The sequence below is a fragment of the Vigna umbellata genome, chromosome 5 (genome assembly GCF_029865625.1).
Source record: "Vigna umbellata cultivar VRB3 chromosome 5, Vumbellata_1.0, whole genome shotgun sequence".
Lineage (NCBI taxonomy): Eukaryota > Viridiplantae > Streptophyta > Magnoliopsida > Fabales > Fabaceae > Vigna > Vigna umbellata.
Genome location: NC_142169.1, coordinates 35,143,130 through 35,214,220, shown reverse-complemented (window position 1 = coordinate 35,214,220; position 71,091 = coordinate 35,143,130). Strand labels below are relative to the sequence as shown.

Genomic DNA, 71,091 nt, shown 5'->3' with positions numbered 1-71,091 from the left:
TGGGATTATACGTTGCACTGTATTTATTTATTTATTTATTTATTATGATTGAAGTATTGAAGCTTGATTATGATGTGGCCCATACCACAGGGTGGTGCTGCTGAATAGACAGTGGAGATAAAAGGACAAGGAACCGTCATATGCGGCGCCACACTGAAGACAACCCAACTTTTTTTTTTATTATTATTAAAATCAATCCGTTCTCACAAACACGGCCAAAGCTATAATTTTTTTTTGGAATTATGAGACAATGCAAGATTTTAAAAAATTACAAAAATTGACAAGAGTTAGGTATAATTTTAAGGTGAAGAAGTGCCGTCAATTTGATATGATTTTTGTACATTATAATATTTTTTTTTTAATTTTAATTAAAATCGTGTTAATTTAATATAAATTATGACGGTTTAGTACATTTCTAATATGTTATATTTATTTTTAAATTTTAAATAAAGTTATGTTAACTTAATTCAACTTAATATATTGTAATATAAATTAAAATCAAATCAGTTTTTTATAACTCAAAATTGTGTCAAGACACGATTTTTTCATAATGAGTTCTTAATTAAATTGATAGGAATTATTTATTTTTATAATTCTTTTAAAACTAAACTAAATTACATCATTTTTAGTGTTTTTGTCGAAAAACATCCACTCCAAATTTTAATCATACAAATACACTCATGGTTTATTTCTCTGAATTAAATTATGCACACCCTAAGCTTTATAATTATATGCATCTTATCCTTCATTTTAATTTAATTATTATTATCTGTGAGGAAACATGAAAAGTTCCATTTGAACTGGAAATACGTAGTTCGTAGTGATATATTATGGTGGACCACTATGTCGCCACAACGAAAGTATTATTACCATTACAAAAAAATATCATTGTCATTGTATTTGATTGAGTGTTTCATTGCATCTCCAACAAACATTAAATATTAAATAAATCACATAAATTGAAGTCTACTGGTGAACTTAATCTTAACCACTATTTCTGTTAAGACCTATAATGAGAGTGACTATGTTAGGAAAATTAAAGAACTTACAGGGAAGTTTAGAAAATGAAAACATTTTGGTTCTTAAATATGCGAAGAAAAATGATAAGACTATATATTTCTGTATTTTAATTATTAAGTCTACGTTTTTTTAGAACAAATAGAAGTAGTTTTTAAGAATGTGCATTATTAAAAAATATATTTTAAATTAAATTTAATTTCACAAAAATCGATTTATAAGGTAAAATTTGTATCTTACTAATGTGAAATAAATATTAGATCGATTTTAAAACACTTATTAAATCAATATACACCAGTGTAATATGTCGAATATATATTAGATAGGTTTTTTGAACAATTAATCTAATATAAAAAAAAAGTATTTTCGAAATAACTATTATTATGAATGTTCGTTTATAGATCTTCGTTAGTCTGGTCTTCGATCTTGGATTCCAAATACAATTTAGTCAAAAGAACGAATGTGCAAAAAATAATAATGGTGTCGTTGGGAATAAGACTCTATAGATCAGATAGGAGAGAAAAACGAAAACAAAAAAAACTCAGATCGAAAGCAAAAGAGATTGAAGGGTTTTTGGTTGTAGTTGTGCATAAAGAGTGAAACTAGATCTAATACTTTTATCAATGCAACTTGATAACCGGTGAATGGAGGAACTTGAACAATGGAAGAAGAAGAAATGAAAACAATGATAGGACGTCCTCCCGATGGTGGTTGAAAACTTAGTTAATATATATTATATATCACGACTTTGATATAATGTTAACAAGTGAATTTTAAGTTTAATTCAATTTACACAACCGGTCTATAAAATAAGATTTCAATTTATTTTGTATATTTTTAATTGATTTTATTTTATCAATAAGATATTATATTTTATAATCATAGTATAAAATGTTTGTTTTTTATTACACTGTAATATATTACATTTTTTGAAGTGAATGTTTCTTCCTGCACTTCACCAGTCTCGTCCTGCATCTTCCAATTTTTGTATTATTCTAATTGTGCCCCTATCAAAACACATAGAATATTTTGACTTCTTTTATTTGGATGAGGGTTGCACGGTTGTCCGCACTTGGAAGTCCGGCTGCAATTTGAAATGGTCTAAGCACAATTGGAGGTGCATTAAATCATGCACGCAGTTCGAAATACGGTTCTCACACTTGGAAGTGTGGTGAAGCATTTTCACTCTACATTTATTACATTTAATTGTTTTTTAATTTTATTTGCTTTGAACTTGGAAGTGGGGTGAAAACATTTATTATATTTAATTGTTTTTGAATTTTATTTGAATTTTATATTTTTTATTAGTTTATTTAAATATTAAACATTTTGTGGTTAATATTTTGTAATTTGTATTTTATTTTTGTATTTCATATTTATTTAAATTTTATTTTTAATATAATTATTTTTTTTGAATTTTGAAAATTTAGTTTATTTTTTAAGGTTTTTGAATCTATAATTATTTATTAATATGAACTATTATTTAATTATTTGTTTATATTTTTTTGTTTTATTCATTTATTAATTTAAATTTAATTTTTTGTATTTTGTGTTTTTTTAACTTTTTATATTGAATTGTTAACATTTTTTTAATTTTTAATTTTTATTATATTTGATATTTATTTAATATTGTTTATAATATAATTACTTTGAAATTTATATTTGTTTGTTAATATGTAATGTTTTTGAAATTATCTATTTATTTAAAAGATATTTATTATGCGTAAATTTTAATTTTTAAACTAATAAAAAAATAAAAAACAAATCAAATTCAAAAAATAGTAAATCAAAACAAAAACAAAGAGAATAAAAAATTCATTCTGTCGCATTTCTAGTTACCGTCTAATGAGCCCCACTTCCAAGTGTGGCTAACACAATTCCAACTGCAGTGCCGTATGAACCGTCCACCCAATTTCCAAGTGCGACAACCTCTGCAAACTGCTCTTTCGCCGGTGTGCTCTCAACCACTACGTCTCAACTCGACCTTCGTCGCATCCAACCCATAAATGCATCCAATCGAGACCTTTGTCCCATCCAACCCATAAATGCATCCAACTCAGCATCGGCGTTCTTTCAACCACTACGATTAAGGTCTCGACCTTCATCCCATCCAACCTAAAAATACATCTGTTTCGGTAGATACTTTTAGGGACCGAGAGACTAACCTGCTGACGCGTCTGGGCCGTCGCTCGCTTCCAAACTCCTCCTGTTGGCCGATCAGTGTTGGCGCAAACCGATCGGTCTCCTTCTTGACGAGGGGGATGTACCTGCAAAAGGTACTCCGACGCCCAAGTTAGGCGTGTGATTTGAAGAGCCTCGGCTCTTGGTTGGATATTTAGTGAATGGTTATCACTATTGAGTATTTGAGAGTCATGTAGAGTAAGTTGAACGTACCTGGCTCTTGGCCCTAGCTTTGTATTTATTATTTTCCTCATGGATCTTGAGCTAATATAAGCCCAATAAAATATAAACAGAATAAGATATAAACAGATTACCTAAATATCCGGTTGGTTGTTTGTAACCGCTCGGTTAATATTTCATACTATACAACATCCAACCCAGAAATGCATCCCATCAAATATAAACAGCACATACAAATACCACATACAAACAACAGTCAAAAGATTCTCTGTGATTATGTGATTTTGACAGGGACACACTTAGAATAATAAAAAAATTGGAAGGTACATGATGAGACTGGTAAAGTACAGACACTCTTTTGAAGTATAGTTTTACCTTCAAAATAACGTGGAAAAAAATCTTAGTTGCAGTTATGTGAATTCGATATTAAGATAAAATAATATTTACCCAATTAATGTTGCTTATTATTTAACTATAAAGTGAAGTGGTTATGAGTTAGAAGAGCGTTGAAATTGATGATAAGATGAATATATTTTTGTTTTTGTGATGGATGGATGAGAGACGAAGAAGAAAATAATGGCCATAGTTTAAATTAATGAAGTCTAATCTTAAGTTGAACAGATCAACGTTGAAACCAGTGTGCGTGTGCCAGAAGTTGCGTACGATGCAAGTCACAGAATCATGCTGAGTGCTTCTCATTTTCTAACTAAACGTGCTACAGAAATGTCTTACATTGGTTACACGATAAAAAACCTAATTGACAACATATGAATTAGGAAACAGTAGCTATTATAGAGAAGACAAATCAAATTATTCTAAAAATAGCTTTAAACTGTCTTTTTTTTTCTTATTTCATTCTTCATTGTCAAAGTTCCATATTATAGATTGTTATTGTCTATTAAAAATATGTTTTATAAATGTGCACTAACTATAGACTTTACGAAGTCTACCAAATTTGGTAGATTTTATAATAAAGGTCAACGATGGAGCAAAACACTAAGATGTATGGAGAATGGTTGAAGGTAGATTATAGGATTTATTTAATTAAAAAGCATTGTCGACGCCAATGATAAGCTTTGCATTTGCTGAAAGCTGATGTTGGACGCAATCACATTGGCCACCATTTAGAGGAGTGTTTCAATGTCAAACCATTTCTTTTCTTTTATATCTATCAACATTACATATTATATATACAGAGAGACAGAGAATGCTATTTATTGAATTCCACACACTTAAATGTGTATTATTAAAAGTATGTTTGGTTCTTTCATCCACAAAAAAATATTTCAAAATAACCAAATTAAATTCAAATATATCTGAACATAAATATTCATGTAATATATAAAAAAATTACTATTCTATTATTAAATGCATCCCAAATTAAATAGTATTATTAAAAATAATGCGTTTAATATCATTCTAACTAGATATCAGTTTATAAACAAGATGTTAAATAAGTCACAGAGAAATAAATAATAGGTATATCTCTTTTACAACAATATGGGAGAAAAAGTAATGATTATATATATTAATCGATAAAGTCAAGATCAATAATGAATTCTTAAAATAATTGAATGATTAAAAAAATGGTGCGGAAACTCAAATGAAATTCACAAAACTACTACTAATATTACTATCTCTCTTTTCTGCATGCTTGGTTTTGGATCAACGAAAAAAAAAGGCTTCGCCTATTGCAGTCATGTGACGAAACAATTATACGTAGAAATGTGCATAAAAAATTAATTTATCATGTTTTGTTAATTATATAGTATATTATCATAATTTAAAGCGGAAAAAATGTTTTTTGATTATTGTGAAGTACCTAAATAAGATTTAAAAACTATAACTCTCGGGTAACCCCACTCGATCTGGCTTAACCCACTACTGGTTGGTCAATTAGTGAATCAGCTCAATCCAACTTACTTATTATCAAGGTGAAAAAATTCAAACCCGGTTCGACCCACCACAGGTTGGTAGGTTAAACGGATTGACTTACTAACTCACTTAATTATGTTTTTTTTTAAAATAAAAAAATTATAATTTTTTTAATTTAAATCTAAATAAATTTCACTCTAAGATGATGTTAAACTCCAAAGACAATTCAAAATAAAAATTGTTAACTTTTTGGCAAGTATACCAAATCGTTACAAGTAATACAGTGATAAGTAAAGTATCGTTCTCCTCAGGGAATTTGTGTTACGTTATTCAATTAAAATTTATTTATCAAAATCAATTTGAACAACAAAATATAAGTGAATTAATAATCTCAAACTAGATGACAATTTAAAATTGAAATTAAAATTTAAAGAAAGCTTCATTGGAATTGACTTCATGACCACATTACAGTAACTATTCTGAGCAATATAACTTGCGTTCAAACATCAACATCACAGTATCTTGGTTTAATTCCTTAAAACAAGTTCTAAAGAATTATGTTCAATTATTAATTCCTTAAGTAATTAAACATAAACTTTTTAATTCCTTAAAACAAGTTCTAAAGAATTATGTTCAATTATTAATTCCTTAAGTAATTAAACATAAACTTTGCATTAAGAACGATGTTATTGATGACCAGGAGAATTGAAACTATTCCTAGCCTCTTTCCTTCTGGTTGCTTTTCTTGCGTTATTACTCAAATTTACTTCCCAGTACAATTTAAATATAAAAACAAGTTTATTTTACTTCCGTAAAATAAAATAAAAAGTAAACAAGAAAAGCATATGAACACAACTTATATTGAACAGGAAAGATTACATCAAATGTCAGCCATTACAGTCAATTCCAACGAATAAAAGTTTAGCCTATCCTAGACATCACAAACATACTCATTTCTGCAATTCCTTGCATGATGTGCAGTCTTGATGTCTTCAGAGAGGTCTCTTGATGGTCTCCTTGTTCTCCAGAGCAGTTCTCCAAGTTTTTCCTTTCAGTCCGATCCCCCGCTATCATTCAAAGCACGTCTTTTAAGAGACAGTTGATTTCTCATAAAACTGCTCCACTCGCTCAGCGCACAGAAGCAGATTCGCTGTGCGAATTAAAATTAATTCAGCACTCAACTGCACAATTTCGCTAAGCGCACAACCTCTGGTGCGTTGTGCGAATTGCAACTTTTCATTCTTCTCAGATGTCATTCGCTCAGCGAACCAATGGTGGTGCGCTGTGCGAATGTATTCTCCTGACTCTGCGAATTTTGCTTCTGCTATGCGAGAATTGGCTGACAGATTCACTTTTGTACAACTTTTCCTGAACAATAATTTACAACACAATCTACTTCCTCTTACGACTTTTCACTGAGTAATAACATGAATAATTACAAAATTGAGATCATTTATAAGTGTCAAAACATCTGTTTTTCACACTTATCAAAAATATATATCATACAATCTAAGCCTAATCCAAAAACAAGCACAAAAGACAAACAAATAAGTTTTTAATATTGATAATTTTTGTATCACTTCTCCATTACAATATATAAAAAAATGCTAACTAATAATATTAAAATACAAAATAATAAATAATTAAATTAAATTAGGTGGGTTGATGAGTCAACTTAGCTCACCACGGGTTCAACCCGAATGAGCCGGATTCTAAGTGAGCCGGGTTAAAAACTAACTCGTATTCATTTTTTTCAGACTCAACCCGGCTCAAACCCGTAGTAAGCCGGATTGACTCGCGGGTTACAACCCATTTTGACAGCACTAAAAACATAGTTTACATTCGTAAATCACATTTATTGAATATAATATTTTATATGCACTTTTCAAAATATCCCATTTAAAAAGGTTTCAATTAATATTATCAATTAAAAATAGTATGATCTTATAACTATAAGTTCATAAGTTTCATACAAGAAAATATAAGTTGTCTAAACAATCTATATCTTAATTTTATTGATTTATGTTCATATTATATATTTTATTTTTAATATATAGCTAACCAAATTAAATGATAGTGTATGAAGAGAGAGAAACCGGGTCTTGGTAATCATGGCAGAACAACCATACCAGAGCTAATCAAAGATGAGACACCTACACGTAAAATTTTTTAATTCTTATAATTTATATATATATATTCTTTTATTTATTAATTTATTTTTTAAGCATAAATACGTTCACATGTCTATACATTCATTTGATATAGCTAACATGTTTATTTTAATATTAGTTTTACAATATGGAAAGGAAGAAAAATATGTTATTTTTGTAGATAAGGATGGTCGATTTAGAACAATCGGTCAAATGTAGTTGGTTCAGATAGATCGATCTGTAGTGATTGGTTATATTTTTGAATTGCAAAATATGTGAAAAATTTTCTAAATGAAATATTTGATTAGACTGAGATTTATGTTTGAAATATGATGTCTTAATGTTGTGTTCGTTTGGTTTGGTTGAAAATACTATTCACAATGACTTTTCCATGGCTTGCAACTGATTCCTGACACGGTGGAACTAATTCCAGTTGCACTTCACTAACTTCTTGTTTGTTGGTGTTGCCGGAGATTAGTGGTAGAAGGGTGAGCTGGGGCTGAAGATCTTTGGTGGAACGGCTAAGTTGGAGTTGTAGATCCATGGAGAAGGACCAAGCTGAAGGTAGACATTTATGCTGGAATTTGAGATCAGCGGTGAAAAGACCGAGTTGAAACTACATATCTATGGTGAAAGAGTCAAGCTGGAACTGGAGATTCATGGTGAAAAGAGTCAAGCTGGAATTGGAGATTCATGGTGAAAGATCGAGTTGATAGTCATGCATGTTATGAAACTTTGTTCGTGTAGTGGTGCTGACCGATCTTGCACACTCACATCTCATTACAATTTTCTTTTTGTAACATTCCTGTATTATCCTTATTATTATTCTCTTACCTTACTATTTGATTGGGATTACACATGCCATATGACGTGTCTTTTGAATGTAAATCCACCTGTAAAAGTAACATTTCTTATTTTTTATTCTTTCTATTTTTTTCCATTCAATTTTTCTTTTTTATCTTTTCATATCTCTTGCTTTCTTGTGTTACTCATCTCATTCCAAAATATAGTGGAGTCTACAGTTGTCCTACGTTTGTTCCTTTGAATTATTTTTGTCATTGTGCTGCATCATGCTTGATTTGACAATGGGCTTAATTCGTTTAAGAGTTGCGTGAGGTGTTCAAAATACGAGTACAAGCGGCGTGTACGATTTAAATAATATTCATCAACATCAAGTCAGAGTTTTTATCACGTTGTTTTTAATTAATGAACTTTAGCTTCTGTTATGAAGAAATTAGCTTGTGAATCATGATAATTTTTATTCTCGGAACATACGTAATAATAGTTCAGTACTTCAGTTTTACCTTGATTGTTTTTTATATATGGATAAAGAAATATAGGATCATCGTAAAAATCGAAAATTGATGGACTGAGTCGGGCATAATCTCTTTTAGGCTTTATTAACTTCAATGGATTTGAGGAAAAAGAGATTTGAGAGGATTTGAAAGTAATTTTTTTTTATTTGAGTGGATTTGGAGGTAAGTGAGAGTGAATTTGGAAGTAAAGTTCGTAAAAATTAGTATAGGATTTGATTGATGTAATAAATTAAAAAAATTTACTTCCAAATTAACTCTCACTTACCTCCAAATCTATTCAAATAAACAACAAAAAGTTTTATCTTCAAATCCTCTCAAATCTATTCAATTAGTCTCCTCCAAATTTATTCAAGTGAATAAAGCCTTAAAAAATATTGCACCAAGTCCATGCACTGCAGTCACAGTGTCAGTAACTTCTCATTCCAAACAGAGTCGAGCTAACTTTTTCAAAAAGAGGTTCTTTGATGATTTTCTCTCAAGTTGTTATCTATGGACTTTTAGGAAAACCATCTCTAATAAAAGAAATTGAAGTAGGGAGGGTAGGATCTTCATAAACCCATAAGAGTTATAGATATGTTTCCTTTTGGGGAAAGAAATTTAGATAAAAACCCGAAGATATGGTGAAGCTAATACTAGCTGCATGTGAAAGAAGAAAAAATAAATGGCCAAAGAAGAACTGATATAAATACCAAGACCAACACAACAAATAAGTTCCTCATTCTGTCTTTCATATTTCTATTAATCTTAAGCAAGATGGAAGAGTGGTTTCTATTTTAGGATTGAATTTTGCCAGTCCTGATGGACTTACAACTGTGATACGCAGTTTGAGCTGCTTCAACTTTCTGTCTGATATCCTCGTACACCTTCAATGATGCCTCAGAAAATTTAGTGAGTTGATGAACAAGCTTGGTTAAACTTTCATGTATGTAACACAAACGTGAAGAGTCATCTTCACCCTCATCATTACTTTTGCTCTTGGTTTCTCCACTAGTGCTTGCAACAACTGAATTATATTTTTCATGGAGCTCTTTATCTTGCTGGTCTATCGTGCGATGAAGATTAGATACAAAGTACTTTACTGCATGACTTAGTTCCTGAAAGGGAAAAACCTTAATCCCAGCACACCAATCTCGAGAGAGAACAAATATTGGTGGGGCCAAAGCACGACGAGGGGAGAATGGCTTTCTGTTCTTGGAACGTTCCCTTGGTTCTAGTATACAGTTTTGTAGCCATCCATTGAGAGATTCGATGTATGAAGTGTGGCTATTGATCCAGTTAGACAAGCTTAAACCAAAGCACTCAAGCTCTTTTAGTAGCTCACCCGTTATCTCTCTTCGTGTATCTCCTTCCAAGCTCCTCATTGAGCTCCTTGAATGATAAGCCAATGACATAGTAATGTATTGTGCATGATGGCATTCAAGCATAGCCTTCCACATCCTCATCAACCTGCACTGCCAACATTTCCATCAGTACACATTAACACTCAATTATCAAGGCTGGTAAAGATTCAGGTTCATCAGCACATACTTAGAAGTCAAAAAATTGTGACTTACCCTTGAGTAAGTTCCAAAAGTTGTGGGAACAATTCTTCATCTCTTATCATCTCAATTCGTTTAGATATTAAATCAGCAGAATAGATAGCTACTGTTATCCGAGAATACAGATCCTTCACTATGGATCGTGTTTTGTCAATCACTCTACTGCTTTCATCTTTTGCAAATTGATGCCTTAGCTGATCACATTTTCGATCAAACTTCTTCCTTATGAATTCACCTGCCTACAAACAACGCCATTGTCACTTTAGTCAAAAGTATAAGATAAGGAACATAAACAAAAAAAATTGGATGTGCAATACATTTAACCATATAATGAGCGACTTGACAAAATGTTAATGTTACATTTAGACCTATCTGCTTATTCTAGGAACAGAACAAGATAAGATTATCCAGAACATTCTAGAATCATTAACTGTGCTTGCAAATACACTCCTTTCTTTCCACCACTTCATTGTTAATAACGGTTATATCTAATGCTTCTCGAAAACCTTTTCAATAAAAGGGAAACATAGAAGATTGTAGTGTAAAATAACACTTAGGATATCATGTGATGTCAAACGGATTTTGCTGATTGTGTAATACCTTTACTTCATCATAAAGTTTTCTCTCCCAAGCATACAATCTTTCAAGGGTGCAGGAATGGCTTCCAGCAATCATGCAGGGTTCTTCAAAAAAGTCACTTCCACTATCATCCATATATGTCTTTGATGTTTTAACTAAAGGGTTTCTGATTGAGCCTGATTGAGAAGATTCTGTCCGCTTCCAACTAATAATCTTTTGTGCAGGTTCTACACAGAGAGACGCATATCAGTCCATCCAACAAATTCTCTTTTTCAAAATGTTATTTCGTACTCAGATTGAAATTTATAGACTGATTTTATAAATTAAGCAGCCGAATGCAGAATAACAAACTCTCAACCCCGATTTAAAGAATCGTGCTGGAACATAATTGAATTTGAACATACCTTGGGAAATAGCAGGTATGGCATTTTCACTGAAGCAAGCCAAGATAAAAGCCGCAAGAAAAATCGTGGTAGATGACTTCCCTAACATAAAAAGGACAGTATTTAGAGTCTAGCAAGCAATATCGTAGACATTAAAAACATGATTCATACTAGTAAGTAAGTTTAGTAGCTATAATGAAGCTTAATGCAAGAAGTAACAAGCACCTTTTTGCTCAGAAAATCCAACCTTTAATTTGTTTGCCTCCAATAGCCTCGAGACCTCCCTACCAGATTCAGAAGCTCGAACAAACCGATGCCCTATAACCTTCACGCTAGAAAGAAAATCTTTAGCCCTGTGACTGATGAACTCAGAAGGATCTTCCCTCTCAGTGTTCACAGCTACATTCTTATTGTTCTTTGAGCTCAACCGTCCAACAATACCCACATCAGTTGATGACTCTGATCGCCTCATTTCTCCACAACCCTTTTGTTTACAACATTCCACAGACAAACTGCAATAGTCATTTCCTCTCGACGCATCCAAGAACGAATCAGTTTCTTCTTCATCCTTGTAGTGACTAGCATGCCCCGTAAACTCAGAACTCTTAGCACTATCGGCAGCATCAAAGAAATCCCAAGAGGCATCACTCTCAAAGGCTTCATCGACCAAAAGGTTTTCAGCGTGGGGATTGATCATGAAAGTTACAGCTTCACAGCCACCTGTCTTCATGTAACTCACGTGATGGTGACTCTCATTGTTCGATGGCGACTCCGATGGAGAAGGAGAAGGGTAAGTAGATTGAGATGGTGTGTGGTCTGAAACCGAAAGGGAGGACTCTAACAGCATCTCTGCCTCAGCGTATCGTCGAAGAGCAACGCCAATGTTTCGAAGAGATCGAATGTAAGATAAGTGTGCAGCAGCAAGAGCGTGTCTGGAATCAATAGCCACCTTGATCAACCTCTTTCGTTCCTTGCAAAGACGCAAGGCTTCATTTTTATCAGTTTTGGAGTTCACACAACCCATTTTCATTTCAAAGACTCATTTTCCATCGTATAATCAATCAATGGGGGTCTAGCACGATTCAAGCACTTGAGAAATCCCTTCACCATACACTGTTTTACTTGTGAGTTCTGACCAACAACTTCCCTTGTTTGTAGATCACAGAATGGTAAAATGTCACTGCAGCGGGAAGAACTCTCCTTCAAATTCAGTTGGTGGGGAGAAAAAGTGGACTAGACAAGAACCTTGGACCCAGGTAGCGAAAACAAAGGCAAATGTTGATGATGTACGTATTATTATAAAATAAAATTTTGGGTTGATTTTTTAGCGGGATGAGACAAAAGCAGAGGAGTAACGTTTTAACTTTGTTTAGAAGCGAAGGAGAAAGAAGTAGTGAGTGTGTTAAGAGATCAAATGCTCCAAAAGTCAAAATTATTTACACACCCAAAAAGAAAAAGCTGAAGGCTACAAAGATTTTGGAGAGGCTGAGTGGAGAAAAGTGCAGGTATGATAATGGCGGCGAAGTAACTAACACAAACAAAGAATTAATAGTATTGTGTGAAAGGAATCTATCTAGTTAATAGTGCAATATCTATTGAATAATGATAATGGCATAATGTCTCGTGTTGTGTGTCATTGTTTACATTACATCTTAGATAATTCATTCCAGTTCATCTTGATTAAGATAGAAAAAGCATGGGAAGAATCCGGAGAAGGCGAATGCTGTGGCTTTCAATTTACAGAGAGAACGCACAGAGCCATAAAAGTCCAATTAGAGAGAGCGGTGATGTCAGAAGAAAAAACGTCTTATTCTTTAAATCTACATCACAATTGACTTCAATGGGTTATTTGATTTTCTCCCTCTGTTTTCAGTTTTAACTTGTATTGTTAGATAATGCAGAGATGCATTCTCAATTACAAGAAGTTATTCATCATATTTTAATTCTGTATGTTATCTTTTAGGTCTTTTTTTTAGCGGATCTGAGGGAGTAGATTTCAGGAGAGTTGAAGATAAATTTTTTGTCGTTTATTTAAATGAATTTAAAAATAAATGAGAATAAATTTAAAAATAAAATTTATGATAATTAGTATAAAATTATATTGACATGATAAATTAAAAGTTTATTTTCAAATTTATTTTTATTTATCTTCAAAATTCTTTCAAATAAACAATTTATCTTCGAATCTCATTGAATCCACTGAAAAGCCGGCGTTAAGACAAACAAATAAAAAATAGTAGAATTTAAGATTGTCGGCTCGGCACGAGTGTTTGCCACCTTTCGCAATTTGGAGTTGGCAAAGCAAATTCCAACGAATAAAATAAAATATTTGTTTCGATCAATAACAATAAATATGTCACTTGTCTTTTTCTGGTCAGATTTGGCAAAAATACTACATAAATTAAGTATGCGCCAAACTTTAAGTTTATTTTTAATATAATTTTTTATAATACTTAATAAATAAAAATAATATATTTTTAAAAATAAAATTATTTTTCAATGATTATCAATAATCAGGTTTAAACTTTTGTGTTTCTTATTTCGATACAGCTTAAAAGGATACAAATAGAGAGTGCAATAATAAAAGAAAAAGTATTGATTAATAATATATTAAAGGGTTAATGAAGGATATCAATGTTGTAGATTTATAAGCAAATGAAGTTAAAAAAGTATTTAATAATTTAGACTTTTGTGTAGACCTGAGATTATTTCAATGAGGCCATAGCATCCAATCCAACCCAAAAGTGTTCAATTAGGTCTGACAATTGTTCCCTGCATCCTATCATTTTTTTTCCTACACCCTATCACTTCTGGAATTCATTTTCCGGGACATAATAAATAATTTTGGATATTTTTTTATCTTTGGAAATCAATCATCCCCTTTTTTATGGAATACATTTTTAGGAAGTTTTTATGAGGTAGGAGGAGATATTTGATGGGGTGAATGAAGCAATTGCCATCAGGTTTTTGAATCACAAAATAATAACGTGGTTGTAACAGAGTATGTCGCGATTGCGACGGCACGGTGAATCGAAAAACAAACGGGGTTGAGAAAAGGTTTTAGGAGTCGCCACCATAAAATAAGACATGGTGTACGAAAAGAGATTTTTAAGTTCAGAAATCGGTTACGCGTAAGAAAGATATTAGCATCCTATCGCACCTACCCAAAGGGCAGTATCTTTAATTAAATGTATAGAGTTGACGTGGTTTTTTAAAATGTTTAAATTTCCCTAAAAAGATAAAAAAATAAATAAAAAAAAGGCTATTAAGAAACAAAAAAATATTTTTTTGTTTTATGAACCGACAAGAATTGGCCTTCGTCCTACCATTTATAATAGACAATCAAGGATCATGTAGTTCTTTATTATTGATTGATTTAGATTTTTGAAGAGTAAATCCGAAAAAAATTTGATTTAACAAGATTAACATTTTTTTTTGTTTTGAAGATTTTGTATTTTTATTTATTTAAGAATGGTGGAAAAAAGAAAAAAACCAGCGGGACCGACAAATACTTATAAAAAATTGATTTAAAAAAAACATTATTCGTGTGTAGAAAAAAAATACCTTTAGAAAAAAAAACTTCAGAGTACAATCAAGAATGGTGTAGAGGTGACATACCTTTTTAGCTTTCAGTACTCTCTTCTTTCTTCTTTGATGATTGTCGTTCATAGAATCCTTATGGGTGAGAACCTATTTTTTTCTATAATCTCTTTCTATTATTTCTACATGCTTCTCTCTATTTTTTTTTTCGTTTTTTTCTTTTCTATGGCAGAGTGTGCGTATTTATATACACAAATTGTAATATTATGATAATTTTGTCCCTTAATTGTGAATTAATTCACAATGAACAAAACAGGGAAAGAAATGGTCATTGTTGCCAGAAAACAAATTAAATAATATTTAAAACATTATTAGAAAATCATATTTTCCTCTTTAAAAGCAACTGATGCAACAAATTATATTGATATACTGTTTTAATTATTGTTTATAATTATTAGCATAATATTAATTCAAATTATCACCATATTAAACTAACATTTCAAAAATATTGTATTTAGTATTAAAGTTATTATTTTATCCTTTTTTACCCACCATTAATTATTATTCTCTTATTTTTTTTATTTTTATTGATTTACTTACACGGACGAAATTGAGTGTTGACAGAGTGAAATGGGTTAAATAAGTTTTCCTTTATTAATTACGATAACCAAATAATAGATAAAAATATTTTGAAATTTATGTAAATTTTTTAAATGGAGGATAAAGTCTCCTCGTAGGTTTGGAATAAACATGGTAGGGAACCTCTATAAGGAGAGCGATGATAACAGTATTGAAAATATCATTGAGGTGAAATACTTTAATGTTAATAACCATGTTTATACATAATGTCAATAATCTATATTATGCAAAACTCAATCACCCCAAAAAATACATGTAAAAGAACATGGCCCACCCTTTGGAGAGAGGCTTATCTCCCCCTTGGTGGCCCACTGAAGAGGAAGTTTGGTGGGGTGAGCAGGGCCTTCTTGCCCAAGAACATGGCCCACCTCCTTATAGGAAGCCCATGACCTGAAAAGGTCTGGAAAGTAAATGTGTGGCCATAAGTCTTTTTTCTTTTCATTTTGTAACAGTATCTTACGAAATTATATACTAAATTAAGTATTTTTCTAGTTTATTAATTTGGCATCAGATTAAATGGGTCTTTTACTTTCTTTCATTATTGAACAGTACTTAAATTTCTTCAATCAACATAATAAGTAAAATTAGATATTTACAAGTCATTATCAAAATAAAATCTCATTAACTAAACTAGTTCTTAATATTTTAAAATAAAAAATTAAACATTTTTAGCCATTAATTTATTTTTATTCCCAGTAAAACAAACATTACATATTTTTATATTTAACATATATTCATAAACTTTTCCAATTGATAATAATATACTCACTTATTATAAACAGAAAAAAAAAGTGGAAAAATTTGTAATCGCATTAACACATGATAATTATTAGTGATCTCATCATAAGTATTATTCTTATTAATAAGACTGAGATATGCATTATTTGGCATGTGTGTTTTTTCTTTTTACTGAAAGAACTTTTCAGTGTAAGTTTTCAGCAATCTGAATACATGTGTGAGGAGGTTTAGGGAAAATTCATCTTACCAAAACTAAAAACCCTTGTTGATGCCTTCTAGATATCCAATTTCTTGCACTAAGACACGTTAATTGTAATCCTTAAAAACTCAATAAATTTTTACAGATGTGACAAGAAAATGTGTTAGAAAGTATGCAAGACTAAGCCGCAAGAGCTCGATCGACGTCAACAAATACTAATTAACAACATAAATATATTTTCTTAATTAATTAACGCACGAAACAAAGAACAAGTTGTTTTTTGTAAATGATATATTTTGATCAAAAATTGGAGTCTGCCAAATAGTATTTAAGCAGTTTGTGGCATTGAGGCAAGGACTGGTCACTGAGGTAACCCATGGAATTAGCATAGCGAAGATGGTTGACTATGCCATTTTTGTTATGGGTTAGTACTATGCTCGATCTGTCACACCCAGAATCTGGGGTACTACACCATTGAATAGGGCTTTTAACAAGCATGCATTGGAAAATATGGTTGCCATGGTCATTTTCAACCTCAATGTGGTATGTTTCCGTCGAATCCGTCACACCCTCCGTGTAGAAAACTTCCTTCAAGGTCTTCCTTTCTTTGCACTGAATTCCAACCCTTGCACCTGATTAACAACATGCAATGTTGGAAGTCCCACGTCACCTAGAGATAAGACCAATTCATAGTTTATAAATAGATGCAAACCTTACCCTACAAGCTGATTTTGTGGGGTTGAGTTAGGTTTAAAGTCCACTTCTAACATGTTAATGTTCTATCTAAAACAATTGTACCTTCAAAGTAAAAGGTGACATTGGTTTTGAATCCAACACGGCAAGTATCACAGTAAACAGAACTTTTGACATGTAATGTTGTTGTAGCAATGGGGATAATGAGGGGGAAGATAAAGAGTGTACATGAGTTTCTTATACTGCCAAGACTTGAACTTTTTCTAAATAGGTTTTTCAGGACAGGCGTCATGTGCGTCATAAGAAGTGAATCGTGTCTTCTAGTATGTCACTCTCAAGTCTCTACTTGGCATTGTTTGGTGCCATTAACTCCACATGCTCCTTCTCTGTGCCTTTCGTTATATGATTAAGTTTTGCTTAAGTACTATAGTGCAAGTTGAAGTTTTTACCTTGTATAAAACATTAACCAACACATGCATTCCCCAAAACAATGAAGGGAAGTTGAGATTTTTTCAACTCTATCGTGGCATTTTGATCTTCCACTATTTTACTATAACGTTTGGTATTGAATCATGTTATTATATAAATATAAGGATTAAATATGCTTTTTTTTTACTAAAATTAAAATTAGTTTGTTTTTTAAATTTTGGTTTAATTTAGTTTTTTAATTTTAGAAATGTGTGAATTTAATACTTTAAACTAAATTTGTTTGTTTGTTAGACGTTTATGATTATAAAATTAAGAATTAAATTTGTGTCAAATTTTGAAAAGAAATTAATTTTAATTTTTATTTAAAATTAAATGATAAAAAACATAAAAAAAACCTTAAGAAGAATTAAGCGTAGTTGTGTCTGTCAAGTTAGCCGTGTGGCATCTAATTTATTACAGTAATTACTTTTCTTCCCACTTTTCCTCTCTATGCACATTCTCTCAACTTTCTCTCATGGTACTGTTTTTTTCATAGCTACTATCACAAAACTGAATTCAGTTACACTGATTAAAAAATATTTGTAGAAAAAAGTAATCAATATTACATTAAAAAGTTTAAATAATACTTGTTATTTATACACTTATATAGGTTTAATGTACTCCTTCCATCTCATATAAGTTCCATCGTAAGTTTTTTACACACATAAAAAAAAATAGATGTAGATAGCAAGAAATTTATAAAGCTAAACTTGTCATCAATAATCCATTTGTAGTTTATATTATTCATCATTCTAATTCTTAGAAGTATAAATGAAAAAGATAAATGATATTTATATTAACAAATTTGAATGAAATTTATTTCTTGCACCCTACTTATATTATATGAAACAGAGGGTATAGTTTATTTTTGTTTTACGCAAATTATAAAGAAGATAACGATTATTCTTTATTTTTCTAGTCCCTACAATTATTCTCTTAAAAATAATTAAATCCAATTGTGAAACTTATTGCGTGGTTCATAGTTTAGTCAATTACTATCTGCAGTCCTATATTTTCTTCCTACACTCTTTTTATTATTTGGATTGACAAATCTGAAATCTAAACTTCTATTCCAAAAATGGTTGTTTATTCCTGCACCCCATCAAATTTTCTCTCTGCACCCCATCAAATTTCTCTCTGCACCCCATAGGGCATTTAGTCCTTCGTTTTTTATTTTCAAAAAACACAAAGAAATAAGTAATTAAGCTTCTTCGTGTTTAAACTCAAGTCAATCTTATCCGTCTGATTAAGTTTTCGATAATTTGTACTAAAATCTTCCCTGATTCTATCTTTATTTCATAGTATAAGTACTCTACTAAAATATTAACTAATTTGAGTATCTAATAATTACGTGTATCTATCTCTTTGATTAAACCACAAAGACATTTCAGCCGAAATGAGTGACTATGAATAAGCCAACAATCACTGCATCAACCAACAACAAATTTTGATGAGTCAGCAATTCAATCCAAATTCATCCTCTCATCAACCTTCAACGTATTAAAGAACTGTAATTAAGCTAAGAAAAATATATTGTAAACAACATCACTACTTTATAACATCATAGTATATAATTATAAGTTCTTAAAAATTGAAGCATGTACCGTTGCTTTATGCGCAATACACAAAGTTTTACTTATAGTCTGAACACTGTGCATATATATACAACTGATCACACTTTCTGGATTCCCAAGCTCAGCCACAAAATGTCAAATAATTGAAGCAGTGGATTCAGAACTTTATGAGTCACGTGTATGAAACCACTAGCATCCATTGTTTATAATTAAGAACCATCTGTATAATATTATTGTCTCTCTGACATAGAAAACATCATCAGTATAATTAAGCAACAAAAGCCTTGCATTATGCTTTGTCAACAAACAAAACTTTCTGATTATAAGTAAGTTTTGTTTCACTGTTTCCTTTGACGAGTAGCCAGTACTCATTTCCACTTCTGTGAATTTATACGAAAATCAACTTATTACAGTGATTATAGGGTGCTTCGGATCCGTTCATAATCATCTTAATCCTCATGTTTCCACTTCTGAGAAAACCAGACTCAGCATCTTCTGGGTAGTTCATACAGCTACTTTATTCGTATTTTTCTTTTAAAAAAAGTACCGATGCAGTCACATGCATAAGAGATCATTCATTGTTCAGTTTTTAGAAGCATTGTATTGGTTAACTTGGTGAGATGTCATTTCTAGTGCTTTAAACAGTCTGTTTCCTTGTTTATTGTCCATGTTTAAAAATATTTGGATCACTGTTGGTACTAAATGTTAAATGTTGGGTTTCTCGTCTTGTCATAATATATATGTTTGTTTGTTTGTTTTATTTGGCAGTGGTTCAGTTACCTACGCAAATCATCCTTTGTTCCCTCAGCTTTTGTGTAAGCTTTCTTCATCATTATCATCTCTCATGAAATTTTAAGAGCTGAAAGCATCCAAATCAATGTTGCCAATTTTGGCCAATGATCCCATTCAGTGCCCACAATCTATGATGTGATTGCTAGTTGTTATCTAAATTAAGTAATTAATTTAAGCTTCTTGTAGTATACACGGCTTCACTTGCAACTCATTGTAAACACTATACCTTTGCCATCTAAATTCGATTTAGTTTTGGAACTTGGAAGCAATTTTCGTCATGAAAATTTATCTGTGATGCAGTATATATGACCTTAGTAGATATTTAAGTTGTGTGATCTAAACACATCTAGATAAAAATCTATGAACGAAGTATATTAATTACAGTCATTAATAATCATATTTATTATTTGTTATCGTACTTGACTGACTTGAATGTCAGAATTTCTTTTACCTGTTGAATTTCTATAGACTTAGAATGACAAAAACCTGAATAAAGACGATACGTTTTAGAATCAAAGTACTTTTTGAGTTTTTATAAAATATATTTGTGAAAAGAAATGAGAAAAGTTGTGGTAGGAGAATGATGCTTGCTTTCCATGTCATAAATAAAAAGAATATAGAAATAAAAAAGAAAAGAAAAAAAAGAGAGTAGTGGGTTCTATTTGTGCCCAGAAAACACATTCGTTGTTTATTCCAATTATTTCCACACTCTCTTTTTTTTGGTGAAGGAGACAGACTTTTGTCTTTGCGGTTGAGAAGGCACCAACTTTGTTTGTATAAAAAATGGAAAAAAGAAGAACAAAGCATCAATGGCATGGATCGCAAACCAAATTCGTGGTGCATATCGCACAAACCTTCCCTTTTACTTTTAATAAATATAAACTTTTGCTGTCATTCTAATAAATTCTACATATGCGTGTATTTGCCAAACTCGGTTCTTAATTCACTATTAGTTAAAATTCAAACTTATGTAATTATGAAGTCATTATCTTATAAATTTGGAAACAGTATTAAAAAATTATTTAAAATTTAATTATTAATTGTGTACAACTTTTTTCACATATTAATTTAAAATAAAATAAAATATAATAGGAAAACGTATATTGCCATAATCAATTTATTAGTGATTTTTTTTAATTGATGTGGAATTTTATATTCAAGTTTATTTGTTGATTAAATATTTGTAAAAAATGTATATAAATTAAATTAAGTAAAATTATGTTGAAATATTATATTTTGAAGATGAGATTACACACATTAATAAATTGTTTAATAGAGAACGATACGATAAGTTCAATAAACAACAAATATTTCAAAATATGTTTAAACATATTATTCTAATATCTTAATGAAATTTAAATTTGATTTAATCTTACAAAATAAAATTTATAATCACTTATATATTATAAACTTGTTTTATTTATAATCGATGTGAGTTCTCCAATAACAATTAGTATTTTTTGGAATTAAAAAAATTATTTTGAAACACATTTCATTCTTTTAATAGTAAGACCTATGGTATGAATTGTTATAAGAAAAATCACTTATGTACAGGTAATTGTTGGAAACTTTTCTTACTTCAACAAGTTTATTAAATTAGTTGTAGTACAAAAACAAGTTAAGAGTTCAAAATTTCCAAAAGTTATAATATTTGAACATGTTGAGATTGAAGTTTACATGTCTTCTTTAATTGTACTTCTACTAATTTATGTATATTAATGCAATTATATATATAAGTGTCACTCAAAGTGTTTGACTCATTGTAAATCAATTCAATCTAATAACTTCAAATTTCTTCGATCATTAATGAATGAATTAAATATAACTGATCTTAAGTTATTAATTACGATCGAGATTCTTGTTTAAAGTAATATTTTTACAGGTAATTTATCCACGTGCTATTCCAAACAAATATTAAGTATTATTTATTTCACTTTTTATATATAGAGAGAGAGAAACACCTGTGTGATTATAGTTTGCATTATTGTACCAGTAAAATTCAAGTTTTGTAGAAGTGTTAATTTTGATTTATCGATATTTTAATTAAGAGAACTTTCCGGAAACATACCTTATCTTTTATAATTTTGTTAAGAGAGTCAAATAATGAAAAATAAAAAGGAGTATATGGCAATTTGCAAAAGGTCCAACTAAAGGGGGGACTTTATTATCGAGTAACGTGCATGATTTGCATTTTACATTAAGCAAATGCCAATTTTAATTTGACTTCTATATAAATAAAATTTAGAATTCTTTATGCTAAAAAATAAATTTATAATATATAATTAAATAAATATTATTTCATGAAGTTAAGCTAGAGTTTTTTATTTTTTTAATGATATGAATCCATAGGTTTTGATCAGAAGGTTGATAATTGGGGTAGAGAAACGCATAAGCATGATGCGGTGACATCATGGGAAAGTCTCGTGACTTTGATGAATCAGATGGATCTGACACTTTTGGGTCCCACACCATGCACACCTAAGCTTGACTCATTATCCTTATTACTACACATCCATGCATCAATATGTGTATTCTTTATTTTTCTTTTGGATTGGGATGGGTATGAGAACACGTCAGATTAAAAACTCTAATGAGACACGTGTCAAAATTTTGTGATACTAAATTATTTTCATAATTAATAATATATCTGTGTCAGCCTAGAGGGTCACAATACTCATAATTTATTGCAGAGAGCATATAGCAGTCAAATTGCAGACTTAAAAAATATATATATATATAAATATATATTTTAATATACATATTTTTTATATTTATTTAATTTTTTATTTTTATAACTATTTTACTTTTTATAATATATGTCAAAATTATTCTAATATATTTATCAGTATTAGTTAAAAACTATTCACTCTTGACAAACAAAGAAGACCAAAAAGAAAGAAAGATAAGAATCACTTGTGAGAAATAAAATAAGCTCTCCTTTTCTTTCTCCTTTTGTCTCTATGTCACTTTTACTAATTTGTCTACCTACCAAACTAAGGATTATATAAATCGGAGTTACAAGTTAAATAAGTTTAACATATTAATTTATTATTTTTAACGGTGTCATGTACTTAAATTTAATTTTAATTAAAATCTAACAGTTTACAAACACTTGTCAAATAGAACATTATATCTCCCCTCATACTAGTGTGCATGAGTTAAATATTTTACACGTGTCATTATTAAAAATTGTTAACTTTTTTTAGTTGTCCTAAGTTCAGTAAATTGGTTATAAGCTCAAGAACAATAAATGTGTGATATTGTCTTATTAACATAATTTGAACATTCCTTTTCACTACTACAAGAATTATCATTGTTAAGCTTCACAGTTTTGCACAATCTTTTGAAAATTATTCTTTGTTTTTTATCATATAATTATTACAGTCGAAGTTTACGATTGCATGTTATAATGTGATTTATTATAAATCAATAACGTCATTAATAGGACTTTTTCTTCTTTCTTCTCAGGTTTCGCATAATTAGTCTTTTCTAAATCAGGATACTCATATTGAAAGTTATTGTCACTTAAAACATTTAATGAGTTATTTGTTTAGGATGTGTTCACTTGGGGAAGAGGAATTGAGGGAGGATGAGTGGATGGATTTGAGGAAATTTGAGGGTGAATTAATCGTTGTTTGTTTGAGTAGATTTGGAGGTAAATAAGAGTGGATTTGGAAATAAAGTTGATGAAAATTAATATAGGATTTGATTGATATAACAGATAAAAAAATTGTTTAATTGATAAAAATTAAAGATTATCAAAATACCTCTAGTTATTAAAGTAATATAAAATTATAATAATAATAATATATTATTATTATTATTTTATTTTTATTTTTATTTATTATTAATATTATTATTTTATTTATATTTATTATTATTATTATTATTATTTATTTTTATTTATTATTATTATTATTATTATTATAAAAAAAGATTAAAATTAATTATGAAGAGATGAAACCTCCTTCTACAGTTTTGTTTCAAACCATGCAAACATGACAAATAGGAAATTGAAATCTAATAATGGAGATAATGAACTGTGGCAAGGGTATACAGGAGAATAGCTCATCAATCCCTGCAAATCATGCCTCTTATGGGATGATTGAAAAAAGTTTAAATCTCGCATTCATTTGCTCTCTCTTCTTCGATAATCAATTCAAACGAACATGAAAACATCGACAATTCGTCTACGCTATTCCCTTTAAACAATAAATTATGCGCAAGTGAACACAACATTAGGGATCATCTTCCTCTCCCTCTACTATGAATACTACGTCATTTAACTCCTCTTTCCCTGATTGGTCTATCATGCATTTTTTTTACTATAAACAAGGAGGCCGTCGTGTAGTTCATCAATATTTAAGGTATCCAAATAATTTGATTCCTCTATTGAACACAAAACATAGTTGAATTTAGAGATCAAAGATCTAAGTATCTTACTAATCACCATACTTTGCTCCATTGTTTCACCATTTGACTTCAACTTATTTACCATATTAAGGATCCTCCCAAAGTAGTTATCGACCTTCTTACCTTCTTTAATGGTCAAAAGTTCAAACACTTTTATCAATGCTTGGAGTTGTGCTCTTTTCACCTTTGTGGAGCCTCGATAATTTTTCTATATAGAACACCATATTGTCTTTGAAGTTCCCTTATTAAGAATTGTTTCTATAATCTCTCCATCAATGACCTGGAACAAGAAGTTCCTCACCTTCAAATCTTTAAGTTTGGTCTCTTTCGCACTCTTCTTTAGCACTTCAATTGGTGTTGTTCCAAGGGTTGATATTTATTCTTCTATGAGATTCCATATTTTTTTACTTCGTAGGAAGTTCTTCATCGTCATTAATCAGTGTCATAATGGTCATCGACCTTTGAAATAGTCAACTGTACAAACTTATCAAACTGATTACATATTGATTACTTAGTGTTACTTCTTTCACTCATGTCTCACACACTTGGTGTTTATCTCCTCACATATCTCTCAGTGTTTCTCTCTACACACTCACTATATCACCTCCTTGTCGAGCTTTGACACTAATTGTTGCAACTAAAAAGAATTGACTCAAGAAAAGATTGAGAGTGAATGTATTATTCATCATTAAACATAGGCTTATATAAGCCTTGAAAATATTTGTATGTTAAAATGTAAGATCCATGAAAAAAAAAATATTTATAATAGTAAATTTTAACATTTTATTAGTAATAATAATTTTAATGGATAGAAAAATGTAAATTTTTGGATATAAAGTTATAGTAATTTTGGAGGGAGAGCTTCAAATTTTTGATAACTTATTTAGGATTTTTTTAGAAATGTGAATAGTGAATAGTGAATAGTAAATAGTAAATAGTGAATAGTGAATAGTGAATAGTTAAAAAAAAAATATTAAAATAAATTATGGAAGAGAACACTCCACGTAGAATTAATCATTCAGAGATAAGAATGGTGAATAAAAAATAATTTTTGAATAGTAAAAATGAATAGTAAAAGTGAATAGTAAAAATGAATAGTAAAAATGAATAGTAAAAATGAATAGTAAAATTTTTGGCTATAAATAGCCAAGGGGGGGAGGCTGAAGATTTACACCAAAATTCTAGAGAAATTGTGAGAGAAGAGAGTTAGAGGAAATTCTAGTTAAAGAGGGGAAATTCTGGAAGTTTCCGGAGAACGGTTTGAGAAGAGGAAACTAAGTCTGGAATAGAGGTAAGGGAAGCTAACTTTGAGTATTTCTTTTTGTATTATCTTGAGTCTTGAATATGCTATATTTTTCTTTTGTCTGATTTTAAATCTTAAATATGGAGTATTTTGTTTCTGTATGATTTTGAATTTTAAATGAGAATATGTTTTTTTTGTGTGTTAATATCCAAGTGTGATAATTGTAAAATGTGATATTGATTATGTTATGTCAATTGTATGTTATTAGTGGTTTATATTTTTATTTTGGAAGGATTAGAAATTGTCTAACCGGCTCTGCCAGATTCAATTTCTTGTTTCCCCAAACATTTTATTGTTTTCCTTATTTATCTTTATTGTATTTTGGAAGGATTAGAAATTGTCTAACCGGCTCTGCCAGATTCAATTTCTTGATTCCCCAAACTTTTTTTATTTCCTTCTGTATTTATTTTATTACATTTTTGGAAGGATTAGAAGTTGTCTAACCGGCTCTGCCAGATTCAACTTCTTGTTTTCCCCAAACTATTTATTTCTTTACTTATTTATTTTATTGCATTTTTGGAAGGATTAGAAGTTGTCTAACCGGCTCTGCCAGATTCAACTTCTTATTTCCCCAGACATGTATTGTTCTTGTTATTTAATTATATTGTATTGATGGATGGATTAGAAGTTGTCTAACCGGCTCTGCCAGATTCAACTTCTTGTTTCCCCATGAATTTTTATATTAAGATTATTTTTATGATTGTCAAATATTGTATTCTTCTATGACCATTTATAGTAATGTTTTATTATTGTTAATTGTTTATAATTATCTTGTATGAATTCTATTATGGATGTTTATTGTGATGATTTTATTGAATGAGTTTGTTGGCTGAAATTAATCTTGTTGGAAGGTTTGGAATAAGGGTTCTATAATAGCTTGTATATGGGTATTAAATATATATACAGTGTTTGAGGTTGTTGTGAGAGGAAGTAAAATTAGGCATTTTAAGATTTAGAGCATAAGAAAACAAGGTAGATAAATTAAATAAATAAATTGTTAATTATTGAAGGCCTCCCTTTGTTGGTAGGATAGAGGAACCTTAAAAACCTGAGTTGGCACATCCCTGATCATAGAGCAGCCCTGGCCTGGTCCAGTCAGTTGTGACTAGTCATATGTGCTGGCGTCGAAGGTGAGTTTGATGCGTTCAGACATCTGAGTCCTCTCCGGTGACCAATTGGGGTAAAGAAAAATCTCTACTAGGATGAAAATAAAATAAAACAAGTTGATTGTAGATGCATAATATTATCATGGTAAAAATTTCATATATATTTTATTTATCATTACATTGAGCCCAGACTTTAATATGTAGTTCCTAAGATATGTTGATGTATTTTGGTTGATCCATGATCTTTGTTTGGTGAAAATATGTTGAGTTATACTCGTTATGGGCAAAATGAGTTTATAATATGAAGCATGATATCTGTCAATGTGTTTAATTTATCGATACCAAAACGGGTTATTATGAATTCATGATTAAAGAATGAACATGATTGAGTTAGGTGGATAAGAGGGTATGAATTGTTGGTTTTTATGAAATGTTGGAGTGGATATGAGAAATCATTACTTATGAAATGATGTTTACTACCGGGAGTAGTATGTTCGAGTTATACCATGAGAGTTTGGTATGAGCAAAGTAACACCTGAGATTTATGGAAGCAGGCAGAGAGGGGTCTGACCATAAGGCTTCAGAAAGTAAGACATAGTATGTAAGTGAGGCTTAAGGAAGCAGGCAGAGAGCGGTCTGACCATAAGGCTTCATGAGTAAGCATGGTACACTTGTAAGATTTATGGAAATGAGAAAGATGATTTTGATAATGATGAATTAATGACACCGGAATAATGATATTTTATCAATTGCAGAAATACCTGATTTTAATATTTTTGTTACAAGTTTAATGATTTTATGATATGGTTGGCTTACCCTTATTTGTTTGTACTATGATCATATAACTCATGTTATATGTGATTAGATAATGTTGCAGATGCGGTTGAAAAAGCTTAGAGATGAGAGAGATGCGGGGAAAAACTTTCAGGGATTTTTGTAAAAAGAATAAATTTGTATTGGGAAGATTATGTTGTGTAAAATTTATAAGTTGAAATTTCAATGGTGAAGACTATATTGTTTAAAGTTTGTAAGTTTGGTATTGTACTTTGGAGTAATTGAAATAAAGTTTGATTGTTTATATGAGATATCAAATTAATTTAGTCTCTACTATCAGTAATACCCTTTAAAATATTCGGGTGTTACATACTACATGATAACAAAAATAAGAATAAAGAAACTACTACTAAAAATAGAATTTTCCTTGCAAATAAGACTTATTAAATGAGTTAAATAACAAACTTTGATTAACATTGTGAATAATATATACCCATGATACTAAAGAGTGATTTTATGTCATATGTGTAATACTATAATTAAATGAACTAACAAGAGAACAAATTAAACAAGTAATTGAAAGTATAGTTGTTATTTAACTTTATCGTATTGTTTGGAAATATATCTGATACATTGATATGGTGTAAGTTTTCTATGAAATAATAAAGAGAGAAGAATTTGAGGTCTGAAAAAAAAACTAGACTCGATTCAAAGAAATCTAAAGTAGATTTAAATATTCGGTAGGTTTGAAAATAGAGTAATATTAGATAAATAAAATTAAGTAAAATGGATATTTATAATTGAATTCAGATAACATATTAGAATTTTATAAATATAATTAATCCAAATTTATGCACGCCAAACAACGCAAAAATAAAGATAAGCTAGAATCCAAATTTATAATTAATGATATATATATATATATATATATATATATATATATATATATATATATATATATATATATATATATATATATATATATATATATATATAAAGATTTAAACATTATACACATATTACACTAACCAACCAAAGACTTTATACATGACAATGATATGAATGGACTGTCCAGACTTATAATGAATGCCGAACTATGACAAGTTGTGCACTTGTGGTGACTTTTACTATTTTGCAAGGCTATCCCAATGAGTTTCACCCTATCACACTCACAAGGTTAGTCTGTTCCACGCCTTGGATCATATTGAAAGCACTAAAGACTAAGACTTTCTGCTACTCTCACCATATGTATCAATATTCTTTACTATGTGAATGTGAAGTGATCTCAATGGTTTCAAAGATATAAAAGAGAGTTCCAAAGAAAAACTTCTCGGTGGTAGTTTCAAGTATCATTAGTATTAGTATGAATGTAGGAAGCTCAATTTTAGAGTTAACATTACACTGTAATCATCTTTCATTCTTTATAAATTTGTAAACATGTTTTAAATTTTTGTTTTAATAAGATACCATTTTGTTAAAATTTAGTAGCAAGTTAATTATAATGGTCATTATTAAAATTATATATGTTACTTTTTATGTTGAAAATTTACTATATTTATATAATTTATTTAAAATAAAAACATTTTTTTATTAAAAAGTAAATTTAATATAAATCTGACATCCAATCAAATTAATCCGAAATCCAAATAATCTGAATTTCACTATAGATTGAATTTTTTTAGGGTTAAATATGTTTTTAGTCCCTAAACTATTGACCGTTTCTGGTTTTCGTCCCTCTTCCAAAGTAAGGTACAATTTAGTCCTCAATCTTTAAAAAACGTTCGTTTTAGTCGAAAAAACGAACGTTTTGAGGACTAAAATGAGGACTAAAAACAAAATTTTGAGGACTAAAACGAACGTTTTTCTAAAGAATGAGGACCAAATTGTACCTTACTTTGGAAGAGGGACGAAAACCAGAAACGGCCAATAGTTTAGGGACTAAAAACATATTTAACCCATTTTTTTAAAAATTTTAAATTCAAATTATACTGGTTAAGTTGAATTAAATATGATCTAACTCAACCAAGGCTAAGTGTGAAGGAAAAAAAAATTACACATAAATTCAATTAGGACAATATTTTTATATTTTTTAATTTAAAACTTTAAAATTTAATATTTATGAAATTTTTTCTATATTATTTAATTTTACTATTTATATTTAACATATTGAATTTTTAATTATATTTTTTAAGAATGAAAAATTTATTATTATTTTTATCATATCCCATCTATCTATTTTAACACAATTTTTGTTTAATTTTTATTATAACTAAACATACTTTGTTTTATTTATTTCTGAACAATGAATTATTTTTACAATATATTTTTGGATATCAATTTTTTTTATAAATATAGATAAATTTTAGATGTCAAATACATAAAATCTCCTAAATTAAAAATATATATATTTATTACATATATTAAAAATAATTTGATGATGCAAGACTCTCCTCAAACTCATCCAAAATCTATGGGTTTGGGTGTTTTTAAAGACGAAGAGAGAAAAAAAAATGACAAAACAAAGAAAATATTCAAAAAGTAAAAAAATAAAAATAAAAATCATGATATAAAACTTTCCAGAAAAAGATGTAAAGTAAAATTTTTATATCTTTAATTAAAAACAAAATTATATAATTATTTATATTTTTAATTAAAAAAATTATATAAGAGCATCTTTAATAAGAAAAAAGCACGCTAGCTTTTATAAATAGAAATATTATTATTATGGATTCCACAAACACGATCCTTAAAATTAAAAAAGGCCACAGAATAATTTACAATTAAATTTATTTATATAGATTTTTTAATCAATAAATATGACATTTTAATATAAGTGTTTTAAAGTTGAAAACTTATTTACATGAAGAATTGTGACATCCCAAATATATAACAGATATATATACAAATACATCATCAATTTATAATATTAGAAAGCAGTTAAGAGATCTACTTAAAGTATTATAGGATTACAGTCTTCCAGAATTTACTAAGAAATTAAAACTTCAAGCACTAGAGTATTCCAAATTTGAAACTTAAAACATAACAAGGTTCTTCAAAATGACATAAGAGAACTAATAATTCCTAGTGAGTCTAAGTTGCAGCGTCATCTTCATTTCTCTCCAATGTTGCCTCCAAAGAAACCTCATCTTCCTCTGTTCACATCCAAGTGGATGATCATTGCAAAAGAAAACACATACAACAAGCACACAAACAAGCAAAGGTGAGCTAATTATATAAAAGCATTCATCATATCAAGCACATAACATACAAGAGTTAACTTAAATCAAAGCAGTTTAAGGCATACATCCTAGCATGTTATCTTCTAGACTTGACTCGTCCGGACTTTAGAATGATAGTCGAGCTATGATGGGTCCTGCACTCATGGTGACTTATGAAACTTGGGTTCCCCACCCTGCCACACTCACGAGGTTAGCCTGTTCCGGGCCTTGAGGCATACTGGAAGCCCCCAAGACTAAGACCTCCTGCTACTCCTCACCACATGGATTAATCCCTCTACTTGAGTATGATTAGTCATTGGAGTTTCAGAATGACCCCAAGAGTGAGCTCCTACTTTCATTCTAAAACACTAAGGATCTCACCAAGAGATCCTACATAGATGGAACTTGATTTACAACTTGGATCATACTTTCATCACTTTATAATCATATACTTTCTGCCACAATCAACATATACACAATCTCAACAATATACATTACTCACCACTCACAAATTATAAAAATAACATCTCCACATTTGAATCTAAGTTAATCAATACCAAGAATCAAACAACTCCAACTAACCCATAATAGCTCATAAAAAAATACATCAATTTATACATACCTACAAGTAATATAATTATTGATTAACACTCACGTTTCAATATATATATATATATATATATATATATATATATATATATATATATATATATGATACGGTACAATATCTTGTAAATATACATATTTATATTATATTAGAAGCATATCAAACTCTCTTTTCAGACACCTTTCTTCTATCCTACCAACAAAGAAAGGCTCTCAACAATTAACAATTAATTAATTTAAATTATCTACCTGTTCTCTTATGCTCTAAATCTGAAATGCCTAATTTTAATATTTTCACTTCCTCTCAAAGCATCCTCAAACAGTACATGTACATCTATTTAATACCCATATACATGGTATTACAGAACCTTTACTCCATACCTTCCAACAAGATCAATTTCAGCCAACAAACTCATTCAAAACAGATTAAATTCATCACATCACAACATGCACAATTTCACAGTTTCAGTTATAACACTCAATACAATAAAAGTCATAAAACAGTTTAACAAGAGCACACCAGTTCAACATTCATATGCATATATTTTTATAAAATAAATTCATACAAAAATAATTAGTTCCCTTTACTTGGAAAGCTTAACAGTATCATTCCTAGGAACGCTCTCGCAGTACCTCCTCACAGAGGCGAGTTTGATAGTACCTATAAGCCACCAAAAATTGATGCAGAGAACATTTCTTAGAGTTGGAAGGGACAAATAAACTAAAGGAAAAACTACCAGTAACAGGCAACCAGCAAGTTGCATGGCTTAGGTTCAAGAACGGTTGAAGAAAAGGGAAAAACACTTACCGGTCGGAATGGAAAACTGAAGCCCTTGATGCAGCGAGCGCGGAAACACCTTCAAATCAAAATTTGATCGGTTCAGTGAAGAGAAAATCTAGAGAGAAGGCAGAGAGAATTTTAGGCAAGGGTTTTAGAGAGAGAAAGAAAGCTGGCAAAATAAAGAAATTCTGGTATTTAGAAAACCCCTTCCTAAGATCATGGGTCCTTAGCTTATGGGCTGACTGTCTCAACATAAGACCCAATAACCTTATTATTTTCAGGCTGTTACCATAGTTATCTTTAATTATTAAGAAATCTAATTTTATATAGACTCATATTTAAATATTATTACTTTTTTTTAATAAACAATTTATATAAGTGTTTTTTATTAGATGTTCTAATTGGCTCTTCAATTTTGCTAAATTTATATTGATAGGAATTTAGTGGTAGTTCGATATGTATTTCAGGTCATTGTATAACACAATGATATTATATAGTAATCACATCTTAGATAATTTATCTCACATACTTCCTCATATGTGAAATTTTATTTTTTTAATTGTTAGGACCACAATGTTATAAATGTCAGACCTAAGTAACCAATTTGTTCTCTATTGAAACTCTATGCACAGAGAAATTTTTATTGAAATAATCTTAATTATTATTTTAGTTTGGTCTTCTAAATTTTACCAAAATTTTGACTTGTCAGGTAATTATATGAAAAAGGTTAACTTTAGTTGATGTTACATAAGATTGAAAAAGTTACCAAATCAACCAAAAGAAATGCTTGATCTTGAGAAACCCATAGAAGAATCAAGAGAAAACATTTATAAATAAAAATAAAAATATTATATATATAATATATACCTTAAAAGTGAAATAATTATGTGTTTCAAACAGAGGTTCTAGGTTGTGTTTGAAATTGTCCCAGTCAGCTTGAATAACTTATTATAACATCGCCACCTGTCAGTATTGAATAATTGTGCAATATAGAAACGCGCCTTGAGTTGGAGCGTGAAAATAGTGGTTAAGTTTCCGGAGGTGTCCGAAAATTTCGAGAATCCAGTTTAGGAACACAACGCGAGGGAGTGGTCCCAACCAATGTTCTCTTCTTTTTTTTTTTTTTTCTTTTTTCTGAACACAAATCAGTTCACTTCCTTCATGTTTCTCTAATTTTTTAATAATTTTAATTAATAATATAAAAAAATTATTTTACTGAAACAACTCATAGTTTCATTTTTTATCTCATAGATTGATCAATGTACAATAATAATTATCCTAAAATTGTCTTTTAATTCATTATCAATATTAATAATCAATTAAATGGCTGCAAATAGACAGGGGTATAAATAGACTTTCATACCTTGCTGAAGGGGTATGAGTTTTTTATTTTTTTTTCGAGTTTTTACTTTATTATTTTTAAAACTGAGTAAAAAGGTGTAAAATGACGAAGTTGTCTTTTTTTATTGTTGTGACATTTTGGTTTTGTATTGGTTTGATTGTCTTTTTCTTTCTCCGAAACTAGGAAGTGTTCATATTGGCCTTCACATTAGGTGGGTCTTCCTTTTTTTTTTTGTATTTTGAAAATGGTTCAAAAGAAACATAAATGAGAAAATAGTTCAAAAGAAACACAACGTATTGTACTTTTATTGTTGTTGAATTTTAAGAATTAAAAATAATTAGCCCACCTTATATTTTTCTTGTGAGTCTACAGACTAGCTTACATGAATAGTACATATTATTATTCTTAATTATATTTATTATTAAAATACATATAAAGAAGTATAAAAAATATAATATAACGATATAAAGTTTTTTTTTTGTCATAGTAAGATCGAGAACAGGCTATTTGTTGATGATATAATTCAAATTACGATTGAAATTGTATATTAAAAAGTGGAGTAGCAAAATTAAGAGGTGGAAGAAAAAATAATAGAATGAAAAAATGAAAAAGGATAATAGTGGAAAAGTAACAGTGAAGGAGAAAGGGAGTGTTTGGTCTGAGAGCTACTAAAGACTGTGTCAAGTCTAAGCGAAGTTCATGCTTTCTCTATAAATAGGAATAGCTTCCTTTATATTCATGCCACCCTCTAACCTTTCATACAAATCCTTCTACCTTCTCGGTGTACTGCAATAGGGCTATCTTTTTGTTTAATTATTCTTCATCTTTTCTTCTTCGTTTTCCATTCTTAATCTCTGATAAAAATGTTCATTGAAAATTTTAAGGTTGAGAGTCCTAATGTGAGGTACACCGAGACCGAGATTCAGTCCGTTTATAATTACGAAACCACCGACCTTGTTCACGAGAACAGGAATGGCACATATCAGTGGATTGTCAAACCCAAATCTGTTAAATATGAATTTAAAACCGACACCCATGTCCCTAAATTGGGGTTAGCTTTCAAATCAATCTCCTTTTCTTATTATTGCTAGATCCAGACCCTCTCTCAGTTTTTATTTATTTATTTTTTATTTTTCATTTTCTGATTCATTTGCATGTTGATCAATTACCAGGGTAATGCTTGTGGGGTGGGGTGGAAACAACGGTTCAACCCTCACCGGTGGTGTTATTGCCAACCGAGAGTTAGTTTCTTTTCTTAGCCTTTGGCTTTTGGTATAGATTTGAGAGAAGCCTTTTGCATGCTAACATTAATGGGTCATTTTGCGTTCTATGATTCTCAGGGGTATTTCATGGGCAACGAAGGACAAGATTCAACAAGCCAATTACTTTGGTTCCCTCACCCAAGCTTCCGCTATTCGAGTTGGGTCCTTCCAGGGAGAGGAGATCTATGCTCCATTCAAGAGCCTTCTTCCAATGGTATTCTGTCATGATCATTGAAATTTTTTCGTTTTACTTGATTTATCAGATTGAGTCTTACGAGTTTTTGGTTTAAGTTTTTTATATGTACCCACTTCTTGTAGTTAAGGTGTTTTTGAATTATGCGAGGTAATAGACTTGGCTTATGCGTGCTCTTGGAATGTTTTGGCAGGTTAACCCTGACGACATTGTGTTTGGGGGATGGGATATCAGTAACATGAACCTGGCTGATGCGATGGGTAGGGCCAAGGTGTTTGACATCGATTTGCAGAAGCAGTTGAGGCCTTATATGGAATCCATGGTTCCACTCCCTGGAATCTATGACCCAGATTTCATTGCTGCCAATCAAGAAGAACGTGCCAACAATGTGATCAAGGGCACCAAGAAAGAACAAGTTTTACAAATCATCAAAGACATTAAGTATGTCCCGCTTCAATCTACATGCATGCTTTGTGGATTGTGTACTTGTAACTTATCTAAATTTTGACATTGAACTCAGGGAGTTTAAAGCAGCCACCAAAGTGGACAGGGTGGTCGTCCTGTGGACTGCCAACACAGAGAGGTACAGTAATTTGGTCGTGGGTCTTAATGACACCACGGAGAACCTTTTGGCTGCCCTGGACAGAAATGAGGCTGAGATTTCTCCTTCCACCTTGTATGCCATCGCTTGTGTTATGGAAAATGTTCCGTTCATCAACGGAAGCCCTCAGAACACTTTTGTCCCAGGTTGGATGCTTACCTTTTTAGTTTCCCACAATTTAATTGTTTTAATTGAGACAATATTAACTTCGCTTGCTATCAGGGCTGATTGATTTTGCCATCGAGAAAAACAGTTTGATTGGAGGAGATGACTTTAAGAGTGGTCAGACCAAAATGAAATCCGTGCTGGTAGATTTCCTGGTGGGGGCTGGTATCAAGGTATATTGTTCTTATACTAATGTCATATCATGGGTGTTTCTGTACTATGACAGTGTATCCTTTCTATGCTTGGTTTAGAATTTTTGTATTGTGCCAATTTTATATGACAAAAAAGTAGGAATAAATTGATTTTTTCAAGTGTTCTATGTTGACGATTGACAGCCAACATCAATAGTTAGTTACAACCATCTGGGAAATAATGATGGTATGAATCTCTCTGCTCCACAAACCTTCCGTTCCAAGGAAATCTCCAAGAGCAATGTTGTTGATGATATGGTCAACAGCAATGCCATCCTCTTTGAGCCCGGTGAACATCCTGACCATGTTGTTGTTATTAAGGTATATATTGTTTCACCTATTTTTCTTTGTTTCTTTCTCTTAGTCAGGTCTTTGATTCTATCTGCTTTGTTGTTGCCATTGCAGTATGTGCCTTACGTTGGGGACAGCAAGAGAGCCATGGATGAGTACACTTCAGAGATATTCATGGGTGGAAAGAACACCATTGTTTTGCACAATACATGCGAGGATTCTCTCTTAGCTGCTCCTATTATCTTGGACTTGGTCCTTCTTGCTGAGCTTAGCACTCGTATCCAGTTCAAAGCTGAAAATGAGGTCTGCATGCATTGCTAAATTTAATTGCTTAATTGTGTTGGTCATTATATTATTTCTAGCTTTCTGACTTCTGAGTTCACTGTGTTGTGGTTGTTGCTGCAGGGAAAATTCCACTCATTCCACCCAGTTGCTACCATTCTCAGTTACCTGACCAAGGCTCCTTTGGTGAGTTTAATCTAATCTTATTAAATGTTGAGTCCACATGTTTATTTTTTAAATAGAAATTAAGTTTAGAGGAACATGTAGGAAGCTTATTATGGAGATACAATCGCTTCGATTTGAAGTTGTTAAATGAATTCCCTTTTATCCCCCATTCTTTCTTTCTCTAAATATGGCAAATTGACTCACGAGATAACTATCACAGGTTCCACCGGGTACACCAGTGGTGAATGCATTGTCCAAGCAGCGTGCAATGCTGGAAAACATTCTGAGAGCTTGTGTTGGACTTGCCCCAGAGAATAACATGATTCTTGAGTACAAGTGAAGCAGGGATAAGAAGCAAGACTTTCTCGGGCTAGCCGACTTGAATGTTTTCTGTTGATATGTTTGGTTATGTTTTCAAGTGTAATTCGATTGCTTCTGCTCATGAATGCTTTAGAGCAGGGCATGTTTGTTCTTTCTAGGTGCATGGATGTATAAATTGTGTCCTTCCGAATTTTTTGTTTATTCTTCTACTACCCTTTATTTTGATCATTTTTCAGTGGCAATCCCCAATATAATAACCTTAAAGCCTTTTCTTATAAGGAAAAAGAAATTCCGAGTTTACTAATTACTGTGAAATGTTTTTTCACAAGGCATCTAATATATGAATCCACATGCAATGATTTTTTGTGAAATCTGTTTTTGGGAAGACAGTAGTGGGGGATTACTCTCTGATACTCTGAACAAGTATAAAATGGTCCTAAAATGCTATTAAAATGATGCATGAATCTATTCCTATGTTGGACTAAAAACAGTGGTGTATGCACGCATGATTTTACTGCCTAAAATGAGTTCTAATGAATGGAAATTCTATATGAATGCTGTAAACCAGAATTGAGTAAAACTGGAGTTAGAAAATAAAACCAGAACTGAGAATGTAAATCAGCAAAATTAATCATCAAAACTGTCTATTAATACTGCAACAATAGTGAAGTGTTAGTTTAAATCATCCGAAGAACTCAACAGCAAAAACAACTGTAAAAAGAAAATTTACTACTCGAAACAGCAAAAGAAAAAGAAAAATGTCAGAAAATCAAGTTAGCAATAATCTGTGAACTGATACAAAAACTGGTTAGTCCCCTTATAATCAGCAAAAACAAGTTGGTGGTACTGACCAAGTCGGCAAAAAGGTTAGTAAATGGTTAAAGGGTTAGTAAACTGAACAAGTTCAGCAAAAACAATGTTGGTAAAGTTAGTAACTAACTGAAACAACTCAACAAACATATGTAAAAAAAATTAGTAATGTTAGCACTGACAGAACACCCAAAAAGTCAGCAAAAGAAAATTAGTATAGTTAGTTAGTAAAATTGAATTGCTTCAGCAAACCAAAGCTAGTGACTCAAGCAAAGAAAGGAAGAAACTAGAGCTACAAATCTGCTATTAACGTTAGCATGAGTAAACTGGAGCGGAAACTGCATTGATTAAATCCTGTCAGCACATACCAGCAAAAACAACGTTGGAAGCAATTAAAAAAGAATGTTAGTAATGTTAGTAAGCTGAGATAACTCAGTAAAAACTGTCAAACACAACACAGGGTTAGCACAAAAATTAGTAAACTGAATTACTAGCACAAACTTGAGAACCAAATTTGAGAACTTGAAAACAGAACATGTAATTGAACTCAACTTCGCAAAAAGAAATAAAATTTGAACCTACGACTAGCTATGGCTAAACATAGAAGATTAGTTAGAAACATTAGTTAGTAAACTGTATCAGCAAAATAGAAAACAAAGCCCGAACAAGGTTAGAAGAGTCAGTGCAAAAGTTAGTAAAAGCAGCAAAAACTGTTAGAGCCAATTAGTAAAACACGAAACAAAACTAGACTAGACTAATCAAACTACTAATCTAAAACAGTTGATAGAAATCAAAATCAACTATGAAACAGCAATTGAAGTTTAAACTAATAATCACTAGTCTATACAGCAAAAAAAAAAAAACTCAAAAACAGAAATCAAAGCAACAAACCAGAGAAAAACAGCAGGAAACAAAAATTAAAATCAACTATCCTATATCTAATTAAAAAAAAACTAAAATAAGCAGAATAATAAATGCTATACCAGCAGCGAACAGAAAATTTTGAATCCCCACACTTGTGAGTTTATTTTGTACATGGTGTGGGCAAGATTCCTGAATGTAAAACTTAAAAGATTATATAACCAGCAAAGAAATAAAATTGTTCACACTAGATGAATATTATGGAGAAAAATTGAAATTTCAACTTTTCCTATATCTATGTTTTGGACTTAGCTCACTAGATGCTTTTATTACAAATGCAGTAACCTATTCAACACAAGGGCATCTGCCACTGGACCCGCCTAGATGATGATCACAGGATTTTGATAGTCTCACTCGTATGACCACTGTGCCATCAACTCATCGGAATTCTTACGCTCTAAAATGTGAGTCTAAATCTTTCGTCGGAATTCTCACGCTCTAGAGTCTAAATTTTACATTGGTAAAAATGGAAAAGCGAAGCACAACACGTAAAGCGACGAAGATTTATTAATCTATTGCTTTAAGGTTTTGGATAAAAAATTAGTTGAGATAAGATATAATTGGTGTTGTGTCTCTCCAATAAGTCTAACAGTTTTTGGGTGTTTTTGGGTTCACCATTGGTTGAGAAGGGATTGCACTTGACTTTTGTTGGATCAGTTCATTTACAGCAGTAGCAAGTTGTCCAATTTGAGTCTTTAAATTTTGGACTGTAGCCTCCATGGTTGGATCAACTTTGGCTTGCTGTTGAGGTGCAAGGTCTGGTGGCCTGTACTGCTGATACTGTCCAGAATTGGATCCTAGATTCAGCTTGAACAGTGGAACAGGAATGGACTGTTGGAAATATTGCACTGGTGGCAACGAAGGAGGTGGTGGTATATAATGAAGGTTAGGAATCCATCCTGAACTATATGTTGCTGAAGAAGGATTCTGCTGTTGCTCTGTGACCTTGATTCTGGTTCTGCCAGGCTTGTTGGGGCTGTCGAAATGCATTCTGTTGGCCCTGATAAATTCCAGCTACCAACTCTGTTCCAATATTAGAGACTTCTTGCAGCTGAGGGCACTGATCAGTGAAATGTTCATTTGAAGCACACAGGCCACAATGCTTTGCAACTCCATTCACCTGCTGATTCAGACCAAAGCTACAACTAGTGATGCGTGAGTTAACAAATTTAACTGTCAAACTGGAAAATGGATAAATCTGAACGAGAAATGGAATCAAATGCTGGGAACAAATTTCAAGTGATTAACATGTACTGTTGAACGTAAAAACAGATTTGAAATTAAGTGTTGGAATTGAACTCACTTGCAGAACTGGAATTTAAAAGTAACATAAACTGTAGAATCCATCTAAAACAGAATTCCAAGTTGAATTAATGTTCACAAGGCTTACTCTTGCAAGCCAATGATCAATGGACTAAAATATCTAACTATCAAACACAAAAAAATTATCACACAATCATTCAAAACTGGTTATTTCCCCGGCAACAGCGCTATTTGATAAACCTTTAGTCGCGTAAGATTTATGCAAAAACTCAGTTTTTCCCCTAATGAAGTATAGAGATCAACCAAGGTATCAATCCGCATAAACAACCAAAGTGATGAGTGATTGTTTGTATGTGAAATCTGTTTTATAAATACAGGGGTGGGGAATTACTCTCTAATACTCTAAGTGTTACAGTAATTTGTAAAGAGTAGTTAATTCTGTTATAAGACAGAATTAGTCAACTCTGGTAGTAATGGGATATCAATGCATTCAATCAGAATTTTCTTACTCTCTCAAATCTATACGCCTGTGTTCGGAGTCCTTTCTACTTGCCTGGATTCAACCGTCTTCCAAGAAGAACCATATCACTAAGCAACTCTAAAATGGTCCTAGAATGCTATTAAAATGATGCATGAATTTATTCTTAAGTCAGGACTAAAAAACAGATCCAGAATGCATGGTGTATGCACATGAACTCTATGATTTTACTTCCTAAAATGAGTTCCAATGAATGGAAATTATATATGAATGCATAAAATGTGTAAAAAAACATAGCTAAACTTATTATGAAGTTTAACAATGCAGAACATCCAACACGAAAACTGTTTGATAAAATGCCTAAAACAAAACCTATTATGCTCTAAGTGTTTGATGAAATGTCACAATGAACTAAAATAGTGAATTAATTATGCATGTATGGATGATGGAACACTTCTAGATACCTAAAACTAACTAAAAAGTGAATGTGAAACTCACTGAAGACTAAGAATATTCAAAATAACATACACAGATTTGGCAGCAAAGTCCAGTTTTGTCAGCTTTTGACAGCATATGCACTTCATGGTTTAAGAAGCAGTTTTAAGTTATATATTCATGGTTTAAGATGAAATTTTGAGTTATATGTAATATGAATGCATGAAAACTACTAAAATCACTAGTATAATGCAGATGAAATGTGTATGAACACTTAACAACACAAGAATCACATAATCACTATTCAAATCAAAGTTGGCAGCAAAAACCAGTGTTACGTGACAGCACTTTTGACAGCAAAATTGAATCACCTAATCTACTATACAGCACTTGTTAAATTGAACATAAGAAGATGCAAACATGTGTATATTGATCCTAATTGACTACTGGAACAATGAATTAAACTAAAACTACACTAGAATTGAAATCCTCATTCTAACCTAGACTGTAAAACTAGAATAACTATAAAGGTCAGACCGTTGAGACCACTAAACCACACAAGGCTGCTAATGTCTTAAGTTCACAATGCTTAAAGCCTCATTCTGTTTCTGCAAATCCCAAAAGAAAGAGACCGATCAACTTCCTATTCTTCTTGCAATGATACTGCTGATCTCAAGATCAGCTTGGTATATATCATGAATCCATTTTCTTGTAGCTGAAGCTTTTGGAACAATTAATAATGTGATATGATAGACTAGTTTGATTCACTTTCAATTTGTTATTCAAGTAGCTATTAATCCCTTTGTAATAAATTAATGACTATGTTATCGTTATGTCTTTGCTGTGTTTTGTTTTGTTCTGCTACTTATTCTTTTATGCATTCCGGACCTGAGATTGGTTAGGTTCCTAGGCTTGACATGCATTGCCTCCTAGAATGCAAGCTGCAATATCTTCTCTAGAACTACTTGCATCTCAACATTATTTGTTTAAACTTTGATGAAGTTATTGATTGCGGTAATTGCTGCTTATTTCAGTGTCAGACTTCAACCTTAGGATTTTGTGCAGCAATTTTCACAAATAAACACTTTCAAGCGATAAAAGTTTTGGAGTTTGCACCCTTACATAATTCAAAATGGCTATGAAATTCAGCTTGAATTGCAACGTGGCAGATTGTTTGATATAAATGTGAACAATTCTATTCCTTTATATTTGATTTCTTTCTTGAGTTAATGCAAAATAACTTGGGAATAGTGTTCTTTTCAGGCTGCTTCAAATGCTCTAGTATTTGGACCTCAGATAGCTATGCAACTAGCTGAACACTCTAGGTTATGCTGGGAACAGATGCAGCTGACCATCCTCCCATTAACCCCAATGAGATCAGCAGCAGAAGATATGCTGGGCAATGATCCTTGGAAGCTGTACCAATATATATCTAGATTTCTTGAGGTCGTGTACACAATATGGCCGCCATAAATTATGTAATTGTATCTACTGATAGGAGATATGCGTGTATTTTAATCTTGATAATTTAAGATTAAATGTAATGACTGAAATCCTTACCAGTATATTTAATCTTGATAATTTATGATATTTAATGCCAGAAAGTGGGGATAAAATTTTCAAAAATTAACCTAGTTTTATATACAGTGTTATTATCGTAATATGATGATGGGAAACCTTATAGGAGAGGTGGAGGATAAAAAGAAAATCTATTTGGTAAAGGAGTTTTAAAAAGATGTGGAGAGAAAAATAACCGAGTGATTTGATAGAATGGTGCATGGAAGGATATGGAAAGGAGAGAAAACAAAATTTTGGCAAAGATAAATGACATGGGAACAATAACTAAAAAGAACATCGTACATTGTTTTGTTTTGTTTTTTTTTTTTCAGAACAAAAATTAGAAATGGTAACATGAGAGTGTGGGAAGAAAATACATATGGTTATGGAGATTCTCTTGGATTGTTTTAGTGTCTCTCAGTGTTGCTATCAGAGTATTTATCTATCCTGTCTAGTTGTAGATCATCATTCAATTTTAACTCAACCATTGTATGTTGTTTTAAAAATCCATACCTCTTTAATTAAAATTGATAAAAAAAATGTATAGTTGTTTGTTAGGATTTTTGAAAGATTGAAATAGAAAGCAATTTGAAGAAATTTGCTTGTAAGCAGTAGTTATATATGTTGAGGAGGTAACTGTGTATTTGGCATTCCCAAGGAAAAAGATGTGAAAAGATTATTGTTAAGAAGGGACAAACGAAAGAACTCACATTTATTTCTTTCGAGTTGAATGAAATCTGAAATGGATTCTGATAAAATCATGTTCGAGGTTGTAATAGGAGGAAAAAGACAGAGCAATGAAGAAAGGGTCCAAAGAGAATCTTAAATTTGAGATTTTGCCATCTACATCTGCCTGAATATAATGAGATCGTGTCTGTGATTAAGTATCAGATGATTGGACCGCAGTTTAAAATCAGATCATGGGGTTTTTGAACTAGGTATCTCCTTCTCCTGTGGGCCTCCTAAAAAGTGAACCCTAATTTATTACCACATCTAGTGCGCTTCACACTCACACCTTTTTGCTTTGCTGCCTCCTTTTATTTTTTCACTTTCCAGCCAAAATACAAAGCATCACTCATCATCATCATCATCATCACTTCAATGCATTATTATTCCATCGTCTCAATCACCAAACAAAATAAACCCTAATGGGGGGACCTCAGCAATGCATGTAGAGTAATAGCAACAATGGCCAATTAATGTGAGAGTGTACTCGGTCCCATTGTGACAAAAAAACCTGTGACTTTATCTGTGTTGGAAAGGACCCCCTTTGTCCCTACACCCTTCCCTTTCACCACAAAACCCCATTTCAGTTTTAATCATAATTCCAGACATCTTGTCCTATTCTCTTTTTTCAAACTTTCAAATGAATCCCAGCATCGACTAGATTAATTTAACCAAACATATACCTAAGTACACTAATCTCACCAGTTACAACGTTGCCACTACGTTCTGTAATTGTTTATTATTATTACCACCACGAATCTTCTCCAGAAACAAAAATTAACTCTTGGAAGATGGGTTTCAGGGTAGGGACCACCGAGATTCCATAACATAAAATGTCCATATTGCAGGGCACTGAATAAAACATCATGGAAGAGAAAAAAAAAACATGTGTTTTCATTATTTCATGAGATGATTAAATAAGAGGAGGAGGAGAGTGCTGCTACTTGGCATCACCACCTAACGAAGTTCTCGCATGGATCCACCCAGGTTTATGTTTTGAGTTGATGTACCATCAATCTCCTTCACTCCTTCATTCGTTGAACTTTTTTAGTTATTCTGGAGAAAAAAAAAAACAAGAGAGAATGTGCATGCTTACGTGCCCCTCAGATCTACCATTAGGGAGATCAATCAATAAATAAACACTTCAGATTCTTGTTTTTGTTTGGTACCTGATGTCCATCGCTATTTCGATTTAAATGTTGGTCCAACATTTATGTTATTGTTTCATTTATTTTTGTCAACTGCCTCTCCATTAGGTTTACCACTTTGAAAAAGTAGCGCAATAAGTTTAGACATGGTGTTACCGTACTACGTCACGAACACTCAAAATATGTCACTGATGTATACTGCATCCTTTTTATTCTTCCCACTCATCCATTATTTACTATTATTATATTAACACCGGAACTCATGTTTCCGTCATCACTATCATCTATCAAAATTTCCCTAAAATTATTCACACTATAAAGCATATTAGCAGCGATACCATTATTAATAGTTATAAGATATGTTTAAAAAATTATGTGTATAGGTTGAATAAGTAAACTCGCGTTTAAAGGGATAAAGTATTTTAAGACCTATTAATAATCTGAATACGTCGCCTCTTTATTTAAATAAAATTAAGTTTCTTCTACTTGAACCAACTTGAATTATTGAGACATTATTATGAGAATGAAACAAATAATAAACTTTCTTCAAGAATAATATATGTATATAATAGTTGGATGAAGTCTTTGGTTAACTTATTTCGAGAAAAATATGTAATAACATTTTTCACCATCGTCTTAAAGTGAATAAGAAAAAAATAGTTTTCCCCTAACTATAAATAGCTGTTCCAAACATTCTTATACAGAAACAGAATATTTTTTTTATTATTATTATACGTGTACTTGAATCGGCAACACTATAGTAAGAATTAATAGAGTCTTCCCCTTTCCATTTACAGATGATGGAGGAGAAACTACGTATATGTTTGAAATGGTTTGAGTTAAATGCAACAACAACCACACCAAGGAAAAGGCATATAAAGGGGGGAATTTTAGATATTGAAAGATATTAAAATTGACATAGGCAATAATACAGCAACATTTAGCACACCTTTTGTACAATTTGGTATCAGAACTATGGGAATAAGAATTAGTACCGTAGGTGTGAAATTAAGAACCATATATGGAGCACCACGAGAGGTACGGAGGAAGAAGAAGAAGATAGATAGATAGATAAGGGATAGCCTTGTCGTGAGTGCACATGATGACACACCAGTTACCTCCCTCTTCAAATATATACTAACCTTAATTGATTATGTTTATTATTTTCTGATGACTTTCAATTACACGCAGCCGTTTCACTTTTGGTGGAAGCCTTCCCAGGTGGTGATGCACGGTGGTGCTCCTTGTTAGACCCTGCCTTCCACTTTTCTTTTCTCTGATCTTGCTTCATCTGCTTCTCCCTACACTCCAAGCTGCAAAATGCAGTATCGCCCCTGAAATTAACCAAACCATTTTCTTAAATTCACTCACAAAATTAATCAATCACAAGAACCTACACAATTAATATTCCTAGGTGTTTTAAGCAGCGTCCTTCTCCCATTAAAATTGAAACTTTGCTTTGATAACTTATGCTATGTATGTAATAAACTTTAAAGAAGTAAAAACCCAATATTCATGCACATACCTATACATATAGATGTCTCGTCGATCAGGTGCCAAGCGACACTTGCAGAGGCCGCAAGTCCGAAGAAAGTGAGAAGTAGTGTTTATGACAGTGTTTGTTGTGTGGTTGTGACTGTGACGAGGGTTATTTGAGGTTGTCGGGGAAAGTGGTACGCCCATGCCCATCAAACGTTGCCCGTATAATTCATAAGATGACCCTTTGGCCTCAGAAACATTTTCAGGCGCAGATTCATTATGTCTTCCCATGGCAACGAGAAGTGGATCGACTTTGATGTTAGGCTCGTGATCATGGTGAGGGTTATCAGACACGAGTTCCTCGTCGGTCGTCGGCAATTCCACGGCCATGCCACCACTCATGCTGGTAGTTCGTTTCATAATCGGTGGGCGAGGGCGCTTTCCAAGCAGCATATCTTCTTCTTCTTGCCCTTCCTCTTCCTCCTCTCCTCCTCTCGTGTTGTTTTGTGTTAGAAAATGTTTCCCATGGAGAGATATGAACACCACTGCTTCGAAGAAACAATGAGAGAGAGAGAGAGTGTGAAAAATGGAGTTGAGTTCAGACTTGACACAACACGCACGAACGCACGAGTGAGTGTGTGTGTGAGTGAGAAGCAATGGTGGAAGATAAACTTGAGGTGTCAATCCTAATGCTTACTTTAGATGAAATTGTTTTAATTAAATTATAACAAAAAAAAAGTAAAATGAGTGAAAGATCTCATCTCAACCGTTGATTGTGGAGATCAAGTTGTTATCATGATATGATATAAGTTATAGGCAGCACACGATCAATTATGTATGTACACATACATTCTTTCTTTAATAAAGATCTGTTATTTATCATTCTTTTTCATTTCTCTTCTCATATTATATTATACAAAATTTATTCACTTTTCTTTCTATCATATGTATATCTTACTAAAGTAATTGGCTAAACAGAAATTAAGAATGATATATGGCCTCAAGATAAGTAAAAGCTAGTAATATCAAGATATTAGATACTAATATTATTACATATTTACAACCGTATTGTTACTTTATTAATTACTTTAACTCTTTGTCCTTTCTTAGCTATTACAATAACATTGCTAGGAAAAAAAGAAAAAAAAACAAGTCAAGAGAATGAGTTGGCATAGTTTTATAAAGTTCCTCATTTGTAAAAACGTATAATATGTAACTTGCTTTTCATTCTACTAACCAAATTATAAATAATAATAATAATATATAATAATGAAAAAAGAAAAAAATATTATATGCTTTGTCTGGCAAATGATGAGGTATATTAGGAATATACTGGTTTGGAATGTAATGGCAAATGGTGTTAATAAAGTAATATTCTAAGATTGGCAACATCAGCGGGAAAAAGAAATAGTGGGAACTCATTAAATGCGTTAACAATCAAGATAGTAAAGATTGTTGACAATGCTGGCAACGAATTGGTTTCATAATGAAAATTGAGTCTGATTGGAAAAAAATCATATAAAAAAGTAAACTAATTACTTTAGATGGGACAAATCAGTTAAATCAATCTCAGGAAATGTCAATACAAAACACTAAATTTTTATTTAATTAGTTAATTTTGGTCAATAAAGAACATTTTCTTAATCTTAATTTTCATTTAATTTTTTTCAGTGCATATGGGACGTGTAAATATTGTGGGATTGAAAGAAGTTAGTGTTGTATTGTGGTTTATGATTTGTTGTAGTTAGACGCTTAGTTCACTTAGGAGGAAATTCTTGTTCACATGAATCCACACACATGGAAAAGAAGGATTCCTTGCATTCACTTCCATGGATTAGCGGAGATGAAAAAGAAGGAAATTGCGGGATGCATTTGGTTTTCAATCATGATATAGATGAGACCATTTGCAAGGATTTAAACCAATTTTTATAGTTGTCTTTGTTGTATTTTATAATTTTTATATTTTTCTTCTTCTAATAATAATAATCATTTTATATAATATTTTTACTACTAAGGATATTTTGGTAATATTCAATTTTTACCAATTAAATCATTTTTTTATCTGTCACATCGGTCAAATTTTACATTAATTTTCATAAACTTTATTTCCAAATCCATTCTCATTCACCTTCAAATTCCCTCAAATCACTCTCTCCCAAATCATCTCCTCAAAGTAAACATACCCTAAGAGCGGAATCTTGTTTAAGATTTGGCTGTGACACTAATGAATGTGGTTGGATCTTACTTATTTTGCTTGTTTCTCTACCTAAAGGTTAGTTAAATTTTGATAAACACGACGAGGAAAATTAAATTAAGTTGATTGGACATATAAGAAGATTCATGTTCTATGAAATCGAGAAATTTGCATTCTAATCAAATTCAGTCATTCACAGTTGTTTCTTACTTTCTCAGCTACTCTTCTCCACCCAACAATATAAATATCATTATTTCTCTATGGAAACCGATGATTTAGAACATGTCCCACTCCAAATCTTATATTATGATTATTGGATAAAAATATTTAATAATTATTTAAGTTATAGATTTGTATAAAAATATTAGTTATTGTAACTTTTTTAAAATTTTAATTTTAATTTATAGGAGTAAAATATTATAAAAATCAAAGATAACAAATAAATTAATATGAACAATATTATATAAAAATGTCATGATAGAAAATTTTGTTTTATTATAAGTAATACCTAATCTTTTAAATTGTGCATATGCAATTTATCTCGTTCCATATTCATTTTAATATATATATATATATATATATATATATATATATATATATATATATATATATATATATATATATATATAAATTAGAAAGTGGTTTTAAAGCCTAACTCAATTGATCTCACCTTACAAACCGATTTTATGGGATTAGATTAGGTTTAAAAATTACTTTCTAATGATATACTATCATCAATTTACATTACTGAAACACCATTTAATAGATTAAAAAATTTAAATTAAATTGTTTTTTCTTAATTTTCTAACTCAATTCAAATATATTTGATATTTTTTATTTATTTTTTAATTAGTTGATCTTTATATAATTGTTACTTAATATTCTTATTTGACATTTATACGATTTAATTTTTTTTTATATTTGACAATGAATATATTATAATATCATGTGTTTCTTTATTATTATTATTATTTTTTAATTATTTATTTAATATTTGGTAAATAAATAGGCGAGTACAAGCTTAAGACATGGATATAACTATTTTCTGATAGGTATGAAACAATAGTTTCATATTCTTTTTTCTTTATCAAAATTCTTGGAGATCTTAGTTGAAAAGATGACACAGAAAAATCAATTATAGTGATGGTTAAATTTGAAGATGTATGATGTAAGCATGATCCTAAATGAATAATCTAATTACAAGGTATGGTCACAATTAATAGAGATAAACATAGAAAAATTGTCCTACACTCGCAGAAAGGTGAAACCTCCGTTAGAAGATGTGATATATGTATGCTAAAAGCCAAAACGTGAAAAATATGATTGTTAATGTCTATTAAGCCATAAATCATGAAAAATTTATTATTATTATTATTATTATTTTATGAAAATGGCTAAAGACCAGTTATGCAATATTTTACGTGTTAGATTTTCTTAATAAGGTTTTTAATTCCCCTTGAAATTTAAAATTAGGTAAATGACAATAGTTTGATTATTGTGTAATATAACAAATTAAATTTTCAGTTCATTTTGTTAAGATAATTTTTAAAATATATTTATATCGTAAAAATAATATAAGACACAATTATTTGCTCTTTATGTTTAAAGAATAAATATATGCCACTTTATTTCACGTGGTAAGCTATTTGGAAATCATTTTCATAACTAAATGGACTTTATTAGTTTATAAACAAAAGGAAGATACAAATATTATAGTAAAATTATATTTATATGTAAACATTTGAGAAAGATTTTACAACCTTTTAACAAATTACATGCAATTTGTTAACAGCAGAAAACAACTTAATTTTATTTTTAATCGTTTATAGTTCAGTGTCTAGATAATTTAAATTATCATAAATTTAATTGCTCCAAAAAATTTATTTTCTGTAATAATAATTTTAAATACTAATAATAAAACACATTTTCTTTCCTTGCTTAAATTTATTGAAAATCATAAAATTTGATGAATCTTATAATTTCTTTAATAAAAATATTTCCTGAATTTATAATATTGAATCAATTACGGACAATAATTAGAAAGCGTATTCAAAACTATATTCATAGAAACACTTTTCTTGTAAGCCCGTAAGAAATTGGGACACTACTACGTGGAAAGTTGGGCTCGGAGGCCCAAAAGCCCAATTCAACTCGAAAGGTTGAATAGTTTGAAAACAGAAAAGACAAAGAACAATTTGACCTCGTTCAGAAAATAAAATAAAATAATTATTAACAACACTGAGAATGTCATTATTTTTAAAAGGGTTACTTAAGTGACTGAAACGACATATTAATATTATAATAAAATAATTTTTACAGAAATATATTTCTTAAAAGTAAAATAATTTTGAATATAATATTAAATAAGTTATATTAATTACAATTATAATACAAACTATTTTTTAAGATATTATTAAATTGTTATTTTAATTTTAATTTCAATTTTACAGAGATGTTTAAAAAAATAGTACATTCTATAATAATATTTAAGTAAAAAATAGTACAAATTTATAACAAAATTATTTTAATACCAAATGATTACACTATAGTTAAGATATACAGTGTTAAGAATATAAATTATTATTCTTTTAGTTTTAAAATATTGTATTAATATTTAACACCGATATTATACATTTAGTTATGTATAATTTATCCCTAAATTTTACCGTTTTTAGAAATATACACCTTGCAATTTTTTTAAAAATTATTTTTTCGAATGTTTCTTAGTTAAATACTATATGTTTAATTTCAATGATTTATTATTAATTTTATTTTTCCTATAAAAATATTTTAAAATTTTAATAAACGTTAAAGATCAATAAGAATAAAATTAATTTTCTAAACGATGCTTATAGAAATAATGAAATTAAACTATTAAATTTGAATAAAATTAAAGTTTAAAATATGTACTGGTAAATGAGATCAAATTTGAAAATTAATTTAGACAAAATTAAAGTTTAGAAGGGTTAAATATACTTTTTTCTTTCCTTTTACAGTATAAGAGTTTTATTTGATTAATTGAAGCCACACATATGAAAATAATTAATTTGATAAATTATGGTGAAAAAATTCAATTAACCTAATATTCATATAGTCAGTTTATCAAAATGAAGCTTAAATGATATAAGTTAGCATATTAAGTTTCTAATTAATCAATTATACTTAATTTAATCCACCAGCACAATTGAATTTGAAGAACAAATAAATTAGTGGGAAAAAAGGCTGTTTATAGCACGCAAGTGACTCCTTAATTGCTTAAGTAGGCAGATTCACGCTCCACAAAATAAAATATAGATTAATATTTTTTTTATGGACCTTTTTTCTTTCAGCATCAAGAACGGACATGCTTTTTCTTTTTTGCTTAATGTTGATAGCGACAAATATATAGATTCATATTGAAAAATAGTTTATTTTACTATCTTTACATATTCATTTTTTTTCTCTTACAAATAAAAAGTATTAAATGATGTTTATTATTCACAAATATTGATTGCCTTTTAATTTCGATTATTTTCATTTTAATATTAATTTAACCTGAAACGGCTGTCAAAGAAGGAAAATAAGTTTTATTTTAATGATGAGTGATATTTTCTTATTGCGAGATTCTTTTTGTACTTGTTGTTAAGTCACACTGAATTATTACGCCAGCCTGTTTTACTAATTATTTACATATGATTAATCATAATTCGTTAATAGTTTTTTAATGAATTTAATCGAGTTTACCATATGATTAATCATGGACAATATTAACCCATTTCAATACCTTATTTGAACACTTGTTTACTAAATATAATTGATAGCCACAGATGAGTTTTTTTTTGCCCTTTTACCAGGAAAAATAAAAAATACTTATTAATTATATAATTTGTAAACATTTTTTTTATCGAAACCGTTAAAAATTATTATTTTAATTAGAACGCGTTAAGCACGAGTACGGGATAATATAAATAAACAAATATATATATTTAATGTGTAATCGCCCTCAACATTAAATTGGGAGACAAATATCAATTCACGAAACTGTTAAAATAATGGCTCCAACAGAATCTATTAATTAACTAGATTCATTTGCGCCGCTTCTGTATATTCTTTTCACTTCTTTTTTTTACTGCCTCATTATCACAGCTAGCATGCATATATATAATATATAAAAAGGAAAACCATGGCAAACTCATTTTGACATTTTTATAATTTACTATAATAATATTATAAAGTTTATTTAACAATAAACGATTTTTTTATAGATATATTCGTTTAATTTTCTTTCAAAATAAATCATATTCTAAATTTAAGTAAACAATAAGAAACAATTGAACTCCCTTGTCCAAACATTTTTGCCTTTGATTGTGAATATAATAAGCAGAATATACGCCTTAAAGAAGTTAGAAAGAGTGAAGAATTGAAGAACCTTCTCTGACAGTACTGGGTTCCTGAAATGTGCAGGAGCTCTAGTAACTCAGAGATGGTAGCTTCGAAGAAAACCACGTTAGAAGAGGTTTTGGACATTGAGACCAGCATGTGTCGGTCTCAGTGGGTGTTAAATCCTCCAGATCCACCCTCCATGCCGCGTCAGGTCCTCGACAACGTCAAGGACATCCTCTTACCGCATCCTCAACCAAACACATTCTCTTCTCTCAGGAACCAGCCCTTTTCCAAACGCGCTTTTGCTTTCTTCCAAAACTTGTTTCCCATTCTTGCTTCATTCCAAAACTACAATGCTCAAAAGTTAAAGTGCGATTTCATGGCCGGCCTAACCCTTGCAATCTTCGCCATTCCTCAGGTTCACAACACATGCAGACACCATACTATAAATGCTCATCTCAAACAATGTCTTCTTAACTATGATTATAACTATATCACTGTTATTTGAATGTGATTTCTCATAATATCAAGATATATATATATATATATACATTGAGTCCACTAAAATTGATGGCTTTGTCGGTGTTGCAGTGTATGGGAAATGCAACATTGGCGCAGCTAAGTCCAGAATATGGCCTCTGTAAGTTGCATAATTGATTTCATTAAAACGTTTGAGACACGAGTCGTAAAATTAATGTTGTTTTAGTATTATATATTATACTAAGAGTGGATGATGACGATGGATTTTCACAGATACAGGAATTGTACCACCTCTTATTTATGCTTTGCTAGCGAGTTCAAGGGAAATAGTGATTGGACCTGGATCTGTAGATTCACTGCTACTTTCTTCAATGATTCAGACATTGAAAGTTCCAATTGATGGTTCTAATGGATACACTCAACTTGTTTTCACTGTGACATTTTTTGCTGGCATCTTTCAAGTTGCATTCGGCCTCTTTAGGTAAGTGTCTTATCTTATATATCCTCATAATTATTATGAAGAATTTAGTGAGACATCATTATATTTATTTGACAATTATATTAATTTGACATATTATAAACATAAAATATTCATAAAAAAATAAATTTTATTTATTTTAAAAAGAAAGTAAATACAAATAATTTTAAATGAATATAAATGTCAAAGTATATTTTTTCATAATTATTTTTCATTGCATTGTTAATTACAAAGTGATATATATATATATATATATATATATATATATATATATATATATATAAATTATGTGTGAATAAAAAGTTTGCTGAAAGATATTTTTATATAAAATAGGTTTTTTAGTGGTTATTAGTAAATAATAGATATATGTATTTTAATTATTTATTTGGTTGTGGATGAGCATGAATATTATGTTTTCAAATTTTCTATTTATTGTTATTAATTTGTGTTTATATATTTTAATAAAATCATAATAAAGTTATGAGTAATATTAACATAGTTAATTTTATATTTTTCTTTCTATACTTAGAAAATTAAATTTGTTCTAAAATATATTAATTTTTCGAAATTATACTTTGATCAATTTATTTGAACTTATTTTTTAAAAGAATAAATTTATTTATATTAATATTTCTCTAAATAATTTTATTTTGATAATAATATTTTAAGATTAAATTTTTATTTGGGTTTATATTTAAAAAATTGTTGTTAAATAATTTCAAATAAAACTTAAAAAAAAATTGTAGATGTCCATTGGTAGTTATAAAATCTCGGAAATATTTTTATGCAGATGGCAAAACAGGTAACGAGGTAGATACTAAGATAAACTCTATAGAAGGAACATGTAGGAGAAGGTCCAACCTGTTGTCACCTTATTCACAAACTTTACTGAAGTTATAAAATGCATACATAAAAAAAAAGAGAGTCTAGAAAGTATGATAAAAATATATATTTCGAAACTATTCAAGTGCACCTAAGGTCAATATTTTCTACTAACGTTTTATTATGTTCCTCAACATGGATTATTATATTGTAACACTATTCATTTTTTAATATTTTTACAATATATAATAATAAAGAACTTGCTAAGTGTAAACCAAATTTATTCTGATAACTACTACATGTATCAATCAGAAGACTGGATTCCGTATATTCTTCTAAGGGTGCCAGTATGTAGATTCTAAATAAAAATTAATAAAAATCCATGAGTTATTTTCTACTATGTCATGTATATGATTTTTCGCACGTAAAACTAAATTCTGACGAACAAGCTGTAAGGTTTTTATTAATTTTTTTAATAAGTTGTAAATTAAAAAGCAATAGAAGGATGACATATATTTAAATTTATTTGACATATATTTAAATTTAATGTTAAAATATTAGAAATTTCATGGCAATAATTAATTATAAGTGTGAGAAATTAGCCTATAAAACTAAATGATGATATTAAATTATTATATATTAAGAAATGATTTGTAGAGTAAAATTTAGATGTATTTATTTAATAAAAAAAATTTGAATTTACATTTATTTATAATTTTATTCTATTTTTAATTGATATGAAATATCTTTAACATTATGCTATGGTGAACCTGTATGACATCTTATTACAGGTTTGGTTTCCTGGTGGAATATATTTCCCAATCGACGATCTTAGGGTTCTTAGCAGCAGCTGCTGTGGGCATTGGACTACAACAATTGAAAGGATTATTTGGGATCGTTAACTTTACCAACAAAACTGCTTTATTTTCCGTGCTCAAATCTCTTTGGACATCCTTCAGAAACCAAGTAAGATCATACACTTCCATTCAATTAATAACAACTCAAAGTTCATTATTAATTTCTTTCTTTTGCAGTCAGCGTGGCATCCCTACAACTTCGTCATTGGATTCTCATTTCTGTGCTTCATCCTATTAGCCAGATTCCTGGTAAGCACTGCTGCTACTTTTATCTTATTTTTCTCGTTTGGACAAGAATGTCACTAGAAGTTGAAAACTACACTAAACTATACTGTTGCATATCCAAACATAGGGTAAAAGGAACAAGAAACTGATCTGGTTGTCACACGTTGCTCCTCTTCTTTCAATTATCGTATCCTCTATCATTGCGTACAAAATAAATGTCGACGAGGCTCATGTGAAGGACTACAGAGTTGAAGTGTTGGGACCAATTAAAGGAGGGGGTAGCTTGAATCCAAGCTCATTCAATCAGTTAACATTTGATACCAAAGTTGTCGGTCATTTGATCAGAATAGGCTTGACCATTGCTATTATTTCAATCACGGTAGGTATCCCATATTCATATTTGTATTATTATTAAGATTAAATATGGTATAAATATACCCTTTTGTTTTGTGCAACCATAGGGATCGATTGCTGTTGGACGATCATTTGCATCTCTAAAAGGACACAGCATTGATCCGAACAGAGAAGTGGTATCATTGGGCATAATGAACATTGTTGGATCCTTAACTTCTTGCTATATTGCATCAGGTAGAGTGTTTTGGTATTGAGAGAAAGGAATGTAGAATAGTGTTTGGTGATGACGAAGTTTAAATTAACGATGCAGGGTCTTTGTCACGTACTGCTGTAAACTACAATGCTGGATCAGAAACAATGGTGTCGAACATAGTGATGGCACTGACGGTGCTGTTGTCGCTTAAATTTTTGACAGGACTTTTGTATTTCACTCCGAAAGCAATCTTAGCAGCAATAATTCTGTCGGCTGTACCAGGACTGATTGACCTAAACAAAGCGTCTGAAATTTGGAAGGTTGATAAAATGGATTTCCTTGCTTGTGCTGGAGCCTTCTTCGGCGTCTTGTTTGCATCTGCAGAAATAGGCCTTGCAGTTGGGGTATATTTTTCTTTAACTTATATATTAAATCTTCAAATATATATAATTCATATACATACCATCAATACAACAATATTAAATTATACACGAATATATCTCTCCTCATTACCAAATGTTTAATGTTATTAAAATAAATAATATTCATTTTAGGGATTCGATTTTTTCTTTTAAAAATACATTAATATTATACCTTAGGTTTTAACCCTTTTGTTAACATAAAAAGTGTCATTTAAAAGTAAAGATAAAAAATAAAATTTCCAAGGTTTTTTAACAAAACACTTTTTATAAAAAATAAAAGTCAAAACTCGTTACTTTTACATAGAATAGATACTTTATTTAAAAAGTAGCTTAAAGTTAACGAAGAGGGTCTCTTGTTGTCTTTTGACTATTTTGAAATAAAAAATTAAAATGCTAATTTATTATTGAATATCTTTTTTAAATTAACCATAAAAGAAAGTTGACCCAAAAAGGTAGTTCATCTTCCTCTTTAACAGTAGAGATTAATGTTTCAGTGCCTAGAGTATTTTAGCCTTTAAAATATAAATCTAGCCCATGGTGATGATGTGTGTCTTAATTTAAGAGCATATTTGAAAAAAATATATTTAGCTGAAAAAGCTTCGTTTAAATAATAATAACAATGTAATTATTGTTATTATATAAACTTGGCCTATTTAAAGCTTTCAAAACTATATAATCTTTTCTTTTAAAAAGGTTGAGACTTGAAGGTGAGAGAAATCTATTTATCCATCACTCACCTGATATCACAAAAATATTTAAAAAATGGTTAAATAAAATATATCCATTATCAATACAAAAATATAGTGAATATTTTAACCAATACTTTATGAACAAAAATTATTTTCATAACAAAGGGTTTGCTAACTTGTATAATCTCTTAAAGTATACTAAAATTTAGTTGACAAAAATACTCTCATTGTAATATTCTAAGTTTTAAGATTAAGAGTATTTGAATACTTTTTTATTTTCATTTATTTTTTATTTTAAATTAAAAATTAAAATTATTATAATATCCATGTGTTATATGAGGGTATTTTTGTCAACTAAATTTTGGTATCTTTAAGAGGTTACTTAAGTTAACAAGTTTTTTTTCTTTTCATAATTGTTTTTCTTAAATTTACATTTTTTAAAAATTAAAAAAAATATATTTTTTGCAATTTTTTAACTTATTGTTTTAAAAATATATTTTAATTTTTTCATTATATTATTCGTATGATTGGATTAAAATCCATAAAACAGTTAATGGATTGATTAGGCTTTTAATAAATAAATCAAATGTTTAATAGATAAAAATGAATTTTTCAATCCATTGTACAAATATATATGAAAGTTTTGTATTCATCCAATTTTTCATTCTAATACTCGGTAAATTAGTCAAGTTTTAGATTTGAAAATTTGAAGTCTAAACCTAAACTAATTCACATCTACCTTGAATGAAAACTATTACATTTACACGATGACATTTATTATATACTATATATCATAAATTGAATACATAATTTAGAAAATAAATTTTGTATTCTCTCTACTGTTTTAATTAGAAATTCTTAATATATTTTCAAAATGTGTGTTTTACACATTGTCCTGGAGCTAGCAAAAATTTATTTTTCTCCTAATGATATCAAACTACTTGTTTTATTATCTTTATTTGAATTCACGATCTTTATAGTGTTGTTTCTCTCTTTTAATTTGCCTAATCTTATCTCTATACTTCAAAATTGAATTTTCATTATTTTTTTAACATTTTTTTGTCAATAATTTAATACAGTTTCATTATAAATATAAAATACTACCTCCCTGTCTCATTCTCCCACACACATAAGAAACAAATGACTAATTCATAAGACAAATGAAATTGTTAAATTCGTTATTTTAATTAACAATAACATGAATTCATTTTTTTTTTTCATTTTCTTTCTTAGAACTAGATGCGTACACACTTTGTATAGGAACTGTGCATGTCAAGTAAATTGAAGTCATAGTTTTTTTAAACAACTAGTAAGTTTAAAAAGATTTTTTTTATAATTACTGGTAATTAGTTTTAATTATATGAAATAAGCATTTATCATATACAATAGAGAAACTAAAATGGTAATTTTTAAATGATATATTGCCCTAATAGGACTAATTACATGCAGTATTATATATTGGTTGATGTGAGTACATAAATTGTAGTGCAGATAACGGTTTCATTCGCGAAGATAATTGTAACCTCAATTCAACCTGCTATAGCGGTTATTGGAAGGCTTCCAGGAACCGATTCATTCGGCGATGTTCAACAGTATCCAATGGCACTCAACACTCCCGGAGTTTTCATCGTCTCTCTAAAATCTGCATGGCTTTGTTTTGCAAATGCAAATCTTGTGGAAGAAATGTACAAAATCTGCTTTTCACTTTCCTTCTTTCATACATTACTCAAAATCTCACTTCACATTATATATTCAAAGGATTGAGAGATGGATGACCGATGAAAAAGCTTATAAGCATGGCAGACCAGGACAAAACACATTCCATCACCTCATCATAGATGCCTCAAGTGAGTACTATCTAACATATCATCTTCCACGAAATTTAAGGTTGCTCTAACGTAATCATCAATAGGTCTTACCAACATTGACACCACTGGAATTGCTTGTCTGGTAGAGCTCAATAAGAATATGGCTTCACGCGGAATAAAGGTTGGTTTTTTAATTCATGCACCTTGCAATAACAGATTTTTTTACATTTTCATACAGTATTGTAATATAAAAATATCTATTTTCTACCTTATGTATTAGGATAATATACTTTAAGAACATTTTTTTGACAACATTTTAACATCATCTACGTGTCATTCTATGATTGGTCTAAAATTACTCTACAATCAATAATAATAATCATAAACACCAACATGAATCAATCACAGAATAACATGTAGATAATGTTAAAATGTTGTCAAAAAAATGTTGTTAAAGTATGATTAACTCCTTGTGTCACTTTTATTTCAGTTAGCTATCGCTAACCCTAGGTGGCATGTAATTCACAAGCTAAGATTAGCTAATTTCGTCAGCAAAATTGGAGGAAGGGTTTTCCTTTCTGTGGTGGAAGCAGTGGATGCTTGTGTTGCGACTAAAATGGTTGCTGTATGACCAACAACAATTGGTTTTCTTTTGTTTTCTTTTTATCTCCAGCAAATGGTCAAACGTTTGTTAGTTATTATTAATTTCATCACAAATATTTCAAAATTTTAATAATGTTAGCTAACAAATCTTTACCGTTCATATTTAATATTCATTCATCTTTCATATACGTAAAAGATACTATATTTATAACTATTTTTTAAAACCATAATGTATTTGGAAAGTTTTTGTTTTAACTCAATTAATCCTTCAAAGACATTATATTTAAAATTAAAAGAAAAATCTAAAGACAAAAAATAATTAAACAACTTTTTACCTATTTATTGATGTTCTAAATCCCACAGCTTCATATACTCGTCAGAATTTTAATAGATCAAGAAAATAATGCATAGTAATATAACTAAAATTAATCGGTGCACAAAAATAAATAATCATTCGAAATTACTTCACCAGCACTCATCTAACTCATTTCATTAATTCAACACAAATCATATAAATATGTTAACTTTCAAAAGATTGCATTGAGTATTAACATCTTATACTAATACTTATCTAGTAATCTATTAATGTATTTGGCTATCATGTGACTTCTCGCTTCAATTTAGATTACTAACGAGGTAGTTTATGAAAATCGAGACTTATTTTAATCTAGTAGAAACTTTAATTGTTCCCATCACCTAATATATTCATCATCTAGGTGATTTTAAGATTATCAATTTGAACTTGGAATCTCACTATGCTCAAAGTTATCTAACTTTGTACATTATTACAAAATATAGCTTTACCCCTGATAATTAATGATGAAATTCTATAAATTTACCTCTTTAGGTAACATCAATTGTCATATATCAATTGAGCTAAATCAAAATTGAATAATGACAACTTGATTTGTGATATTTTAAGTTAAGTTAAAAAAGTTATATCTTAATTATCAATTTTTTATTTTTTATCTAATGATAACTGATATCGAAATAAGGTGACATCAATTATACCTTGATTATTTCAATGACACAACTTTTATTTGTAAATAAAATATATCCTTACACACTTAAACTAAAAAATTGATTTATCCCACTAATATGTCTCACAACTCATCCATACATAAAAAAAAAGATTAAGCTATATCGTTACATATCTCTTATTTATTTGGATATCTTTTAAAAACTTCGGCTTAAACTTGAAAAGACTTTTAAATACAAACTAATTCATCATAAAGTATTTTCTCAATTCTCTTATTTATCAATATTTATATTCTATAGCTTTTTTTTTTCCGGTTCTTATTTATTTAAGAGTTAGAAAATCTTCCATAAATAGATTTCTTATTGACTTTCACTGACAATCAATTCTCAAAGTTATAAAATTTAGCTTCCTAAAAATATCACATTTTTTCACCTAAGAAGAACCATTTGAAAATTTTCAACCCATGTGAAAATAAATTTACACATTTGATATTCAATGCTTTCCACACTTAACAAAACCAAAATCAAGTTTAATTGTAAGTAGAAAAAGGAATTGAAAATTTCTCAGAATAAAAAGACATTTACTATTAATTGAAATATGTTTGATGTTGTAAAAAAAAGTAAAATCGAAGTAAAATTTTAAGAGAGATAGAAGAGAATATCTATAGAAAATGAAAAAAAAACTTGTATGAAAAAAGAAGAAGAAAGAAAGAATAAAGAGAAATGGGGTTAGGTGCGGGGTTCTAAATTTAATCCACACATTACCTTATGATTTTAAATTTCTTCTAGCTTAAAAAACAAATAAAAATACTATATTTTTTTGGAAAACTTCTGAAAAGAGTTAATAAAAGTGATTATAGATGATTATGGAGACAGTATCCTAAGAAAACTCACGAATGAGTGTGTAATCTTTAAGCAACAAAAGTATATGTGGTTGGATGTCATTGAGTTGTCTCTCGTTCAAATTTAGAGTTGTCTTGAAAACATGTCTGCATTCAATGTATCAGAAGAAGCTATATTAGTGGAGAAAAACCAAAAGACAAAGTGCTGCTTGCTCAGATGCTTTTAGCTCATTCATTATTAATCATCACTTCTACTTAGTTTATATTCAAATCAGTGGCGTTGACAGAATAAAGCTCTACGGAGAATATATGTTTTATTTTACCCTTTTCTGATCCTTCATCATGCTTTCTTTTGTTAATTATAGGTACTACCTATGCTGATATAATATCATTCGACACGTTTCAAAAACTTTCTGCTTCTTTAACAATAATAAAAACTCTGATATCGTTTGGATTAGCACTGAAAGTAGTGACGTTTAGTTAGATCAGATTCTTTTTTACAGAAGAGTAAGCATATTTATATTTCACTCATAACTGATATAGGAATCAAATTAATAATGTAATATGTAAGACCCAGTACATAATAAGCACTAAAATAAAGTTCCTCCCGTTTATAAGAATAATATACACAAAACTTAGAGCAGCAAACGTTTGTAAAGTGAAAAACTCCTAAAATTATTGAAGGTTCTAAACTTATTCATATATCATAATGTACAGTGAAATAAATTAGATTTTTGGTTAAATTATGTATAATAATAATAAGGAGACAAATTTTTTTTAAGGAAAGATACCTTAATTAGCAGTAATGATCCTAGTAAATATCTTCTTCAAACAGGGGTTCATCATAAAGGATTAAGAGAAATCGTTTTCATTTTTTATAGCCTATACCAATATTCCAAATAGTATTGATCATTTGGAATTTAGAACTTTATCTCGATTTTATCTTTAAAATATATTTTGGAAAGTTAAAGAAGGAAAAAATATTTAAATTTCTGGTATTGATTTTAACGTGAGATTACTGAGTGTACAAGATCGATTGTTAAAATTATAAAATTATAAAAGGGATAAATTGGATTAATATTTTTTATGAAATTGATTTAAGAGAAATGAAATGAAAAAAATAAATAGAAAAACAATTTTTAAAATAATCCTCTTAAATACAAATTAGTTTGGCTAAAATACATATTTCTTTTCTCGACAATATCTTACTTGAATTTTTTATTTATATAAATTGTAAACCGATCGATTATGTCTTGACTGATTAATCTACGATTAAATGAGAAATCTTTACGTAGATCTTTTTGTTAAAAATAATGACTAGTCTCTAAAGTGAAATTGATTTTCTTGACAACCACCTTAGCGAATGCATGTAATATAAGAATATATTTCATCGGTTGAAAAAAAATTAGTTTCACAGGAAAAAAAACTTTTAATAATATAATAATATAATTATGATTTTAAATTAAAAAAGTAATATAATTATAATTAAAATATTATTATTTGAGCGTGAGTGTGTTTTGTCTTTTTCTTGTGTCGAAGTATTATTGCTTTCATCGGTTTCTCTAATTTAATTTATTTAATTTATAAGAAAAAGTTTTGTGGGTTAAGAATTTTATACTAAATTTAATTATTAAGATAAAAAAAATTAAATTTAAACAATTTCACCAAAATTCTTTTTTATTAATTTTATTATTATAATAATTTAAATTTAAAATGGCAATAGTTGACCCAGGCACAGTTTTCCACTTTTCCTCTTATCTCTCCCACTCTCCTATGTCATTAAGCTTCACTAGCTACTGTTGATTGTTTTTGCTCTCAGAACATTCATGTGTACTTAAATCATCCTTAAAGGAACCGTGCTTGTTGAAAGATTTGCTATGTTGTTATGTGATTTTCTAATCAGAATGTTACACTTTTTTGGATGAAGTTCACGTAATTTTAGAGCTTATAAACCCTCATAATATCAAGAAGAAAAATAACTAGCTTATTAACTTAAATTCTATCTAATTTTAGTGTCAAAATATCTTGTACATGTATTTTTCTAATGATATAAACTATTAACAAGACAAAGTTTGAAAACCAGTTAGAACCAGCTACGTTCAATGAGTCTTTGAAGAGATCGTCTGACTTTGAAAAAACATTCTATATCAAAATAAATAAATGTTGTATTGTTGTCTTTAGATGTGTACGTTTGAATTAAAGTTATATAATTTTAAAATATTTTTATTTTAAATTTTTTTCTTAATTATGCATCGAAGCATATGATTTATTATAAAAATTCATAAAAAGACCTCTATAACTTTAAATGAAACATATATATTTTCTGGAAAAAATAACGTGTTAACAATTTCTTAGCGGTCGTAGGTGCGTTGGCCGACTCTTTATTTGAAAAATGTCTACTTTACAATTGTAATCATGTTGCTTCTGTACTCTTTCACTTTTATTATTATTGTTTAATTAAGCTAGAGTTGAATTTATTTCTCGATATCTCTTCTAGTGTTCAATCCACTACATTTAAGTGTCACTTGTTATATTTTCGTTTTAATTTAGGTCATAATAGGTTTTTTACGGTTTTAACTAATGTTTTCTTCTTAAGCATTGAATCACAAGGCAAGAAATTATCAGGCCTCTTTAAGAGTTAAATATCATTTTTAATCTAAAATATTTAAATAATAAATTTATCAGTTACTTTTATTTGTGTTGTTTATTATTTTCTCTTACATATGATAAAAAAATAAATTTTAAATCTAAGTCAGTTTTATAAATCTATATAAGATTTTAAATCTAAGTTAATTTCACAAACTTACATTATATTTATATTCATCAATATTGTAAATTGATTTTATTCTTAATTAATTGAGACTTTCAACACAAATTAAGAAAAAGTTAAGTATCAAAATAAGTATTTTTGTATATATACAAAATTTTGGAATATTAAATATATAAAATATACTAAAATTAAGAGAAAAAAATATTTTTATTTATACATTATTTTTTATATATGCAAAAAATGGAGGGTTAAGATCTCCCTCTCATTTAATACTAAGTTTTTTCATGGATAATTTTTTATTTAATGTAAGACTTTCAATTTATTTTTAATTTCTATCAATCTCTTCTTAATTCAAATAGCTCTCTTTGACATTAGAAGGTTTTTCACTCATTTTTTAACATTAGTGAAGACAGATAAAGTTATAAGTTTAAGATTTTCCTATAAAAGATGTTAAATTAGTTTTTTGAGTCATGAGACGACAAAAATCTTATTAAGTATATCTTTTGGAATAAAATAATAATTTAAAGATTGTAATGCACATATTTTATATTATTATAAGTAATTATGCTGCTAAAATTGATGTTACATTGACATAATTTTGAACTTAAAATGTTGTAAGGATAACCACACATACATAATTAGAATGAAATTTACATTATTTCTAAAACTTATAATCATATCAAAACACATAAAAAAAAAAACTTATTTAAAAACATTATAAGTATAATGCACATGTAAGTAACTTACATAACTTAAAAATTGTCAAATATATACAAATTTTTCTAATCAATATATACGAACATACTCATCAAATATATATAACTAGACTTATTTAATTAATATATTAATAAATTTGTCTAATATATATTATTAAATTCGCTTTATGAAAATATTTGTCTATTGTAAGAATTGTATATTCGTATTATTATTTAAAAGATATTTGTATCTATATTGATATACAAATCATAAAAAAAAAAAAACTCACATCCATATATAGTATGTATAATGCTCCAATACTTTTTAACCTAACTCCATGACAACGACAAGACAAAAACACATACGCACCAAAATGTATTGGTAAAGCAACCAACACACCAAGTACAAGTACATCCTCCATGTTCCGGAAAAACTGTTTATACGATTGGAGACCAACTAGAAACGAACTAACTTTGCTTTATCTCTTTTCTTGTCTTCTATGCTCTCCCATTGGATTTAGGTTACGGTTACACCTTAACTAGTCAGAACTTTTTTTCTCTTTCGTACATTAATTTCCATATAATTCTTTCAAACAAATAGTCAATCTATTTGAATTAACTAAAAAGAAAATAGTTAGATATTTTTAAAAATATTTATTATAATTATTTAAACTCGGATTCAAATAAATCAGTTTCATGTTAGAAACGTGAAATTTTTATTCCACACGTTAAAGTAAGAAAGTATTATTCTCTGATGTCACTCAGTAAAATGTAAAATCCCTCTGTTCATCTCTTATTACATATTTTATTTGGTATGAAACCGAAGCAAGGCTTTTTGTTGGTCTATATAAGTTTCTTTGTAGCACCAAGTTCTTCAACTTGACAGCTCTTCAGTTCACAGGTAAGTCTGATGAGAGTGTAATCAATCGTTTTTGACGAGACAAAGTTCTCCCAAACACTTCAACATGGCTTCTTCAGCGATGGAAACCTGCAAATCAGAGGATTTGCACATGCAGGTGGACGTTGAGAAGAACGCAGAGGATGTAAGGTCTCAGTGGGTTCTTAACGCTCCTGAGCCCCCAAGTCCGTGGCGTGTGGTTGCAGATTGTGTGAGGAAAACCATCTCTCACTATAAACAAAAGTTTTCCTCTCTCTCAGATCAACCCTGCACCACACTCCTCGTGTCACTTCTGCAGGCCGTTTTTCCTATTCTTGCTTGGGGCAGAAACTACACTGCCACCAAGTTCAGGAAAGATCTTCTTGCAGGCCTCACTATTGCCAGTCTCTGTATTCCCCAGGTATACAAATCTAATCTTATTCTAATTAATTTATAATCTAAGCTTGTTGAATGGTGTTTTCAATTTTCATCATAGAGCATTGGATATGCAACCTTGGCACATCTTGATCCTCAATATGGACTTTGTAAGCCACTTCCTTTTTCCTACGAATCATTAAAAGTTTTTAACATGTTGAGGAGTCCTTACTAATCTGTGTAATAAAACCATTTAGATACAAGTGTTGTACCACCAATTGTATATGCTGTGATGGGAACTTCTAGAGAGATAGCAATTGGTCCTGTGGCAGTGGTTTCATTGCTGTTATCCTCAATGATGGAGAAACTAGTAGACCCTGCTTCTGATCCAGTGGGTTATACAAAGCTAATTCTACTTGCTACTCTCTTGGCTGGCATCTTTCAGACTTCCTTCGGCCTCTTGAGGTGAACATGTTTCATATACATGTTTCTTTCATAATTCTTATAATCAGTATACATAGTAAAAGTCATTTACAAAATGGGTGATTGGTGACTTATTAACACTTTTTAACACAGGCTGGGGTTCCTTGTGGATTTCCTATCCCATGCTTCAATAGTTGGATTTGTGGCAGGAGCAGCCATCGTTATAGGGCTTCAACAGTTGAAGGGACTCTTAGGAATCAGCCATTTTACCACCAAAACCGACATAGTCTCTGTCATGAAAGCTGTCTGGGAAGCAGTTCATAATCCTGTAAACTACTTCCCCTGTCCCTTTGCTTTTTCTTTCTTTTCCCTATAAATTGGAGCTGCGACACCTCATTCCAATTCAACATTCACTGCACTTATTATAAAACATAATTTTCATTATTAAAAAATATAGCATATGATTCGTTTTTCGTATTTACATATAATGAATTCGGAATGTGTTTAATTTAATTTTTATTTGTGAAAATAATTATTTTGGAAGCCAATCAATAGTTTTTTAAAGTAACCGATTTGTTTTAAATTGTATAATAAACACATGAATTTTTTTAAAAAAATTGATTTTTATGAAAAAAATGTAACAAACTGTTTATATACACAGGCCTAGGACTCATTTTAAATTTTTAAAAATCACTCTCCATTCCTTCTAATAATATTAAAAAAAAGTAATAATAATAAATAATGCTCCTATTATAATTTCATCAGTCCAAGGTTCCAAATTAAAAAGCAGAAAATTTCGATTCGAGAACTAATTAAACAAATTTTGTTAATGCATATTAACGCTAGCATGTACATGTTGAATTACAGTGGAATCCTCGAAATTTTGTCCTTGGATGCTCGTTCCTGGTCTTCATCCTAACAACGAGATTTCTGGTGAGCAATAAATGGAATGAGCTTTCAATTCTCTCCCTCTTATTTGCATGATTCTGGTGGGATTCTAGTTTGAACACTCTAATTAATTCATTCTCTTGCCAGAGTAAAAAGAAGAAGAAACTGTTCTGGTTGGCATCAATTTCTCCTCTGGTGTCAGTTATTTTGTCGACTCTACTTGTGTTTTTGACAAAAGCTGATAAAAATGGAGTAAAAATCGTGAAACATGTCAAAGGAGGATTAAACCCAATCTCCATCCATGAGTTAGACTTCAACAGCCCCCACATTGGAGAAGTCGCAAAAATTGCACTAGTGGTTGCTGTCGTTGCCCTTACCGTGAGTAACAAATTATAATTATATATCAAGTTGCCATATTAATTATATTTTTGTTTTCTTATTTTCCATTTCGTGTTGATACGATACCACCCATTATAGGAATCTATTGCTGTTGGGCGATCTTTTGCATCCATCAAAGGATACCAACTTGATGGAAACAAGGAGATGATGTCAATAGGTCTCACAAACATCATAGGATCTTTTACCTCGTGCTACGTTGCAACTGGTACACAGGGAAAATGAGTTTTTCTTGTTATGTTCTTTAATAAAAACGATGAAGTTGTTTTGTTTAATTGATTAAGCAAGATTAATTGTGGCAGGTTCGTTCTCCCGCACTGCTGTTAATTATGCAGCTGGGTGTGAAACTCTGGTGTCAAACATTGTGATGGCGATGACGGTCTTGGTATCGTTGCAGTTTTTGACAAAGCTCTTGTATTACACTCCTATAGCTATTCTTTCTTCTGTGATCCTATCTGCTCTCCCAGGACTTATTGACGTCAATGAAGCTTACAAAATCTGGAAGGTTGATAAGATAGATTTTCTTGCTTGTGCTGGTGCCTTCTTCGGAGTTCTGTTTGCTTCTGTGGAGATTGGTCTGCTAGTGGCGGTAATCATTGCCACTCATCTCTTCTTTCTTCTCATCATCACTTCACTCCCAACCAATTATCACCATCACTATAAAACAGTAAACATAACTACGTAAATACTTATACATATGTGCATGATAATTAACAAACAATTAGTCCAAATGAAACTATAATATGAAGATATTGATTAATTAAGTTCAAGTCTTAACATAGATTAATTAATTATCCATATATAAAACAATGGATATGTCAGTTTTTGCTGATGCTATCTTATATTATAGTGGGGTTACTAGTTTACAGCATGCCGAACTGTTCCTGTTTTAAGAACATCACATTAGGCAGCATATATGCTAATGGAGTCTTTTCACTCAGAGAGCTCTCAATTAAATTTCTTCTATATTCTTGAAGAATCAACATTAGCATCATTTTGTCACCTTACTATGTATGCATTTAAAGTTTCAACTGTTTGTGTATAATAAACTATGTATGAATAATAAGAATAAATTCATATATATAGTTGTGTGAAAGCGCACACAAACTCAGATTTACTGTTGAACATTATGAAACGCAATAATATTTCAACTGTAGGCAACTCTAGAGTGGATATCTAAAAGCTTTTAAGTTACAAGCTATATTTGTACTTTTTAAGAGTATGATATTCAGCAGAAAAAAGAAATTCTAGTATTCATGAAAATGAGTGACTTGTACATTATATAAGCAATCCCCACCACTTGACTGGACCCACATATTTGGCACTAAGAGTGATGCAGAATGGATGTGCACCGTTGAAAACTGCATATTCTCTTTGGTTGGGACATATTTATACCTTGAAAATTAAAGCCACCTTAAAAATTCTCTATATGGAATGATATTCCTTGCTAGGGTTGCAATCACATGACTGAGATCTCACATATAAATTCTTTTCAACAAATCACTAACGCTTAAGTTATTAAGTCAAATTGTTTCTTTGTCTAAAAGTCCTTTTCTCTTGGAAGTGACAAGACATTCAAAAGAAAAGTAATGAAAGGAAAAATATTGCTAAGGCCAAATGGATAAGAGTTTACTTTGTTTCTTTTTAATTGTAAATAATCTTGTATACTGATTACTTTGTTTCTTCATCTGTAGGTGGTTATATCTTTTTCAAAGATCATTCTCATCTCAATTCGACCAGGCACAGAAACTCTAGGAAAACTTCCTGGCACTAACTTTTTCTGCGATGTCTATCAGTATCCGATGGCAGTTAAGATTCCAGGGGTTATGATAATACGAGTCAAGTCTGCGTTGCTTTGTTTTGCAAATGCCAATTTCGTTAGAGAAAGGTATTTGTCATATACAAATGGGAAATCAATGTCAGAAACACGAATAAAATTTTAATCTTCAATCTGTGTTTCAAGGATCATCAAATGGGTCTCTGAGGAAGAATCAGAAGATGACAAAGGAAATTCAAGAACCACCATTCAACTCGTAATTCTTGACACCTCCAGTAAGCCTTTCTGACACTAGTTTTTACTATAATAGGCTATTGATCTTTCTTAAAAAAAGGAAAAGAAAATGAAATCAATTACCAGATGAAAAAAAGAAAAAGTAAACATCTCAGCAAATGGAAAAAGAAAACAAGTACAGACATATACATAATAATACAGTATGATGAAAAAGGAAAATAGACAGAGACGTGCTAAAGTGATATTTTTGAAAATTCTACTCCGTTGACTTTTAATTAAATGGAAATAAAAACCTTTAAAAATTCAAATATGATTCAAGCATCTTGGAATATTCATGTTGTGATTAAAACATTTACTGTCTCAGCTGTTGTTTCTTGGATTGAATCATGATGTTTGGTTGCTACAGATTTGGTGAACATTGACACCTCTGGAATTGCTTCTCTGGAGGAACTGCACAAGAGTTTGTCTTCACATGGAAAACAGGTAACTTCATTTTGTTTCAGTCAAAACCGATGATGATCAAGGGAAAATTTTCACGGCCATTTTCAAGCTTGGTCAAATGGATGATAAACAATATGAAAGTGTTGTATAAGAATGATGACGTAGTGGTTTTTGTGTTGTTCTCAGTTAGCCATTGCGAACCCTAGGTGGCAAGTGATACACAAGCTAAAGGTTTCAAACTTTGTCTCCAAATTCGGTGGCAGAGTATTTCTCACTGTTGAAGAAGCTGTTGGCTGCAAGAGCCGCTGCTAAGATATACGATCGCAGCTTCAACTGTTAACTGCTCAGTCTGATGTGTGGTAAAATAAAAAAGTTCAAAACAGTATCCAATATCCATTTCTCTCTGGAAAATCGCAACAGTGCTTATGAGTTTGCTTGTATTTCTAGTCCCAACTATGTACAAATGGGACATTAGAATAAATCATCTTGTAGAAATATCTTGTTGGAGATGCTGCAAGTTTCTGCTAATGTGTGTGCTTAATAAGATTGCTGTTTGAAGTTGTGTGTAAAACTGTTGCAAATACTTTTGGTCAGTGTTGGTGGAAGTTTTTTAGCTCAAAAATTACTAAATGTGAAGTTCATTACGTAACGTTTTATTTTAAAGTGAAAAAGTTTAGCACATTTAAATATATATAGCAGGAGTGAGAATCGATTTTATATAAATGAATGAAATATTTGAAGTGTATACAATAATCTAAAATATGTAAAAAGAAAAATTAAAAACAATTTTTTTTTAAAAAAAAATTCATTATGTGTAAAATAAATATAAAAAATTTATACGTATGAAAGCATATTTTTCTATTATGTGACGTTGAACATGTTTCCAACTTACTCCAATTCATTTTCATTTGTCCACTACTAGTACAATAGATTTTGCAAGTCAACTCCTTTGCACTTGCTACTTTTCTGCCACATTATATATTTCGTATTGGTCCTTCGATGTTTTTCGTTAAATATGTTTATTATGTCTTAATTCATGCATACAAAAATGATGGTTTATTTTTTTATGAGCAAAAATAAATATAATTAAATAAAATAAAGCTGTCATATTATTTTTAAATTTTTAACCACAATTAATTACAAAAATAGTGTCGGTGTAAAGTTTTCATATTAAATTATACACACATGCTTTAGTGAGTTACATGGGAATGGTGT

The 71,091-nt window shown here is 30.0% G+C and overlaps 5 protein-coding genes, 1 long non-coding RNA gene and 1 pseudogene across 7 annotated transcripts; 3 read left to right on the top strand and 4 right to left on the bottom strand.

Annotated features, from left to right (window-relative positions):
- Positions 1–9,387: 9,387 nt before the first annotated feature.
- LOC124847308 (nitrate regulatory gene2 protein-like) lies at positions 9,388–12,713 on the bottom strand. The gene is made up of 5 exons (XM_047324765.2): positions 11,445–12,713; positions 11,241–11,321; positions 10,858–11,063; positions 10,273–10,496; positions 9,388–10,165 (listed from the first exon to the last, which is right to left on the bottom strand). The coding sequence occupies exons 1-5, from the start codon at positions 12,247–12,249 to the stop codon at positions 9,493–9,495; spliced, it is 1,989 nt and encodes a 662-aa protein (XP_047180721.1). The 5' UTR covers positions 12,250–12,713; the 3' UTR covers positions 9,388–9,492.
- A 3,922-nt stretch (positions 12,714–16,635) lies between these two features.
- LOC124847309 (protein DOWNSTREAM OF FLC pseudogene) lies at positions 16,636–17,320 on the bottom strand (annotated as a pseudogene).
- Positions 17,321–30,391: 13,071 nt separating this feature from the next.
- On the bottom strand, positions 30,392–32,231 carry LOC148198188 (uncharacterized). The gene is made up of 3 exons (XR_015786743.1): positions 32,091–32,231; positions 31,871–31,943; positions 30,392–30,610 (listed from the first exon to the last, which is right to left on the bottom strand). It is a non-coding gene; the product is annotated as an uncharacterized LOC148198188 (long non-coding RNA).
- A 1,905-nt stretch (positions 32,232–34,136) lies between these two features.
- Positions 34,137–37,104, top strand: LOC124847297 (inositol-3-phosphate synthase-like). Of its 2 annotated transcripts, XM_047324755.2 has the most exons (10): positions 34,138–34,456; positions 34,578–34,646; positions 34,746–34,881; positions 35,054–35,301; positions 35,381–35,607; positions 35,684–35,799; positions 35,962–36,138; positions 36,223–36,411; positions 36,514–36,576; positions 36,776–37,104. In XM_047324755.2, exons 1-10 carry the CDS (start codon positions 34,269–34,271, stop codon positions 36,893–36,895), a joined length of 1,533 nt encoding a protein of 510 aa, XP_047180711.1. In that variant the 5' UTR covers positions 34,138–34,268; the 3' UTR covers positions 36,896–37,104. The 2 variants fall into 2 exon arrangements, with proteins under 2 accessions (XP_087972485.1, XP_047180711.1); XM_088116359.1 differs by having other exon boundaries at positions 34,137–34,456; positions 35,962–36,411.
- Positions 37,105–45,102: 7,998 nt separating this feature from the next.
- On the bottom strand, positions 45,103–46,297 carry LOC124847299 (FCS-Like Zinc finger 6-like). The gene is made up of 2 exons (XM_047324759.2): positions 45,740–46,297; positions 45,103–45,548 (listed from the first exon to the last, which is right to left on the bottom strand). The coding sequence occupies exons 1-2, from the start codon at positions 46,144–46,146 to the stop codon at positions 45,392–45,394; spliced, it is 564 nt and encodes a 187-aa protein (XP_047180715.1). The 5' UTR covers positions 46,147–46,297; the 3' UTR covers positions 45,103–45,391.
- Positions 46,298–52,322: 6,025 nt separating this feature from the next.
- LOC124847302 (early nodulin-70-like) lies at positions 52,323–59,208 on the top strand. The gene is made up of 12 exons (XM_047324761.2): positions 52,323–52,667; positions 52,841–52,889; positions 53,003–53,210; positions 54,821–54,995; positions 55,064–55,135; positions 55,239–55,490; positions 55,573–55,699; positions 55,776–56,062; positions 58,261–58,454; positions 58,528–58,616; positions 58,682–58,758; positions 59,068–59,208. Exons 1-12 carry the CDS (start codon positions 52,323–52,325, stop codon positions 59,206–59,208), a joined length of 2,016 nt encoding a protein of 671 aa, XP_047180717.1.
- Positions 59,209–65,336: 6,128 nt separating this feature from the next.
- LOC124847306 (sulfate transporter 2.1-like) lies at positions 65,337–70,506 on the top strand. The gene is made up of 12 exons (XM_047324763.2): positions 65,337–65,763; positions 65,839–65,887; positions 65,975–66,182; positions 66,294–66,468; positions 67,008–67,073; positions 67,176–67,406; positions 67,506–67,632; positions 67,727–68,013; positions 69,119–69,312; positions 69,388–69,476; positions 69,842–69,918; positions 70,063–70,506. The coding sequence occupies exons 1-12, from the start codon at positions 65,431–65,433 to the stop codon at positions 70,186–70,188; spliced, it is 1,962 nt and encodes a 653-aa protein (XP_047180719.2). The 5' UTR covers positions 65,337–65,430; the 3' UTR covers positions 70,189–70,506.
- The last annotated feature ends 585 nt before the right edge of the window (positions 70,507–71,091 follow it).

Bases quoted from the DNA above. Each gene is read 5' to 3' on its own strand.
- LOC124847299 (XM_047324759.2), bottom strand. From the start codon at position 46,146: ATGCTGCTTGGAAAGCGCCCTCGCCCACCGATTATGAAACGAACTACC. The intron at 45,549-45,739 runs GTATGTGCATGA...GGTTAATTTCAG, and splicing joins CGAGACATCTATATGTATAG to GGGCGATACTGCATTTTGCA.
- LOC124847297 (XM_088116359.1), top strand. From the start codon at position 34,269: ATGTTCATTGAAAATTTTAAGGTTGAGAGTCCTAATGTGAGGTACACC. The intron at 34,647-34,745 runs GTTAGTTTCTTT...TATGATTCTCAG, and splicing joins GGTGTTATTGCCAACCGAGA to GGGTATTTCATGGGCAACGA. The intron at 35,608-35,683 runs GTTGGATGCTTA...GCTTGCTATCAG, and splicing joins TCAGAACACTTTTGTCCCAG to GGCTGATTGATTTTGCCATC.
- LOC124847308 (XM_047324765.2), bottom strand. From the start codon at position 12,249: ATGAAAATGGGTTGTGTGAACTCCAAAACTGATAAAAATGAAGCCTTG. The intron at 11,322-11,444 runs GTGCTTGTTACT...TTTTTATGTTAG, and splicing joins TGGATTTTCTGAGCAAAAAG to GGAAGTCATCTACCACGATT. The intron at 10,497-10,857 runs GTATTACACAAT...CGTTGTTTGTAG, and splicing joins AACTTTATGATGAAGTAAAG to GCAGGTGAATTCATAAGGAA.
- LOC124847302 (XM_047324761.2), top strand. From the start codon at position 52,323: ATGTGCAGGAGCTCTAGTAACTCAGAGATGGTAGCTTCGAAGAAAACC. The intron at 52,890-53,002 runs GTAAGTTGCATA...GGATTTTCACAG, and splicing joins AAGTCCAGAATATGGCCTCT to ATACAGGAATTGTACCACCT. The intron at 56,063-58,260 runs GTATATTTTTCT...ATTGTAGTGCAG, and splicing joins AAATAGGCCTTGCAGTTGGG to ATAACGGTTTCATTCGCGAA.
- LOC124847306 (XM_047324763.2), top strand. From the start codon at position 65,431: ATGGCTTCTTCAGCGATGGAAACCTGCAAATCAGAGGATTTGCACATG. The intron at 67,633-67,726 runs GTACACAGGGAA...TAATTGTGGCAG, and splicing joins CTCGTGCTACGTTGCAACTG to GTTCGTTCTCCCGCACTGCT. The intron at 69,477-69,841 runs GTAAGCCTTTCT...TGGTTGCTACAG, and splicing joins CGTAATTCTTGACACCTCCA to ATTTGGTGAACATTGACACC.